Here is a 60,948-nt window from a genome sequence, read left to right as displayed (position 1 = left end):
GTCATCATCTTCACCATTGCTGTGTGCAGGAACACACAGAGAATGATGTTATAGGATTGCAGATATTTTCAGCATCTAGCAATTCCTCCTCCTTCACACCACTTGGTGTCCCCAGAAATCACTGTTCTGACTCTCACATCTGAGTCAAGACAGCTGCCCCAGTGTATAATCTCCTGGGTTCAGCAATCCCATTGGGCAGTACCCTTTGGGAAAGATGCAGAGAAGCTAACTGGGACACCTGCAGCCTCACCAGACACATTAGCTGGAAACTAGGCCTCAGTGTCCTTGGCCCAATGTTTTTATTGAGCCAAAATAACCTCCTCTGTGTCCTCAGAGGCTCTGAGAGTTAGGCAGATTCCTGGAAGGGCAGGAGGAAGAATGAAAGCTCCAGTAATAAGTCATCAGGTCGCCTCACTGGGCACTGTGAGGAAAGAGCCCAGTGTTCTCAGAGGGTGGCTCTGCTGTCTTTGCAGGACCTGAGCTTACTTCCCCTTGATACAGTTTTGGGGTTTCACAAAAGACACAAGACTGGGAAGCTAGCAGAAGCCTCAGAAGGCATTTGGTTCAAAGCCCTTATTTGCAGATGAGGAAGCTGAGGTTCATTGCAGTAAGCCATGTCCCTGCACAAGAGTAGGGTCAAGGTGCCCCTGAAACCCTTCTCCTTCTGACTCCAACTCAGGGTTTGCATCTATCCTCTAACCTGCTATAGAAGAATCAGAGACAACCAGGCCAAGCCCTGGTGCTGTTGTTATCTTCCCGAGGGAGTCAAGCCTGCAGAAGCTACCTATCCATTCCTCCTTTTAATCATCTAAAAATGGAATCAAACAGCTGAACACCATATAATATGCCTACAACCCCAGCATATGGGAGGATAAGAAAGAAGAATCACAAGTTCAAGGCCAAGCTGCACAACTTTCCAAGATCCTGTCACTAAAATGATATGGGCTGGGGTGTAGCTAAGTGGTAGAGCACACCTAGGTTATGCAGCATTCAGGAAGGAAGAAAGAAAGGAAGGAAGGAAAGGGAAGGGGAATGGAGGGGAGGGAAGGGGAAGGGAGGGGAGGAATGATTTTGAATTGACCCCTATCTGCCTTCTGTGTGCCAGGTGCTCATTAGATGTTCTACATGGATTAGTTCATTCCATCCTCCCAATGGTCTTTTCAGGCTGATGCTAGTTAACCCTCACTTCAGAGAAAGGAAAAAGGAGACAGGGGCTCATTGAGCAACTCAGAATAGGCAGCCTGGATCCTTGGCCAGTGCTTTTCCTCCTTTGTGCAATCAGAAGACCCCAGGTCCCCAGGGCATTAAAGCTGTTTATCCCAGGGCATGTTGGGCTGTGCAATGTGCATTGGTTATCAGTAAAATGAATATTTAAAGAATATGAATTATGGAGGTAGGGCCAGGATCTAGATCCTGTTAAGTAGGAGGCTTCCTAGAAGTGGCTTTCAGTGGGGGGCTTTGAACATGGGGTTGGGGAGCTTTGGTTATGATGGCAGTGGCCCACTGATAGCATATAAGAGATAAAGTCACTTAGGACAGTGCCAAAGAATTGACCTGCCTGAAAAGCCAGTAACAACCCACCATCTTCTCCCCCCACACACACACACTGAGAAATCTGTACATTAAGAAATGTCCAGAGTGACTGGGGTTTTAGCTCAGTGGTAGAGCACTTGTCTAGCATGTGTGAGGCCCTGGGTTCAATACTTACAATAACATAAAATTAAAAAAATAAAAATCAAAGTCATTGTGTCTATCTACAACCAAAGGAAAATATATTTTAAAAAATGTCCAGGGTCCAGGGCACTCTCTTTTGAAGACAGACCCAAGGGCAAGCCTCTGACTGAGCAAAAAATTTGAGGAGGAGGATTCAGGAACCTTCCAACTTAAGAAAAGATTCATGTGGTCCCAGGTCAGTCTTCAGTCATCTAGCAAAAGGCTAGAATTCAGTTCAACCAATATTTTCCAAGTTTTGTTATACTTGTCATTTTAATATATATACAATCTAATATGTACTTGAAAAATAACACCACATCCACAATTAAGTGAATATAATTACTGTTTTTAAGATGAATCTAAAAGAAGTAGATTTGTCCTTTGGTATCCACAGAGGACTGGTTCCAGGACCCCCATAGATACCCAAACCCATGCATGTTTAGGGCAATAATATTGGAATAGTAAGTGCATATAACCCACATGTTTTCTCCTGTCTACTCTGAATTATCTATAGTTTAGTTATAAAACCTAATACAGGACTGGGGTTGTGGTTCAGAGGTAGAGCACTTTCCTAGCATGCATGATACACTGGATTTGATCCTTAGCACCACATAAAAATAAAATAAAATATTGTGTCCACCTAAAACCAAAAAATAATTTTTTAGGAAACCAGAATACAATGTAAATAGTATATAAATAGTTGTTAGACTGTATTTTTTAGAGAACAGTAACAAGCAAAATATAATAAAATAAAAGTTTACCCGTTCCATGTCAATGCATTTTTCCCCATGGTTGAATTCTGGATGCAGAACCAAAGTATATAAAGCACTGACTATATTTCCCTTTTTAATAAGTAGAAAATGTTAACTCATAATACCAGGATTCCGGGTGTAATTCATGATATACATAATATATATTTTTGTCTTTGTCCTAGCTCCTAAAACCCATGTACTTCCCCAACTAATGAAAGACAAAAGGTCATCTTTTCTTATAATAGCTGGATTTTGGTCCCCAGTTCCTCAAACAGTGCCAGAGAGAGGAAGCGCCTTTTAACCACACAATTTAAATAAGGCGATTTGGGAAGAGCCCCTGGATAGCTGCAGAATAGAGGTTTCAGGGAAACCAACCCTGTGAATAGATAATTGGAATTATCAGCATCACCTCTCAACTCTGGAGAGGAAACAGGGACTGGGGGTTGAATTACTCAATAAGGACCAATGATAAAATCAATAATAGCTAAGTAATGAAGACTACATAAAACCCCAAAAGGATGGGAATTCACAAAGCTTCTGAAGAGATTCAGGCATTGAGCAGGTAGACACCCTGAGAGAACATGGGAGCTCCCTCCATACTCCTTTGCATCTTTTCCGTGGAGCTGCCTCTAAGTTGTAACATTTATAGTAAACCAGTTCATTTAGTTAAATGTTTCTCTTAGTTTTAAACACTGTTCTAGCAAATGATCAAATGGGAACCCCATTTTTTAGAGAGAGAGAGAGAGAGAATTTAAAAAATTTTATTTTTTATTTTTTTTAGTTTTCAGTGGAGACAACATATTTTTTTTTAATTTTATTTTATGTGGTGCTGAGGATCGAAGAGTTCAAAAGTACTAATGGGAAAATAACCAAGCAAGAATTCCCAGGAATATGAAAAGCAATAAGGGGAAACTAGTTTAAAAAGATATTAAAACTTTTATAAAACCAATAATGTGATACTGGTATATGAAGAAAAAGACTAATAGAATACAAACCCCAGAGACACCCCAATACCTCCAAAAGTTAACAATACCGTAACAGATTCAAAGAAGGGCTCTAAAAGCAACAGGTGAAAATAACAGACACACAGAAAAAGATAAAGTTGAACCTATGCATCATTCTGAACACCAGAATAAATCCTAATTTGAACATTTAAATGTAAATGTGATACCATAAAAGTACTAAAAGAAACCATGGGCAAATTCTAAAAATCTTGGAGGCCTTTCAGTGACTTAAACTCCAGATACCTGGGCTGGGGCTTTAGCTCAGTGGTAGAGTGCTTGCCTAGCACTTGTGAGGCTTTGGGTTTGATCCTCAGCACCACATAGAAATAAAGAAATATTTTTAAAAATCAAGATACCAAAATGATTAATATAAACTGTAAAATTTAAAGAAAAAAAATGTAAGACTTTTGTATACCAAAATATGTGAAGGTAAATAAAAATAAGTGAAAATCTGGGGAAAACTAGAATTGATATCACACAGGGCTAATCTCTCCAATTTACAAATTTCTAGAAATTGATAATGGGAAAAAGCAACCCAAAACAGAAATGTGAAAAACCCATTAATAGAGAGTTCACAAGAAAAAAAAAATACAATTAGTTTTTAAGCATAATATGCTCAGCCTTATTAATAATGATAGAAATCCACATTAAATTACTTTATACTAATAATTCTCATCTATCAAACTATTAACAAATTCAAGGGTTGTACACAGTACATTGGAAAGGTCCCAGAAAAAAAGGAACTCTCTGATACACTGAGATCTGCCCTCTTGTATCTGTGGTATTCAGACTGGATTCAACAATCATAGGTGAAAATATTTTTTAAAAAATTGTCATACTGAAAACATACCAACTTTTTGTTGTCACTAGTATCTAAACAATACAGTGTAATGACTATTTACAATGCAGTTATATTGTATTAGGTCTTCTAAGTAATCTAAAGATGATTTAAAAGTATGTGGAGAAAGTGCATAGGTTATATGCAAATACTATGCTTTTTATATAAGAGACTTAAGCATCATTGTATTTCAGCATCCACAAAGGGGTCCTCAAACCAATCCTCTATGAATAATGAGGAGCAATGTACTTGTGGAAGTTTGAAATGGTGCAACACCTAAGAAAGGAAGCATTTAACTAAATGATAAATGCATTGCCCACTGGCACAGTGATCCCACTTCTAGGAATGTATCCCACAGATGTACTTGCACATGTATAAAATGATATGTATACAAGCTGTTTCACCATAGTGTGGTCTGTGATAAACCTAGAAACAACCCAAACATTCTTATTCTATGTGCAATTCAGAAGAAAAATTGCCATGTGGTTACAACATGCCAATTTTAAGATTCCATCCATCTCAGATGTGCATCTTAAAAATCAATGAAATGCCTTAATTATAAACCACAGAATTGTATGGTAAATTATTTGGTTTTCTTCTAATTAACTCGTATGTCTCTCAAATGTAAAACTCCAAAATGGCATGCATGTTTTTATTCATTTGACATCATTTCCTCCATGCTTAGAAACTGGAATATTTTCAATAACTTTATAACTCATTATTTATTTAGTTTACTTAGGAATATGTGAATATGAAAAAAAAGTAATGGTTTTTAACAGTATTTTTAACCATACTGACCTCTTTTACTCTGGGACATTTTACTTGCTCAAAATAAAAAAAGTAATTATTTTCAATTTGGCTGACTTCTCAGGTCAAAGAGATTCAATACATCTCTACACAATTGAAAATATATTCTCTTCCAAGAAGTCTTTACTTACATGTTTGTTTCCACAGCACCTTTCAATAGTAATAAGCAACAAACACCTTACAAGATTTTTAAAAAGTCAAAATGAACATTCTTTTTAGAGTTAAACAAGTTGAAGAAATTTTTGTTACACTGTAGCTAGCTTGAGCTAAACGCATTTTAATTTTTCTCTATCATAACTAGTAGTGTTTCAAATGAAAAGATAAATTGTAATGAGTCATACCATGAGGTCTGGTGTATGTACATCTATCTACATTTTCCATATTCGCTAATATGAACTCCAGTAAGTAGAAAGGGTTATTTTAAAAGTGATTACATCTGGGCATGGTGCTGCTTCCTTGTTAATCCCAACAATTTGGGAGGCTGAAGCAGGCGGATCACAAGTTTGAGACTGCCATTTCAAGAAGGGGAGAAAGGGCTGGAACCCAGTGGTAGAGTGCCTCTAGGTTCAACTCCTAGTAAGTAACCCACCCCCCCAAACTGATGACATGAATGGATATTCTACTCAACTCAGAACTGCTGTCGTACACACCGCTGTCACTTCCCAACTCTGTTCTCACATCAAACTGCTAAAATGATATTAGTGTTTAGATGTCAACATTTCTAATGTGAATTCCCATTAAACACAGACAAACACAACCTTGCCTTCCAAGATTCTAGAATAATTGACAAAGGTGTCACTAACCAAGATCATGGCCTTTTTTATTTGTCAGACATATCAGAAAAAAAATTCCCAGAAAAATGTTGTTTTTCATCCCTTTCTTATTAAAATATTGTAGATAATGGATATGTTCTTAATAGTATTCTCAAAGAGGCAGAACAGTCCTTAAGGAAAATTTTTAGTTATCAAAGATATTGAGGAACACCAATTTAGTGTTTGGGGGCATTTAGTGTTTGAGGGTCAGGATCTAGGCTTCAAACAATGCTTGAGTGGGATGGATCTGTATCATCAAGATTCATCCTGGTCACAAGAATTTTGATTTTAAAATGGTTTAATCAAGCCCACTTTAAATGACCATTACTTTAAGACACAACTTTTAAAAGTTTTTATAGGAAACTCCACCCCTTGCCTCTAATTATGTAAGACAAATGAGTAAGGGGTGCTTCAGGAGAATAAGGAAACTGTCTGAAAACTAGTGCTCATTTTTTCAAACTACACATTAACTCAACATAAATTTAAAATTATAGTGAGTATACATAGACTAGTATATATGCTAACAGTATGAGATGGCACATAAATCCCCCCCCCCAATGAATTCAAAAATTTCAATCTTGTTATTACTGGCAACTGAAGGGATCCATGGAAGGGTCATAGTAAAGCCTTTGGGTAGACTGAGGCAGTCTGTAATTGACCTTGGCATGTCATCCCTAGTTCAATCTAGCCTCTCATTTTTATTAGTTTAAATAAGGTTGTCCCAACACTAAGTGTCCCAACACTAGTTTCTATCTTCAACTCCCTCTTGGATCTTTTTTGTTTGAACTGGATCCTAGTACTTTTTCTTTTTTTTTTTTAACCAACTCAAACTTCTTCACTAGCAGCAGGTGCAAGCACTCAACACATTCTGTCTTTCACCACAGCTGAAGTTTCTGGTTATAAGTGAGACTGCAATGTATGTCATATATTGCCCTCCCTTTATTTTTCTTCTACATATAAGTGAAAGTATCACACCCACTTTCACTTTTGTTTGTAGGCAGGTTCTGTTGTGTACAAATCTCATTGCTCAGTAGCCAAGTGGGCTTAATAAACATTCAATACCCAGGAGAGGAGCCTTGGTTCTGTGGTTGACAACCAACTGTTCCAGACTGGAATCCCGTGCTTCAAGGATAATCAAACTTTCCTTTACCTGAGACAAGGCTTGGGCTCCAGTATTTCACATTCCTTCTGTGAGTGACCCCACCCCTATAGTACAAAGGTCACTCTAAGCCCACCTCTGCTTTCTCACACAGGACCAAATGATAGTTCAGGGGTGGAAGTGAAAGGAAAGTGACCACAACACTCGGAGTGACCAAGAGATCTTTATTGCAATAGTGCAAAAGAGAAGGAGAGAGAAAGAGAGAGCAAGGGAGAGTGAAGCAAGAGATGAAGACAGAGAGAACAAGAGACAGGGGGCCTCCAGCAGTAGGGAGTTTTTAAAGCTAAATTGTAATGGGGTCTCTGGGTCTGCAAGCTGCCTTGTTAGTGGACAATGATTGGATTACATAGTAGTTGCTAAGGATGTCCTCTTCTGCCTTCAGGAAGATGGGGCAGGGGTCAGATGTGGGTTTCTGTTGCACCAGATAGGTGGGGGTCCAGTGTTCAGACTTGATATAATCAGGTTATAAAGGATCAAACAGGGGGTTTGAGTGCATGTGTTATCCTGCAGCTAACATCCATTCAGCCTGCCCTACAGACAACTTGGTTCAGCCTGTCTTGAACCTAACATTCCTCCCATTTGTTTTTCTAAATGACATGGGGAAATCATAAAATCCTCTGGCTACATCCTGCTTAATGGTGGGCAGCGTGGGACCCAAGAGGGAAAGTGGAGGAATGTTCAGGGACAGGTCTGGGAACACCAGGCAGCCAGAAATAACACCCAGTGGCTATAAACAGCTATTTTGGCAGGGGTAGAGTCCATAAAAGTTCCTTGAAACCACAAGTCATCAATGGCATCAAATCAGTCCTGGGCAGAGGAGATCCTTGGTATCAGCCATTGGTCCTGTCATAGGGACTCCAGGAAGTATCAGAGGTAGCTTGGTTGAATCCAGTAATGTTAAGGGTGACAGCCCAATTTCAGCCAGTGGAAGGGCAATCGCCATGACCCATTAACTGAGAGTGGGTGATGTAATTCTGGTGCCATGTCACTTAGATGTTAAAGCACCATCTGTGGTTGGGATAGAAACTTGAAAGAAATTTAATGATTAGTAAAAGAAGAACAGGATTGGTGAGAAATTTTGATTTTGGTGGGCGTGGTGGAAGTCCAGGACTGGATATTTGGAACAGGTGCCTTTTTAAGGTGGGAGACATTGTACCAGGGAGAATGTCTAAAAGCTTGGTCACCATTGGGGTAGTAAGTATGACTGTATGGGGTTCCATCCAGCGAGGATGCAATGACTGAGAATGCAGATCCTGAAGTAAGACTGAGTCACCCAGTGGAAGAGGGTCCAATTCAGTTTGTGGTTGTGCTGGGACTGAGGCAATGAATGTTGCAGAAAGACACTGGTCTGCTTGTTTCTTGAGAAGTGGGGGCTGGACTTTTGTCTGACTAGGTGGAGGTGAGAAGTCTGAACCTGGGAATGCTCTGCTTGATGAGGATGGAGGTGACGGTGTCAGCAGTTTCCCTAGATGTAGGGAAATCTTCTATCTAACCTGAAAAAGTATCAACCAAAGTAAGAAGATAGTGAAGCTTTTTGTGCCTAGGCATGTGAGTGAAGTTGATCTGCCAGTCTTCGTCTGGCTGGTGGCTCCTCATCTGATGTGTGGGGAGTTTAGGTTTGATGCTTCCTTGTGGGAAGCATACATCACATACATCATAGCATCTCTTAGCAAATCATCACACACTGCAGGAAAATCAAATAACAACTCTAAAACATGATTAGAACATTCACTGGTGGGAACAAGTTGGGTTGAAGTGATTGGTTACAAATATTCATTTGAACTGATTGGTTTAAGCCAAGAGGGGTATTCATGCTGAACTACATGGTTTCCCAATAGCATAAACTACTGGGAAGGTCATCTGTCATCCCAGGTAATTTCCTGTCTCATGCTGATTTGTGGCTGCTAGGGGGTTACTATGGGTCTCCACCCAGCCTGACTGAGTCAGGGACACCCTCCTGTTATTTGTAGATAAACCACTTAGCAGGGTGTGAATGTGCCTAGGAGTGCTCTGTGGATCTTTCCAAGGACAAAGGTCATGTCCCTTCCTTGGACAGGCTTTGCTCTGAGGTAGAGGCTGGTTTTTCACTAGAAGAATTGGTAATGAGTCATAGGTCTCTGTTTTGGGCATCAGGGGCTGGTAGTCTTAAAGAAGTAGTTGATGGACTGGCTGGTTGGTGAATTTGTGTATCTGATCTTGCAGAAACTTCTGTAGGCAATTTAACATACAGAGTTCTATTAGGAGAAATATAAAGAGGACTAATAGGGGTCCTGTGAGGGGGAGGAGCAAAGGCCACACTTGACGGAACATTCCCCATTGAGGTATCCATGGAAGGGCGATGTCTTTCTCTTTTTATAGCTAAGGTTTTCTTTTAGCTTTCCTGCATTTCTGTCAGTGTTTCTGTCTTTTGTTCTGTTATCTTTCATTGATGGAATGTTGGTGGGAAGGCCTGGAGAGTGGGGCACGTGTGGGCCAAAGGTAGCCTTGTGAATCCAGCAAAAAGAGCTGACCAGATTCCCTCTAAGAGTGGAGGAATGTAAGAAAAAGTTCTCATATCTGTTGAGAATTAACCTCTGAACTATTTAACCAAACATTGGCTTATCCTGTCCTTGGATAAGGTGTATCCAGAAAAGATTTGAGAAAATTGGGAGGCTATTCTTTTAAATTACATCAGGAGGGGGCTTGTTTCTGCTGCAGAGCTCAGAGGGTTCTGTGTGAGAAATCACATCACCCTCAGCACACTCACAGACAGAATTGAGTGCTTTCTTCTGACTGGGAGTTCAGGAATTCACAGGGATAGATAGGTGTTATATAGATATACAGATAAATAGATATAGATAGATATATAATATATAGATATTTAGATATATGGATATATAGAAATATAGATAGACAGGTAGATGGGTATATAGATAGATAGATGTGTAGAGAGATTGATATATAGATATAGCTATAGATAAAGCAAGATATATTCTAAAATAAAGTGCATGCATGGCAGGTTGTCTGACCTGAGCCAGGGCTATAGCAAGGATGGTTATGGAAGAAGAAATGGTTTGTGTCACCATCACACAGAAGTTTCTAATGGTTCTTCTGCAAGGACATGACCTCTTATTTTTCCAGAGACCCTGTGTCAAGACTTCCAGAGTGTTGAGGCCCTCCAAGGACATGCTTCCTGTCCCAGCCCCCACTTTGAGTGCAGAATTTCTTCTTTCTTGGCAGGATGAGCCAGAAAGAATTCTAGACAGTTAGGGCTGGCCAGCCAGCTTCCACTGGCAGATCAAAGTCATTGCAAATCCACCAGGCCTTGGACAGAAAAGTTGGGGTCTTGGCTTCGGATGCTGCCAATTGACCCACCTTCTCCCCTGTTCTTTTTCTTACCACCAAAAGATAGGATCAGGTTCTATCTCCCTTTCTATGACACAGTTAGGCCCTCTTCCAGTCCCACCCAGGCTGCATGGGAGGTGTCATGAACACTAGAGGTAGTAGGAAGTGTTCCATGAATGCCTTCTGTAACCCCAATACTAACCTCTTTTTTATATTAGTTGTTCAAAACATTACAAAGCTCTTGACATATCATATTTTATACATTTGATTCAAGTGGGTTATGAACTCCATTTTTACCACATATATAGATTGCAGAATCACATCGGTTACACATCCATGTTTATACATACTGCCATACTAGTTTCTGTTGTATTCTGCTGCCTTTCCTATCACCTACTATCCCCCCATCCCCTTCCCTCTCCTCTCATCTTCTCTCTCTACTCCATCCACTGTAATTCTCATCTCTCTTTTTTCCCCTTTCCCCTCACTTCGTTTTATATGTAATTTTGTATAACAATGAGGGTCTCTTTCTATTTCCATGTAATTTCCCTTCTCTCTCCCATTCCCTCCCACCTCTCATCCCCGTTTAATGGTAATCTTCTTCTCATTCTCTTCCTCCCTGCTCTGTTTTGAGTTACCCTCCTTATATAAAAGAAGACATTTGGCATTTGTTTTTTAGGAATTGGCTAGCTTCACTTAGCATAATCTGCTCTAATGCCATCCATTTCCCTGCAAATGCCATGATTTTGTTATTTTTTTAGCGCTGAATAATACTCCATTGTGTGTAAATGCCACATTTTTTTAAATCCATTCATCTATTGAAGGGCATCTAGGTTGGTTCCACAATCTAGATATTGTGCTGCTATGAACATTGATGTAGCTGTATCACTATAGTACGCTCTTTTTAGGCCTTTGGGGAATAGTCCAAGAAGGGGAAATAGCTGGGTCAAAGGGTGGTTCCAGTCCCAGCATTCCAAGGAATCTCCATACTGCTTTCCAAATTGGCCACACCAATTTACATTCCCACCAGCAATGTACAAGTGTACCCTTTTCCCCACATCCTTGCCAACACTTGTTGTTGTTTGACTTCGTAAAGGCTGCCATTCTTACTGGAGTGAGATGGTATCTTATGGTGATTTTAATTTGCATTTCTGTGATTGCTAGAGATGGTGAGTACTTTTTCGTGTATTTGTTGATTAATTGTATATCTTCCTCTGAGAAGTGTCTGTTCAGGTCCTTGGCCCATTTGTTGATTGGGTTATTTGTTTTTTATTGTTTAATATTTTGAGTTGCTTGTATACTCTGGATATTAGAGCTCTATCTGAAGTGTGAGGAGTAAAAATTTGTTCCCAGGATGTAGGCTCCCTATTTACCGCTCTTATTGTTTCTCTTGCTGAGAAAAAACTTTTTAGTGTGAGTTTATCCCATTTGTTTATTCTTGTTTTTAACTCTTCTTCTATAGGTGTCCTATTAAGGAATTTGGAGCCCGACCACGCATGATGTAGATTAGTGCCAACATTTTCTTCTATCAGATGTAGAGTCTCTGGTTTGATATCAAGCTCCTTGATCCATTTTGAGTTAACTTTTGTACATGTCGAGAGAAACGAATTCAGTTTCATTTTGTTGCATATGTATTTCCAGTTTTCCCAGCACCATTTGTTGAAGATGCTATACTTTCCCTATTGCATGCTTTAGCTCCTTTGTCAAATATAAGGTAGTTGTAATTTTGTGGATTGGTCTCTGTGTCCTCTATTCTGTTCCCTTGGTCCACCCACCTGTTTTGGTACCAGTACCATGGCCACTGAGTTTAGTAATGACAACTGGGGGTTTGCAATCCACCCCCTCTAAGCTGCTGGACCCTAGAGTCATAGCCTGTGGTCTCCCTGGAGGTTGAACAGCTACAGAAACCTGCAATTTATATGAGCTTGTGACTGTGGCTTCGGAGCCTCCTATTAACAGAAAGAGCCAAAGAAAAGCCTCTAGTTTCTTGTCTATGTCTCTTTTTTGGGGGTGGGGCATGCCAGGTTTAACTTGGGGAGCCTTTGACTCTTGAGCCTCTCCCCAGTCCTATTTTGTATTTTATTTAGAGATAGGGTCTCTCTGAGTTGCTCAGGGACTCATTTTGGCTGAGCCTGGTTTTGAACTGACATCCTCCTGCCTCAGCCTCTGGAGTCCCTGGGATCACAGGTGTAGGCCACTGTGCCCAGAAGACTTTTCTCTCTCACCTTCTCTCTCACCATCCAGAACAGTGCATGGAGGGTGCTGGTGCCCAGGGTTTGTTGGATTAGTCTGTGAATCGTTTGGACCAGGGACTGCATTTTTCCCCACTGAAACACAGTAATAGTGACCATTTGTAACCTCTGTGCTGCAGGCATGTGATGTCATAGAAGGGATAATCAAAACAAGAAGATGGCAGAAAGAGCCATGCTGTGGGCAGGAACCCTGGGAACTGGAAAAGTCCTTGTGTTCTCTTTGATTTCTGCTGTTCAAGAGGACGATCCTCACTTTGAAGCCAAATGGAATTCACATCTTAACTAGTCTTTTTTTAACGACATAAGTCACATGTGTGTTTAAGAAAGGAATATGATCTCAAACTTTTACTTCTAGAATGAAAATCATCCTGGCCAGAGGGGAAAAAAAGTCCTCTGAGAGGTCTGGTCACTGGGATCGTCTTTGAACTCTTTCAAGTCTCCTTTTCTTGGAAAATCCATCTCTCTTTTTTTTTCTTTTCTTTTTTTTTTTAACCAGTGATTGAACTTGGAGGCACTCAGCCACTGAGCCACATCCCTTTTTTTGTATTTTATTTAGAGCCAAGATCTTGCTAAAGTTGCTGAGGGCCTTGCTAAGTTGCTGAGGCTGGCCTCCAACTCGTGATCCTCCTGCCTTAGCCTCCTGAGAGGTAGGATTATAGGTTTGCACCCCCATGCCCAGCTAAAAATCCATTTCTATTGGTCCAGGGCCTCATAAAAATTTGTGATGGGCTGTGGTTCATTGGTAGAGCACTCATCTCACACATGCGGGACCCTGAGTTTGATCCCAGCACCACATAAAAATAAATAAGTGAAATAAAGGTATTGTGTCCAAATACAACTAAAAAATAAATATTTAAAAAAATTAAAACAAAGATATTATGTCCATGAACAATTAAAAAATATTTAAAAAATCTTCTGTGGCACATTATTGGAGGGGGAAAATGAGTCAGCCAGTATTTTTTTGAATGCAAACTTTGCCGATCACTATTTTGGCTACGTGCATGATTGACAATAACAGAAAAACGCTTTTGATCTTTAAGGGCTTCTAGTGTTTTTCAGGCAGAGAAACAGGAAGTCTCCTGATGGCATAAAATGGCTCAGTTGAGTGCTGAGCTTCAAACTGCTGACTGATTTTAAATGCTGGAATTGGGCAGAGGGTTTGATAATTCCCCTTCAGAGTCGGGCTTTCCAGGGGACAAAAGAGGACATATGGTGGAGCTTGTTGGGATCTGCAAGGGGATCAACCAGATCCTCAGGCTTCCCAGTGCTCCTGGTCTGGACATGGCTTGTTCTCTTGAAGGGCCTCTTGGCATAGGAGAGTAGGAGCCTGCACACTTGTATGTAAAGAAGAGGGCTCTCACCAGGTGTGGTGGCCCCTGCCTGTCATCTCAGTGACTCTGGAGGCTGAGTCAGGAGGATCACATATTGGAGGTCAGCCTCAGCAGTTTCACCAAGCTCTAAGTGACTTAATGTCACCCTGTTAAAAAATAAACAACATAAAGTTCTGGGCTACATCTTGGTGGGTATTGATTGATCAGCTGGGAGGCCTGGGGAAGGCCACTTGACCTTTCAGAAGCAGAAACACAATCAGCTGTGAAAAAAACTTGAATTCTAAGTTTGAAGTTGTACATATGGAGTTGCCAGGGTGTGTTGTGTGGTGACTGATGGTGGATGAAGAAGTCCTCTGTCTGGGGGAAGTTTTTTGAGGCTGGAATGCCATACAGTGTGCACTTACAAGAACATTAGCTTGTCCAAGTCGTCTTCCATTTTTTTTTTTTGGGGGGGGGGGAGTTACCAAGAATTGAACCCAGAAGCTGTCAACCCCTGAGTCCCATCTTCAGTCCTTTTTGCATTTTATTTAGAGACAGAGTCTCACTTAGTTGCTTAGGGCTTCGCTTTTGCTGAGTCTGGCCTCCAACTCACGATTCTCTTGCCTTAGCCACCCGAGCTCCTGGGATGACAGGCCTGTGCCATAGCACCAGCATGATAGCTGTTTCCTTCAGTGCTGTTTTACTCAGTGTTATTTAGTACTTTTTGTCTTCCAGTGTTGCTCTTAAGAAGTCTGATTTTCAGGGTTGGGACCTTTCTTTCTGGATGTTTTGGAGGTATTTTTGGATAGGACGCCCTCCCCTGATTTTCCTTTCTTGATGTCCACAGGGCTTTCTGAGTCTCACTGTTTGGTGTCGTTGGTGTGGACAGTCACCAGCTGTGAACCCCTTAGCTGTGGGCTGTTCCCATTCTCTTTGTGGTCTTTCTGGAAGTCCAGCTAGGTGAGATTAGCTCTGAAGTGATTTTCAACCTGGGTCAGTTTTGCCCCCCAGGAGATATTTGGCAGTATCTGGAGAGTTGTCTCTTTTAGTTTTTAAAATGTGATGGTGGGACTCCTGGCATCTAGTGTTAGAGGTCAGTGATGCTGCCAAGCAACCTTCACTTCAAGGCTGTGCCCCCCAAACAGAGGCAAGACTGAGAAACCCTTTTTTTGGGGTGAGGGCTACTAAGGATCAAACCCAGGGGCACTAAACACCTGAGCCTCATCCCCAGCCCTTTTTGTATTTTATTTAGAGACAGGGTTTTGCTGAGTTGCTCAGGGCCTTTCTAAGTTGCTGAGGCTGGCCTCCAACTAGCCATACTCCCACCTCAGCCTCCCAAGCTGCTGGGATGACAGGTGTGCACCCCCACACCCAGCTCTCAGTTTCTTAATCCATAAAATACAAGTTAGCAGGCTGGGATTGTGGCTCAGTGTTAGAGGGCTTTCAGAGCACGGGCAGGACCTGGGTTTGATCCTCAGCACCTATATCAGTTCAATATTTATTGTTAAGGGAAGGGATGCTTAACTTTATAATGGCTTGATTTTTGAGAATTTTTTAAGATTTAAGTTTTTTCCCTAATTTAGGGCTGGAACAAAATTAAACTTGTTTGGAAAAAAAAATTAAAAATAAATATGAATAATGCAACCCTGTTCAAAAATAAACAACATAAAGTTCTGGGATGTGTCTTAGTGGGTAGTGATTGATCAGCTGGGAGGCCTGATTATATTAAAATATTTAAAAAAATACAAGTTAGTCTTTCAAGATGACAGGCTATGAAAAGATCAGTGAGATATAAAGAGCTCCATAGGAAAGGGTTGGTATATTTGCCTTTCTTCCATGAGTTTCTTTTTTATAATATAGTTTTTTAGTTGTAATTTGAAAGAATACCTTTGTTTTATTTATTTATTATTATGTGGCATGGAGGAAGAAACCCAGGGCCCTGCACATGCTAGGCGAGTGCTCCACCACTGAGCCCCATCCCCAGCCCAGCCCCTTCCATGAGCTTTTAATTGGAGAAAGCTGGACAGAAAAGGAGCCATTCTTAACCAAGTATTGTTTCTATTTGAATGGAAGGGTAATGGTCACCCCTTCAGTATTAGGTGGAAGGAGGCAGGAATTCTGTTCAGTGGCTAGTGGTCACTGTCTTTGACACTGGAAACTGAGAATGGGGAGTTGGGGGCTGTGAAAGAACAGGGAAGAGTCAGGCACAGTGGCTCACACCTGTAAACCCAGCAACATGGGAGGCTGAGGCAGGATGATCTCAAGGTGGAAGCCAGCCTCAGCACCTCAGTGAGACCCTGTCTCTAAATAAAAAAAAAAATCTGGGCCTGAGGCTCAGTGGTGGAACAGCTGCCTGGCACATACCAGGCTCTGGGTTCCATTCCCAGAAACATCAAAATAATACAGATGAGCACTGTCGCCTGTGGCCTCCCCTAGGCCTCATGGTGTTGGAATCACATCCCTCTGTGTTCTGTTCTAGACATTTTCCCTTTGCTATTAGAACACATGCTTTGGGCTTGCCAACTCACGTGCCTAAGCATTTGGGCAGCGAGGTAAGCAAAGTGACTTGCTCAAGCCCAAGGATGTGGTGCCCTTTCACTAAAAGAGGGCCACTGTGACCAGACCTGGTTTCTCAAAACAAAACAAAACAAAACAAAACAAAACAAAACAAAAAACAAATAGCTGGATTTTAACAGGAAAGTTCCTAGGGTTTAAAAAATGGTAAGAGCCATGCACAGTGGAACATGCCTGTAATCCCAGTGGCTGGCTTGGGTTGCTGAGGCAGGAGGATAGCGAGTTTGAGGCCAGCCTCAGCTGAAGCGAGGCCCTCAGAAACTCAGGGAGACCCTGTCTCTAAATAAAATACACAATAGGGCTGGGGATGGGGCTCAGGGTTTGAGGGCCCCTGTGTTCAATCCCCCCCCCCAAAAGCCAAGTTTAAAGGCACATCTAAGACCACGGAGTCCCAATCAAACCATCCTGTGGGCAGCTTGTTGGCTCCTTGTAATCTAAACAGTATTTTAGTTCGCCAGATGAGGCTCTGCTTGACCTACACACATGGGGTCTGACCTCATTCTTATTTCAGAGATGAGGGAGGATGAAATGGCACTCAGAGGCCATGGCATTGCCCAGTCCTGGACCCACTTGAGAGCATTTGCTTTCCAAAACTTGGTATTTGATGAGATGTCTGTTTCACCAGGTTCTCTTTAGCATCTGCCAACCAAAGTTATGTTACTGAGCATCAATTTATAGTTGACCACAGGGCACCGTTGGGGGGAGCTTGTGCAGACCAAGCCACCGCTTGCAGATTTGGCCTTACGTATTATCCACTATTTTCTGGCCTTTTAACATAAAATAAAGGTCATGTAATAAATCCTTCCTGATTTGTTAGTGTTATTTATTTATGTATTTATTTTGGTCCCAGGGATTGAACCAAGGGGCACTTAACACCTGAGCCCCATTCCCCAAACTTTTATATTTTATTTAGAGACAGGATATCACTGAGTTGCCCAGGGTCTTGATAAGTGGCTGAGGCTGGCCTCCACCTTGCCATCCTTCTGCCTCAGCCTCCTGAGTCTCAGGGATCACAAGTGTGCAATACCATGTTCAGCCTCTTGAATTAATATTTTTATAGATGTGTTTTAAATATGTTTTCAAGACTGTAAAATGAAAACCTTTCCTTTCTTGCCTCTGTAGACAGCCCTTTCTCTGGTGATTGCTCAGGAGCTGGGGAGTAAGGTGACTTTCTGCTCCTTGGTGGGGAGCAAAGTTTACTCCATGGAGAACAAGAAGACAGAGGTGCTAATGGAGAACTTCCTCAGGGCTATTAGTGAGTATCACGTCAGTGTGAAAGATGGCTGTTTCTTCTCTGGTGCTTTGAATCCTTTCATCTTAAAAATGCTCATGTTGTTTTGGTGCTATTGACAAGACAGGCAAGAGTAGCTAGCCATCCAAGCAGCTTAGGAGGATGAGGTAAAAGGAACACAATTTGGAGGCCAGCCTCAGCAACTTATTGAGGCCCTGAGCAACTCAGCAAGACTCTGCCTCTAAATAAAATATAAAAAGGGCTGGGGACAGGGCTCAATGGTCGAAGGCCCCTGGATTCCATCCCTGGTACCCAAATAAATAATAAATAAATTAAAAGACTAAGAAGTCTACTTGGGGAACTTTTGATTTAATGCTGAAGAAAAGAAAATGCAGTAGGAGGGTGCAGCATTTGGAAGTGCGGAGACATCATGGGATCCTGTTTTACCCCCCACAGCCACCTGGTACCCCCATGGCTGGCACTCTATCCTATCTTCCTGCGGTGCCTCCTTGTGGGACTGGCTCTGCCTTTGATCTTCCCCAGCAGGTCCCTGTAAGCACTCAACTATGGGGTGTTCTCTCTCTCTCTCTCTCTCTCTCTCTCTCTCTCTCTCTCTTTCTCACTCTCTCTCTCTCTCTCTCTATCTCCCTTTTGAGACCATGGCGGCTGAGCCACCCCTAGCCCCTGTGTGATACTAATGCTGAACTGAAGAGTTCTAATTCTGAACTTGTGTCTAGAAGCTAAGCTTTGTGTCACATTGAACTTAGGCTTTTTATTTTTATTTTTTGGTACTAGGGATTGAACCCAGGGGCACTTCACCCCTGAGCCCTGTCCCCAGCCCTTTTTATATTTAATTTAGAGACAGCGTCTTGCCAAGTTTCCAAGGCTGGCCTCCAACTCTCAATCCTCCTGCCTCAGCCTCCTGAGTTGCTGGGATTATACATGTATACAACTGGGTTTTACATTTAAAATTTTTCTCTCTATTTTTTTTTTCTTCACATCTTCTTTTCTTTTCCCTTTTCATGTCCTATTTTTCAGGATCTCACTATGTTTCCCAGGCAATCCTGGAACTCCTGGGTTCAAACCATCCTCTTGCCTCAGTATGCTGAGTAACTATGGCTACAGATGTGTGCTACCGTGCCTGGATTACTTTTCCTTATTTAAACATGTGCCAGTGATTTTATTCAACTCATAAGTTAAACATATGAACCATATTCCAACAGCTCAGAAGGCTGAGGCAGCAGGATAGCAAGTTGGAGGTCAGCCTCAGAAACTTAGCCAGACCCTGAGCAACTAAGTGAGATCTTGTCTCTAAATAAAATATAAAAGGGGCTGTGGATGGTGCTCAAGGGTTGAGGGCCCCTGAATTCCATTCCTGGTACAAAAAGGAACCAAGAAAAATATGTGACCAGTAAGATATTACTACCTTTCAAATACCTGAATATTAATATTTTAAGAACTTAAATTTAAAAAACACCATTTTTCTGGGATGGGTCAGGGGCTCAGTTGTAGAGCACCCACCTAACATGTGTGAGGCCCTGGGTTGCATCCTCAGCACCATATAAAAATAATTTTAAAAAATAAAGAAATTATGTCCATCTACAACTTAAAAAACATTTAAAACCCCCATTTTTGTGAAACAAAAACCTGATAAAACTGGTCTTCTCACAGTTGCTTGTATTTCAATGGCTCAGTGGGAACTGAATTTTGCTTTAAAATTTGAAAAAGTAGAGGTCACCAGGCACATTTGATGGGAGTGGCCCCTGGAGTGGGGTGGTGGGGGACACAGCAGGGATTTTGGTGGCAGCAGGTGAGGAGAAATTTCTAGATCCTGCCACAGAATAAAAGGGGAAGCTGTGGTCTCCCCTCAGACAGAAGCCTGCTTTTCCCACATCTTTAAATTCCTGCAAAGCTGCAGAGAGAGGGAGAGAGAGTCATCTGTCCCCATCTGTGCCACTTCCTTGATGTGATAAAGTCCATGTCAGGGACTTAGAAACCTGAGACAGCAGATGAAACCCGTGTCCTTTGTGCTGTCTTGGCCAGAGACAGCGCCCACAGCCTCCCTCTTGGCCAAAAGCTGGGCCCATGGTCCACTGAGCCTTCCCCTGTCTACTTGTCACCACCAAGAAACTGGTAGACAAATATGAGTGGCTGAGAAATGGGGATGCCTTTTTTCCTCTCCTGGAGGAATTTCATATCACTGTCCCCTCACAGTGAGTATGGGCAGGCATTCCATTTGGAGGAATTTTCTCTTTGCAAAATAGAAATGGTTCTATTAAAAAAAATCAAAGTAGGCTTAAAAGCCCAGAATTTTCCAAGCTTGATAGAGTTTTCTGTTACCTTCATGATGTCTGGAAAAAAAATTTTTTTGTACCAGGGATTGAACCCAGGGGCCCTCGACCCCTGAGCACCATCCCCAGCCTTATTTTGCATTGATTTAGAGACAGAGTCTCCCTGAGTTGCTCAGGGCCTCAGTGTTGTGGAGGCTGGCCTCTAACCCATGATCCTCCAGCCTCAACCTCTGTAGCTACTTGGACTCGAGGTGTGCACAGATGCTTCGGGCTTTGTTTGGGAAGTTTGTTTTGGGGTTCAGAAGCTGTGAATTTGGTTCATCAAACACAGAATGTGGCTTCCCTGTTGGATGTTTCCCACAAGCCCCACTTATAGGCTTTCAGGTCGATCACAGGCAGAGGAGATCTGGCCCTAGCTTCCAGTCTTGAGTGTCCTTGTCCTGGTTGGGTTTATGGAGAAGATAAGGCAAGGGATGGGGTGATAAAATAACGCCCCCCTTGAACTGAGGGAAGTGGCCTGAGTGTCTGATCATGTGGCTGTGTGTCTCTGCCTTTGGGATATTTCCATATCAGCTCATAGGGATCCTGATGGCCACCTGCCAGCAGAAGTCTTCTGTGCCCTCCCCATTTGTCAGGAGAGCAGTGACCCTTTTTTTTTTTTTCAGGAGGGACACCAGGGATTGAACCCGGGGATCCTAACCACAGAGCCACCTCCCAGTCCTGTTTTGAATTTATTTGGAGACAGGGTTTGCCTGAGTTGATCAGGGCCTCACTGAGTTCCTGAGGCTGGCCTCCAGCTTACTATCCTCCTGCCTCGGCCTCCTGAGCTGGAATGACAGGCCTGTGTCACGGCTCCCAGAAGAGTTGCTCTCCACCTATGATGGTGTCACTAGGTTGTACTATAAGGTGACTTGTCAGTTCTTGTGCTGTGGAAGTTTGAGGTAAGAAGGGTTTTGGTGAGGAGGAGATGTATGTGAACAGAAGGATGGTCCTGCTTCTCACCATGTACCCATCAGCCATCCTTCCAGGGCTGTGGATAAAGGAGGCCAAGGAGGTCTACGAGGGGAAGGTGATGGAGCTGACGTCATGTGAGACTGAGAACCCCATGGGTGGCTATGGCAAGACCATCAGCCACGTGATCATAGGGCTCAAGACAGCCAAGGGGACCAAGCAGCTCAAGGGAAGTCTGTCCTGAGCCCTGTTCTCATCACTGTGGCACAGGCAGGTGGTGTGACCTCTGTGTCCCCCTTTACTTGGCCTCTGCACTGTTGATGCTATATGGGACACTCAGGATAACACCGTGTAGTATAAAGGGACACCTCATAAGGGTTAGGGCATAGGTCCCTTCATGAGGTAGGTCTTTCTTTTTTCATTGCTTCTGTGAGTTGTGTGGTTCAGTCAAGAAATTGCTAATGCCATCTTATCCCCCAAATGACAGTCATTGGCCAGCCAGGCACAGTAGAGCATGCCTGTCATCCAAGCCACTCAGGAGGCTGAGGCAGGAGGATCACATGGTGGAGCCCAACCTCATCAACTTAGTCAAGGCCCTGAGCAGCTCAGTGAGAGCCTGTCTCTAAATAAAATACAAAATGGGGCTGGGGATGTGGCTCAGGTATAAGTCACCCCTGGGTTCAAATCCCCAAACTGCCCCCTCACATCCCCAAAAAGTCAAAGTGGACATAATTTTGTTTTCTTTTTTCTTTCTTTTTCATAATGTTTTACTCATCCACTGTGTTATGATTGACTCACACTAGCTCTGTACGTGTCCCCTGCTGCATGGCCAGGTCTCTTGCTGTGGGATTAGAGAGGTATTTTACGTGTAGCTCATCACAGCTGTGTGCCCGTGTGCGCAGGTGCCAAGAATCTCATTTCCCCTGTTTTCCAGATCAAGTCTTCAGGCTCAGAAAGAGGCTCCACAGTCATCCTGTGTCCAGTGCTGGCTGAGGGCCAGGGTGACTGCAAGTCCTCTGGTGCTGGGTAACACCTGCGCGTCCTCTGAGCTCTCTGGGGCTCAGTTTCTCATCTCTAGACCACTATCCATCCACCATAGAATCTCTCCATCTTTCCCTCTTTTATAACTTGGTGATTCTTTGATTCTCTGAGGTAGTTTCTTGGTCACAGCTTTATGGAGATCATGAAAATGTCACTTCTTCCAAGGGCTATTTTTCTGTTTCCTAATGGGGCCTTCATCTCAGGAGCTTGGCTCCACAACCTGTCTTTATCTCTTTAATCCCTCATCACATCCTGTCCATCCTGGATTAATGAGGTTCTGAGAAGGTGGCCCCTTCTCAAGAATAACACCTTGAGAAAGTTCTTCTGGAAAATCAACCGAATAAAAGTGCCTGAGATAAAAAGAGAAAAATTGTCCTCTTCCCTGTAGGAGAGAGGACACAGAAACACAGTGGAAATTTGAGCCATCCATCACTCTGCTTCGGCCAGCTTCTCAAAGAAATGAGCCTAACAGAGAAGAGGAAAATTGTCTTCCAAAACAAAGGTGGTACCCACCTCTGATCCCAGCAGCTTGGGAGGCTGAGGCAGGAGGATTGCGAGTTCAAAGCCAGCCTCAGCCAAAGCGAGGCCCTAAGCAACTCAGGGAGACCCTGACTCTAAATAAAATGCCAAACAGGGCTGGGGATGGGGCTTGGTGGTTGAGGGCCCCTGAGCCCAATCCCTGGTACCCCCAGTCCCCCCAAAACCCATGTCCTTCTGGGCTGTTTTTCCACATGGATGACATACTGGGACAGAAGGACCTCAGGTGTGTTGTGTGGAGTTGTGAAGTGTCTGAGTTTGATGGAGGCTTATGAAGTTTTTTGCCTAGGGACTCCCCAACCTTGCTCCTGTTCGCACAGTGCCCCAAAGAGGCCAAAGAGGCCAGGTCCTGGTGAGCTCCAGGCAGCTCTGTTGGTGCAGTTGTGAACATGATCCACCCATTTTAAGTTTGTGTAGTGCACGGATTTTGAGGCATGACATTGTTTACACTCCCCATCTTAATTTTAGAATATTGTCACGACCTTCCAAGGGACCTCATTCCTATGAATGGCCACCTGATGTCTCTCCCCTTGACCTTTGGCCACCACATACTGACTTTGTTTCTGAATTAGCCTTTTGGGGGCCACCTTCTTCCGAGAGAGCCCTACAGTGGGTGTTAGTCTGTGTCATGTCCCCCGCACCCCCCCTTTGACTCTGGACTCTGTCTGGGAAAGAGCTCAGGTGTGTTTCCACAGGGTGGTCCTCTGTAGCAGCTGCTCTGGAAGCTCAGCCTCAGTACCTGTCTGCCAGCCTGGTCCTGCAGAGGCTGCTGTCCTTGCCCAGTGCACACCGCTGGGGAAGAGCAAGGCTCTGTAGAGCACCATCACCCTGAGATGTGTGTGCACAGCCCCGGGGGCCAGAGGGTGCTAGGATTTGCTTTTTTTATTGTCCTGGGGATCATACCCAGGGCCCTGGTCATAGTGAACTAGCACTCTGGCACTGAGCTGTGCCCCAGCCCCAGGGCCTAGCTATGTGGTCTAGAATGGCCTCCACCTTGGTGATCCTCTTTCCTCACCCTCCTGACCCAGACAGTTTGGGGGAATTCCAACTTATGTTTCCCCTTCTGAGCTGGACTTCTCTGTGGGTACTTCTGGGTGCTGTCACATAGAGGAGGAGACTGAGGCCTAGAGAGCCGGGATCATGGGCCACATCAAATGCAGCCTCAGGTGGCTAAGCAGGAAGCTCTGGTGTCCGTAACCCAAGGACTGGAGCTGTAGTGGTGATCCTGGAAGGTGCCATGGAGCGTGGCCAAGGACATATATCCCCTCTAAGGGCACCTGGGTCCCTGTGAGAATGTTCCTTCCATTTGCAACCCCTGAAGGCAAGGCAAGGAAGAGTAATGGTGACTTTCTCTTGTCCCCTGCAGGTAGACATGGTCACCCTCAGGTTCACCTCCTGGTGTGCTAAGCCCCCAGTCCAGGCTCTTGTGCCCTGCCAAATACCCTCATACCCACCCACTCCTAGGGTCACTGGCTACTTCAAGTGTCTGTCTGTCTCTCTGTCTCTCTCTCGTGTTTAGTCCTGTGAACTGAACCTGTAGTGCTTAAGCAGGGAGCCAGAAGCCTGTCCTTTTTAATTTGATTTGTATTGTTTTGAGAGGGAGTCTCCCATTGCTAAGTTGCTGAGGCTGGCCTCCAACTTGGCGATCCTCCTGCCTCAGCCTCCGAGTCCCTGGAATGACAGGTGTGCACTTCTGTGCCTGGCCTCTCAGGTCTCTTCGGGAAAGGTGCCTTCCCTCGGGGTCAGGAGAAACTGGAACATGCATCAGGGTTGTCTGAGTCCCCCTTTGTCTGGTTTGGTTTGGTTTTAGCTGAACTCCAGCATTTTTTAAAGTCTGCAGAAGGAGCGGGTGGAGGCCAGTGATGTCATCTACATGGAGGCCAACATCGGGGCTGTGAAGGTATGTTCCCCGGGGACAGTGTTACACATGAGGATCTGCCAGGGTGACAACTGGGTAACTAGGGCGTCACTTTGCTCATTGGTGGTGGGTGGGGGAAGGTCAGCAGCTGTCCCTTTACCTAAGTCACCTTGGCTTTTCTGTCTTCCTCTCCTCATGACTTAAGCAGGCAGAGTGTGCAAGACGCAAACCCTGTCGGGGACAGGGACCAGACAGCCTTTGTCCCTTCCCGCTGCACCAGGCAGCATCTTTCATTTTCCTTTATCTCCCTGGTGTCCCTCCCTGAGTCCTAAACCTTGGGACTGCACCAGGTGGCTCGTCCTCTCTCTGCTGCTGTGTCCCATGGTGGCAGCCCCTCCCTGGTGCATGGATGAGCCTAAGGCCTCGTGTCACCCATAAATCACCACCTAGAAAACCCCGGGACCCCGGCTCCAGTGTGTCCCCTGGATGCTCCTTTATCAGGAGTGAAATGAAAGGGTAGAGAATCTTCCAGAAAGTCTCAGGTGTGGCCCCGGGCGGGTCTGGGAACCAAAGTGGGGCCCCTGGCTGCGGGGCAAATGCGGAGGTTGCCATTGGGGGCCCTCGGTGGGCAGCGGTGAGCTCTGTGTGGTCCCGGTGCCCCATGGCTCTGCTGGCAAAGGCAGAGGCCACGGAATTCGCTCTGAATGCCGATGAGGCCATGCCCTGCCCAAGGGTGACATGCACAAGAAGAAGGAGGTCATCCAGAATGGGATATTGCATGACCTGGATGTGGCCAACACCAGGCCCCACGGACAGGCTCTCCTGGGCCAGCACATGCCCAAGGCCCTGGGAACCAGTTGTCAGGGCCGTGCTGTCCTCCTGGAAGCCCTCTGAGAGGCTCAGCAATGAGCACGACATGAGCTTCGGCCCCTTTGTCCCAATGTCCAGATGCTGTCACAGCTGATCTCTGGGCGTTGTCTGCCCCTGGCCGCCTGCCAGCCTGCTGGGGGCTGCTCTCCACCCCAGACTGGGGGTTCCTGGTGTGTTGATGGGGCAGCTCCTGGTCATTGTGCCCCACACAGCTCCTGTGTTTTCACAAGGCTTCAGACAGCCTCACGGAGGCTCTGGCCTCTACAGAGTAAGAGCTCCAAATCCTCCAGCTCCCAGCTGGACAGAGAGTCAGGTTTGCTCTTAATCCTGAAGGGGCCTCCTCCTCCCCACCAGGAACGGGCTTTCTGCTGGGAATCTGGTTTTGCTTTTAGTCCCTTGGAGCTTTTCCCAGGAGAGGCCAGAGACTCTTGAGATTGGAGTTTCTTCCTTCTTGGCTGGAGGTTTTTGTTTTGTTTTGTACTGAAGCTTAAACACCAGGGGTGCTTACCCATGGAGCCCCATCCACAGCCCTTTTTATATTTTATTTAGAGACAGGGTCTTGCTGAGTTGCTCAGACCTGACTAAGTTTCTTAGGCTGGCCTCCAAATTGCGGTCCTCCTATTTCAGCCTCCCAAATTGCCAGAATTTTTAAAGACACGTTCCACCACGCATGACTCTGCTTGATTTTTGCAGGTCAGGGGAAACCTCAAGGGGATCCCTCTGAGTTCAGAAGCCCCTCATCCTTCCCAGGGGAGTGTGCTGGGCCTTTCCACCTCAGGCCTCCAAGTTGAGTGACATCAGGGACCCACAGGAGGAATGAGGATGAGCTTTGGTAGCTGCCTTAGAAAGTCCTCTCTGCTACAGGGGGACAAGATGTCCTGTCCATGATGGGCCAGTTGATGAAGCCGAAGAAGACAGAGATCACAGGTAGGACAAGTGGCAAAGCCAAAGCCTGGAGCCAAGTTGAAGCCCTCCTCTGACAAGCTCCTGGCTCTGAGCGCCTCCCACTGCATGGCTCTGGGTCTTCACTCCCTTTTGAAGCTGTGGCCACACTGTGTGTTCTGGCCCCACTGAGGTCAGCATCTGCTTCTCTTGAGGTCCTAGAAAGGTGCCAAATTTGACACCAGGCAGTGGGTCTCCCTTGCTACTTTATGGGCTTATTTATTTATTTATTTATTGATGCAGGTGTTTGAACTCGGGGGCCCTCGACCACTGAGCCCCGTCCCAGCACTTTTATTTTATATTTAGAGACAGGGCCTGGCTGAGTTGCTTAGGCCCTTGCTAGGTTGCTGAGGCTGGCCTCCAACTTGTGATCCTCCAGACTCAGCCTCTCTGGCTGCTGGGATGACAGGCATGTGCCATCGCGCCTGGCTCTTCCCTAATTTTATGTCCTTCTCTGGACCATTACCACTTTACTCCCTGAAAATGTAAGTTCAACATGAATCCACTGTTGCCTTGAGGTGTTGCAGCAGCCTAAGCTCCTCCATGAGTGACCAAGAGCAGATCTGTCTTTGAATTCGGTATTGATAGCCCTGCATCATGGCTCTAGGCAAGGACAGGCCTCAGATACCGGTTCTTTGGGAACAGCTCCATCCTTATGACAGGGGGCGCTGGTTTGGAAGGTGAGGGCTGAGACCTGAGGTGGGTCTGCTTTTCTGTAAGGGCTGATGTTTCTGGGTCCAAGGCTGGGCCTGCTCTGACACTACTTGGTCAGGTTTCCTGGGGAGAGGATTCTAAGTGCACTTGATGGAAAGCTCATTAACCTAAGCATTGTCATGCACGGCCCTCAAAAGAGCTCCTTGACTGAGTGCAGCAGAGAATTCACATTTGAAAACACATCTCCCTGGAGCTCCCAAATTAGGTGTCTTGGCATCAGGGTCAGGGCTTGATGGGGCAGCTCCTGGTCATTGTGCCCCACACAGCTCCACAAAAGGCGTTTTGTGGCATTTGGGGGCGATCATGCCTGTTTTATTTTTTTTTTTAGATGAGGGTACAGGGATTCAACTCACGGGCTCTTGACCCTGAGTCCCATCCCCAGCAATATTCTGTATTTTATTCAGAGACAGGGTCTGAACTGAGTTGCTCATGGTCATACTAAGTTGCTGAGGCTGGCCTTCAATTTGTGATCCTCCTGCCTCAACCTCCCAGGCTGCTGGGGTTATAGGCGTGTGCCACCACAACTGGCATGATTCTTGTTTTCAAATGATGACACCAAACCTGGAATGGGTCCAGTATCCTGCCGTGGGTCAGAGAGCCAGTAGGAGAACCAGGCTGCAGGGTTGGGTCTTGATTGAATTTAGGTGTGGAGAAGAGAGCAGGTGACATTTTCCCCACTGGCTGGGACCCTGTCCAGGGCGAGATCAGCAAGGTGGTGAACAAGTACATCGACCAGGGCGTGGCTGAGAAGGTCCCCAGCATGCTGTTTGTGGACGAGGTGCACATGCTGGACATCAAGGGCTTCACCTCCCTGCACCAAGCTCTGGAATCTTCCATCGCCCCCATCATGATTTTTGCCTCCAATAGAGGCCACTGTGTTATCCGGTAGGTGCTGCCAGCTATCCCTGCTGCCTGGGTCTATCCCCTTCCATGATGTCATAAGTCAGGATGGGACGAAGGGAGTGCATGTTGCCCCTGGGAGGAGACAGCAGGGGGACTGAAGGCTGCAGCTGCCCTGTCCCTGATGGGCAGGGTCTCCACGGGCCTCTGAGGCTCAACATTCCTGTGGGGAGCAAAGGCTTGAGGAGGTGGGGCTGCTCTGGTGACCTGAGTGTCAATTCCCTCACACTGGCTCCCAGAGGCCAGCAGAGCAAGCTTCATCTTCAATGAGGACACTGAATGACATTGCACCTTGTCCCTTGGCATATGTGGGAACACAGGTTTGTCTCTGAATTGGTTCTTCTTAGTTCCCCATGACCGCAGCATGAATCCTGCCATGTCACTTACACGGGGTGTGATTTTCATTCCTGTGACTGGCCCTTCTGTGGGGTGTCCCTGGTTGTGTTCCTATGTGAACATGGAAAAGTGACGTCCATTTATTTTCCTGCATCCCCCAGTCCCTCCCCTCCCTTCCCTTTGGTGTTTGGAATTGGCTTACTTAAGCAGCACAGTCCTCTCCAGCTCCATCCATTGACCTTCAAATGCCATCATTTCATTCTTCTTTATGGCTGAGTAATATTCCACTGTGTATAGGGACCACAGTTTCTTTATCTGTCCATCTGCTGAGGGGCACCAGGTCTGGTTCTGTAGCTTGGCTACTGTGAGTTGAGCTGCTCTAAACACTGAGGAGAACGCAGGTCTCTCCAGGAACAAAACCAGTAAGAACAGGAAGACATTCCTGAAGACACAGTGGGACCTCTGGCCCCTGCCTGGCCTCAGCCTGCCTTTAAGTATAGCTGCTTCTGGCTATATAAATTACACGATGCACTTTTTCCTGAGTCCCCTCTCTTCCATTAGCCCATGACTCTAAGAAGAGCACCTCCTAGAGGCTGTAGGGCCTGCTGCCTTAGAGCATTGAGCTCTGCCCTGAGCAACCTAAAATTGGCTCTCTGGTGAGGTCCAGAGAAAGGCAGGGATGGAGATGTTTGGGCAGGGCAATGACATGGCATGACAAGAAATATCCTGAAAGATACTGCCTTCTGTCTGGAGGATCTACTAGAAGAATAGGTGTTGAAAGGAATTGTGACATCAGGGAACTTGGGGGAGGAACCATGCAAAGCATGCTGAGAAACCTGGCTTCACCTTAGAACTTTTCAGTAAACCTTTCTATAACTGTGCCTGGAGAGGTGTGTGGCTGTCGGCACTTGGGACAAAGTACCTAGTGGCTCTTCCTTCATCAAGGATAAAATCAGAGCCTTAAATGAGACCCTGTCTTTTTTATGACTGGCTTCTTTGAGTTGGCCTAATATTTTCAAGGTTTATTCAAATAATAGCATTTCATCAGTATTCCATTCCTTTCTATTGCAGAACAACATTCCATTATATGGAAATGCCATATTGATTAATCTGTATTGTTAGTTGACTGAGTCACTTGTACTTTTTGGCTATCTGAATAACTGCTGTGAACACTCATATACCTTTGTTTCTCTTGGGTGTACACTTAGAGTAGGATTGCTGGGTCATTTAGTAAGTCTGAGACTAACATGGAAGACTCGAGTTACCAGACTGTACTAGAAAGTAGGCACATTCTTTTTTTTTTAATTAATTTCTATTGTAGGTTGTTCAAAACATTACATAGTTCTTGATATATCATATTTCACACTTTGATTCAAGTGGGATATGCGCTCCCATTTTTACCCCATATACAGATTGCAGAATCACTTCAGTTGCACAACCATTGATTTACATATTGCCATTCTGGTGTCTGTTGTATTCTGCTGCCTTTCCTATCCTCTACTATCCCCCCTCCCCCCTCCCCTCCCCTCTTCTCTCTCTACCCCCTCTACTGTAATTCATTTCTCCCCCTTATATTTTTCCTCCTTTCCCCTCACTTCCTCTTGTATGTAATTTTGTATACCCCTGAGGGTCTCCTTCCATTTACATGCAATTTCCCTTCTCTCTCCCTTTCCCTCCCACCTCTCATCCCTGTTTAATGTTAATCTTCTTCTCATGCTCTTCATCCCTACTCTGTTCTTAGCTACTCTCCTTATATCAAAGAAGACATTTGGCATTTGTTTTTAAGGGATTGGCTAGCTTCACTTAGCATAATCTGCTCTAATGCCATCCATTTCCCTCCAAATTCTATGATTTTGTCATTTCTTAATGCAGAGTAATACTCCATTGTGTATAAATGCCACATTTTTTTTATCCATTCGTCTATTGAAGGGCATCTAGGTTGGTTCCACAGTTTTGCTATTGTGAATTGTGCTGCTATGAACATGGATGTAGCAGTGTCCCTATAGTGTGCTCTTTTTAGGTCTTTAGGGAATAGACCGAGTAGGGGAATAGCTGGATCAAATGGTGGTTCCATTCCGAGCTTTCCAAGAAATCTCCATACTGCTTTCCAAATTGGCCGCACCAATTTGCAGTCCCACCAGCAATGTACAAGAGTACCCTTTTCCCCACATCCTCGCCAGCACTTGTTGCTGTTTGACTTCCTAATGGCTGCCAATCTTACTGGAGTGAGATGGTGTCTTAGGGTGGTTTTGATTTGCATTTCTCTGACTGCTAGAGATGGTGAGCATTTTTTCATATACTTGTTGATTGATTGTATGTCCTCCTCTGAGAAATTTCTGTTCAGGTCCTTGGCCCATTTGTTGATTGGGTTATTCGTTATCTCATTGTCTAATTTTTTTAGTTCTTTGTATATTCTGGATATTAGGGCTCTGTCTGAAGTGTGAGGAGTAAAGATTTGTTCCCAGGACGTAGGCTCCCTATTTACCTCTCTTATTGTTTCTTTTGCTGAGAAAAAACTTTTTAGTTTGAGTAAGTCCCATTTGTTGATTCTAGTTATTAACTGTTGTGCTATGGGTGTCCTATTGAGGAATTTGGAGCCCGACCCCACAGAATGTAGATCATAGCCAACTTTTTCTTCTATCAGACGCCATGTCTCTGATTTGATATCAAGTTCCTTGATCCACTTTGAGTTAACTTTTGTGCATGGCGAGAGAAAGGGATTCAGTTTCATTTTGTTGCAAATGGATTTCCAGTTTTCCCAACACCATTTGTTGAAGATGCTATCCTTCTTCCATTGCATGCTTTTAGCCCCTTTATCGAATATAAGATAGTTGTAGTTTTGTGGATTGGTTTCTGTGTCCTCTATTCTGTACCATTGGTCCACCCGCCTGTTTTGGAACCAGTACCATGCTGTTTTTGTTACTATTGCTCTGTAGTATAGTTTGAAGTCTGGTATAGCTATACCGCCTGATTCACACTTCCTGCTTAGCATTGTTTTTGCTATTCTGGTTCTTTTATTTTTTCATATGAATTTCATGATTGCTTTCTCTATTTCTACAAGAAATGCCGTTGGGATTTTGATTGGCATTGCATTAAACCTATAGAGAACTTTTGGTAATATCACCATTTTGATGATGTTACTTCTACCTATCCATGAACAGGGTATATTTTTTCATCTTCTAAGATCTTCTTCTATTTCTCTCTTTAGGGTTCTGTAGTTTTCATTGTATAAGTCTTTCACCTCTTTTGTTAGGTTGATTCCCAAGTATTTTATTTTTTTTGAGGATATTGTGAATGGGGTGGTTGTCCTCATTTCCATTTTAGAGGATTTGTCGCTGATATACAGGAATGCCTTTGATTTATGCGTGTTGATTTTATAGCCTGCCACTTTGCTGAATTCATTTATTAGCTCTAATAGTTTCTTTGTAGACCCTTTTGGGTCTGCTAGGTATAGAATCATGTCATCTGCAAATAGTGATAATTTGAGTTCTTCTTTTCCTATTTTTATGCCTTTAATTTCTTTCATCTGTCTAATTGCTCTGGCCAGTGATTCGAGAACTATGTTGAACAGAAGTGGTGAGAGAGGGCATCCCTGTCTTGTTCCAGATTTTAGAGGGAATGCCTTCAGTTTTTCTCCATTCAGAATGATGCTAGCCTGAGGCTTAGCATAGATTGCTTTTACAATATTGAGGTATGTTCCTGTTATCCCTATTTTTTCTAGAGTTTTGAACATAAAGGGATGCTGTACTTTGTCGAATGCTTTTTCCGCATCCATCGAGATGATCATATGGTTCTTATTTTTAAGCCTATTGATGTGGTGAATAACATTTATTGATTTCCGTATATTGAACCAGCCTTGCATCCCAGGGATAAATCCTACCTGATCATGGTGCACAATTTTTTTGATATGATTTTGTATCCGGTTCGCCAGAAGTTTATTGAGGATTTTTGCATCTAGGTTCATTAGAGATATTGGTCTGTAGTTTTCTTTCTTTGAAGTGTCTTTGTCTGGTTTAGGAATCAGTGTGATGTTGGCCTCATAGAATGAATTTGGAAGTTCTCCCTCTTTTTCTATTTCCTGAAATAGCTTGAAAAGTATTGGTATTAGTTCCTCTTTAAAGGTTTTGCAAAACTCTGCTGTATACCCATCCGGTCCTGGGCTTTTCTTAGTTGGTAGTCTTTTGATGGTATCTTCTATTTCCTCAATTGATATTGGTCTGTTTAGGATGTCAATATCCTCCTGACTCAATCTGGGCAAATCATATGACTTAAGAAATTTATCCATGCCTTCACTATCTTCTATTTTATTGGAGTATAAGGATTCAAAATAGTTTCTCATAATCTTCTGTATTTCTGAAGTGTCTGTTGTGATATTGCCTTTTTCATCCCGTATGCTGGTAATTTGAGTTCTCTCTCTTCTTCTCTTCATTAGCGTGGCTAAGGGTCTGTCGATTTTATTTATTTTTTCAAAGAACCAACTTTTAGTTTTGTCAATTTTTTCAATTGTTTCAATCGTTTCGATTTCATTAATTTCAGCTCTGATTTTAATTATTTCTTGTCTTCTACTTCTTTTGCTGTTGTTTTGCTCTTCTTTTTCTAGGATTTTGAGTTGAAGTATTAGATCATTTATTTGTTGGTTTTTTTTTTTAAGGAATGAACTCCAAGCAATAAATTTTCCTCTTAGAACTGCTTTCAATGTGTCCCATAGATTCCGATATGTTGTGTCTGTGTTTTCATTTATCTCTAAGAATTTTTTAATTTCCTCCTTGATGTCTTCTATAACCCATTGATCATTCAGTAACCTATTGTTCATTCTCCAAGTGATGCATGATTTTTCCTTACTTCTTTTATCGTTAATTTTCAATTTCATTCCATTATGGTCAGATAAGATGCATTGTATTATCTCTACTCCTTTATATTGTCTAAGAGTTGCCCTGTGACATAATATATGATCTATTTTTGAGAAGGATCCGTGTGCTGCTGAGAAAAAAGTGTAACTGCTTGATGTTGGGTGGTATATTCTATATATGTCAATTAAGTCTAGGTTATTAATTGTGTTATTGAGCTCTATAGTTTCCTTATTCAACTTTTGTTTGAAAGATCTGTCCAGTGGTGAGAGAGGTGTGTTGAAGTCTCCCATGATTATTGTATGGTGGTCTATTAGACTCTTGAACTTGAGAAGAGTTTGTTTGATGAACATAGCTGCACCATTGTTTGGGGCATATATATTTATGATTGTTATGTCTTGTTGGTGTATGGTTCCCTTGAGAAGTATGTAGTGTCCCTCTTCATCCCTTTTGATTAACTTTGGCTTGAAATCTATTTTGTTTGATATGAGTATGGACACTCCTGCTTGTTTCCGAAGTCCATATGAGTGATATGATTTTTTCCAACCTTTCACCTTCAGTCTATGTATATCTTTTCCTATCAAATGCGTCTCCTGAAGGCAGCATATTGTTGGGTCTTGTTTTGTGATCCATTCTACTAGCCTGTGTCTCTTAATTGGTGAGTTTAAGCCATTAACATTTAGGGTTATTATTGAGATATGGGTTGTTCTTCCAGCCATATTTGTTTATTTATGTTACTAAACATGGTTTGTTTTCCTCTTTGATTATCCCCCCCCTTTACTGTACTACCTCCCGCTGTTGGTTTTCATTGATATTTTCCATTTCCTCTTCCTGTAATATTTTGCCGAGGATGTTTTGAAGAGATGGTTTTCTAGCTGCAAATTCTTTTAACTTTTGTTTATCATGGAAGGTTTTAATTTCATCTTCCATCCTGAAGCTTAATTTCACGGGATACACAATTCTTGGTTGGAACCCATTTTCTTTCAGTGTTTGAAATATGTTATTCCAGGATCTTCTAGCTTTCAGAGTCTGTGTTGAAAGATAAGCTGTTATCCTGATTGGTTTACCCCTAAATGTAATCTGCTTCCTTTCTCTTGTACCTTTTAAAATTCTCTCCTTATTCTGTATGTTTGGCATCTTCATTATAATGTGTCTAGGTGTGGATCTCTTATGATTTTGCACATTCGGCGTCCTGTAGGCTTCTAGGATTTGGGATTCTGTCTCATTCTTCAAGTCTGGGAAGTTTTCTCGTATTATTTCGTTGAATAGATTGCTCATTACTTTGGTTTGGACCTCAGTACCTTCCTGTATCCCAATGACTCTTAAGTTTGGTCTCTTTATGTTATCCCATATTTCTTGAATGTTCTGCTCATGGTTTCTTAACAGCTTTGATGAGCTGTCTATGTTCTTCTCCAGTTGAAATACTTTGTCTTCATTGTCTGATGTTCTATCTTCTAAGTGTTCTTCTCTGCTGGTAGTATTCTCAATTGAGTTTTTAAGTTGGTTTATTGTTTCCTGCATTTCCAGGATTTCTGTTTGTTTGTTTTTTATAACCTCTACCTCCCTGTATAATTGATCTTTTGCTTCTTGGATTTGTTTATGTAATTCATTGTCAAAGTGGTCGAAGTGGTCTTTCATTGTCTGATTTTGCTGTCTAATGTCTTCATTGAGACTCCAGATCATCTGAAGCATGTATATCCTGAATTCTTTATCTGACATTCCATCTGCTGCAGATATTGCCTCTTCTAAAGTTGAGTTGACCTGCATTGCTTGTGGTCCTTTCTTTCCTTGTCTTTTCATATTGATCGCGTTTCTTTCTGCTTGGTGAAACTGTTGTATTATTGATTTTCCCCCCTATATATTTATATTGCTCTTGTATAGCTGCAAAGTCTCCCTCGCAGGCTTTGGCGGTGGTTCTGCCCCTCCTCCAATTGAGGCAATGTGCCTACCACGCCGGGAGGCCGCTGTGCCTGTACTTTTGATGGGCCTGTTCTTTCGGTGGTCACAGGTCCGCCTACCTTGCAGGCATGAGCAGCGGCTTTGCCCCTCCGCTGGCCACTAGGCCTGTTCTGTCTGTCGGTTGCAGGTCTGTCTACCTAAAAGGTGCTGGTGGTGGCTCTGCCCCTCCCCCAACCGGGGCGATGTATCTGGCGGGCCACTGGGCGTGTTTTGTCAGTGGTCACAGTAACGCCTACCTTGCACTTGCGTGGAGCAGCTGTGTCCCTCCGAGAGTTTCTGGGCCTGACCTGCCGGTGGGTGGCAAGTGCACCTACCTTGCAGGCGCGGGGGTGACTCTGCCGCTCCGCTGGTCACTGGGCCTGATCTGCTGGTGAGTTGCAGTTCTGCCTAACTTGCAGGCGCCCGGCGGCTCTGCCCCTCCCCCAACCGGGGCGGGGCGATGTGTCTGGCCGGCCGCTGGGCCTGTTCTGTTGGTGGTCACGGTTCAGCCTACCTAGCAGGCACGTGGGGCAGCTGTGCCCCTCCGCAGGTTTTTGGGCCTGACCTGCCAGTGGGTCGCAGGTCTGCCTACCTTGTAGGCTCGGGGGGTGGCTCTGCCGCTCTGTGGATTGCTGTGCCTGTTCTGCTGGTGGGTCGCAGGTCCGCCTACCTTGCAGGCGCCCGGCGGCTCTGCCCCTTCCCCAACCGGAGCGATGTGTCTGGCGGTCCACTGGGCCTGCTTTGTCGGTGGTCACGGTTCCGCCTACCTTGCACGCGCGTGGAGCAGATGTGTCTCTCCGAGAGTTGCTGGGCCTAACCTGCCGGTGGGTGGCAAGTGCGCCTACCTTGCAGGCCCGGGGGTGGCTCTGCCGCTCCGCGGGTTGCTGGGCCTGATATGCTGGTGAGACGCAGGTCTGCCTACCTTGCAGGTGCCTGGCGGCTCTGCCTCTCCCCCATCCGGGGCGGGGCGATGTGTCTGGCCGTCCTCTGAGCCTGTTCTGTTGGTGGTCAGGGTACTGCCTACCTAGCAGGCTCGTGGGGCAGCTGTGTCCCTCCGCAGTTTGTTGGGCCTGACCTGCTGGTGTGTGGCAAGTGCGCCTACCTTGCAGGCCCGGGGGTGGCTCTGCCTCTCTGCGGTTGCTGGGCCTGATCTGCTGGTGATTCGCAGGTCTGCCTAACTTGCAGGCGCCCGGCGGCTCTGCCCCTCCCCCAACCAGGGCGGGGCGATGTGTCTGGCCGGCCTCTGGGACTGTTCTGTCGGTGGTCAGGGTTCTGCCTACCTAGCAGGTTCGTGGGGCAGCTGTGCCCCTCCACAGTTTGTTGGGCCTGACCTGCCGGTGGGTGGCAAGTGCCCCTACCTTGCAGGCCCGGGCGTGGCTCTGCCGCTCTACGGTTGCTGGGTCTGATCAGCTGGTGATTCGCAGGTCTGCCTAACTTGCAGGCGCCCTGCAGCTCTGCCCCTCCCCCAACCGGGGCGGGGCGATGTGTCTGGCCGGCCGCTGGGCCTGTTCTGTCGGTGGTCAGGGTTCTGCCTACCTAGCAGGCTCGTGGGGCAGCTGTGCCCCTCTGCAGTTTGTTGGGCCTGACCTGCTGGTGGGTGGCAAGTGGGCCTAGCTTGCAGGCCCAGGGGGGGGCTCTGCTGCTCCGTGGTTGCTGGGCCTGATCTGCTGGTGATTCGCAGGTCTGCCTACCTTCCAGGCGCCCGGCAGCTCTAGTAGGCACATTCTTTACATTTTTTCCCCCAGGTCACAGTGTGTCCTGAGAACATATGCTATTGTCCATGTCTTTGATTGTAGCCTTCTAGCCATAAAGTGGTCTCCTGTTATGACTTTGATTTGCAATTCCTTAATGATAAATGATAAAATGATTACTGTTTTGCAAACATAATGATCTTTAGAGAAGTGCACATCCAAGTCTTTGGATATATTTTATTGGATTTTCTTTGTGTTTAGTTGTAACAGTTCTTTCTATATTTGGAAACAGTCATTTCTGAGTTATAATCTATGACTTACAAATATTTTCTTCCATTCTCTGAGATGTCAATTCAATTTCTTAGCGCATTCTTTGATGCTTAGAAGCTTTTATTTTCAGTAAAGTTCAATTTACTTATTACTTCCGTTATTGCTTTCCTGGTGCCTTATATTAGCAACCACTACTAAATATAAGGCCAAAATGATGTATTCCTGTTTTTTTCCTAAAAGTTTGTAGTTTTAGTTTTGCATTGAGTTCTGTGATATATTTTGAGGGTATGTGTGTGTTTGTGTGTGTGTGTGTGTGTGTGTGTGTGTGTGTGTGTGTGTGTGTATGTGTATATGAATTGATGTAGGGATTCTGACTCCATTTTTTTCTGTTCTTACATGCCCATGCATGATTGGTGATACCTTAGCACATCATAATATTGACCATACATATAAGGGTTTTCTGCCAAATCCCATTCATACTTTGCTCTTCAGGATAAGGAGGCATGGAAGCCCTAGGTAACAGGTTTTCTGTCTCCATCCTTGCCAGCTTTCTGTACAGTACTCACCTGCATGTATAGGTACAGCCTACGCTTCCAGAGGCTGGGCTCTCCCTGGGACTTATGCCCTGAAGACTCCACTTCCAATGAGCACTCATACTCATACTTCTGTTTCCACATAACAGATTATCACCTCTGCAATATGACACCCGATTTGCTACTTGACCAAGCACATGTCCATCTAGATTGGCCAGAGACCAAGGCACATTGAACCCAAAATGGACTGTTAGTTCTTTCAAGTGCATAGCTCCATGTGTTTACCACAAAGGTCTCTTCCTAGGATGTCATTCAAAGGGGAACATTAGCAGATTCTTTCTTAATCCATCCATGTAGGAATCAGTTATTGATTGTATGGGTAAGAGATAATTACACTTATATTAAATATCCAAAATTAGAAAATCATAGAGTTAGGAAGGAGAGAGTTTGTTGCCAGGAACTTGGAAGGCATTTAAGTGGTTGATTAACAGATTAAATTAATTAAATCAGTTATTAAAATGTTTAAAACAAGGTAATTGTGGTAATTTTACCACAAAATTGTAAAGGTCAATACTTAATTAATTTTTTGATGCTCACTCTTATGAGAATTAAACCTCAATAACACCAATAAGAAAAAAAAATCATGAAAACACTGAAGTCTATACAATTATAGCCAGAGGTTACAGAAATGAACTATGTATTTGGACATAACTTTCTTATCTTTGTATTTGAACAGATGACCAGAGTAACTGTATTATGTAGAACAACAATATAGAATTCTGACTACAATGAGTTATACTCACTGTATGCATAATATTCCAAAATATTTCCTATCATTATTAATATTTAAAAATAACAAATAAAATATAATAAAAAGAAAGAAACTATGGAGTTGTAGTCACCCACGTGTACTCTGCATCACCAGACTAAAGCTTGGATGATAACACTGGATAACAGAATTCAATAGCTTTCTCTGTGTCAGACATTCATTATTTACTTTGTCCTTATCTTTCCATTATTTTGAGTCCTGATTGGAAGACTTCTAATCTTATAGATGAGTACACTAAGGTTGAGGGATGACTGATTGTCCCAAGGTCACCATCTATGCAGACTAAGGCTCTCACAATTAATTTGTATGATTTACAATTTACTGTATCATGAATCACAATACAAAGTCAGTCCATGTGTTTTTTTGTTTGTTTGTTTTGTTTTGGTTTGGTTTGGTTTGCCACCCCCCCCCACTGTAGGAGGAGGAGAAATTACAACAAGAGGTAGAAATTACAACAGGGCACCAAGAAACATATGCATAAACTCTCAATGTAAAAAACTTGATTGTGGTCACTGTTATATTGGTAAATAGGTATGTCCAAACATGACAAAATATGAATTATATATGTATATTTTATTGTATTTTGGTATTATCCTAATACAATGGTTTTACATTTGAATGAAAGAAATAAATATATTTGGAAAGCATAGAAAAAAATACTGAATAGTATATGTCATTATTAAATTACAAATTAATCACACCTATAAAAATTTACAAAATTTGAAACCTCACAATATCAAGAGCTGGCAAAGATGTGGAACAAGAACAACTCTCGTACACTGCTGTTGGGATCACAAAATTGGACAGTCACTGTGGATGACAGTTTGGTAGCTTCTTAAAATTACAATATGCACTTAATATGGTTCACTAATTGTATTTCTCAGTGTTATTTCAATGGAATTAAAAACTAAGTCCACACAAAACCCACATACAAATGTCCACAGCTTCTTCATTCATGATTGCCAAAAACAGGAAGCAGCTAAGAGAGATGTCAGTAGCTATTTACCTGTTATTAATGTAAACACTGTGATACATCCATACACTGGAGGGTCATTCAAAACTAAAAAAAAATGAAATTTACTATCAAACATAAAAATAATGTAGGCATCATAAATTTATATTTGCCAGAAAGAATATATTGTCTGAAATGCCATATTTGTGACATTATGTAAAAATCAAAACATTAAAAATGTTAAACATTGCCAAGAAATCAGGGACAGTAGAAGGTGCTAAAGAGGTGAAGAACAGGGACTTCTGGTGTGGTGAATATACTCTGTAAAACACCATCATGAAGAAAATTGACATTATTCTTTGTCAATGCTTTAAAAACTGTAAAATTAGTGTTTTAATAAATAATTAAACTATTCATTGCCATTAATAATTACTTAATACCAAAACTATTGACAAAATATTTTGATTTTTTTCTTATCTAATATTTCTCAGTCATATACAAAGAAAAAAGTAGTGAAAACTCTAAATAAGGGAAGGTGTATCATATCAAGGTACTATGTGCTTCATTTTCCTGTAAATCTAAAACTCTTCTTAAAATAAAGTCTGTTCATTAAAACAATCAGAGAAGGTTTGCTGATTTTCCTTGCCTCAAACACGCACAGCCCTAGGACTGGTCCTCAACAATAACACTTGTACTAAGAATAAATAATTTCCAACAACATTATTTTTCTTTCTTTTTTTCTATTTTTACAATTTTCATTATATTTTTAGAGAACAGTGAACATAAGTCCTTAGTGAATAAACTAGTACCTTACATTCAAAAGATGCTTTTACATCAATAAAAAATGGTTATTTATCACTCTGCTCCATAGGTAGTAATTCTTTGAATACTAAGGAAAAGATCTTCTAAACTTATTTTACTACACTCATATTCATGTGAAAATTATCTGAGATTTTTTAAGTCTACCTCACTTCCAATATGCTACCTATAAAATGAGAGTACTTTCTTTTTCTTACTCAACAAATCTCTGGTTGAAATAAATAAAGATAGTCCAAATAAAGAGGAGTGCTGATACACATTAAAGGCCAAATTAATTGTGGGTGATATTACTGAGAAACACAGTCCAATTGATCTGATAAATAGTAGACATTTGGTAATACTGAGAGCTCCATATTCTTTCTTCATTATTTTAATAAATTAACCCTTTTCAAGTAGATCTTGCATTTCTGAGCTTTGGTAGTTACTAACACTAACCTACCCCAAACAGATAACAGGGACTTTGAGTCATTTCTGTCCAGATCAAGTTCCATTATGCTCACAACAATATTTAGTAGAGTTGGACATAATCAGGGGAGTCAGGACCTTCCCTTACATTCTCAGCTAAGGTTAACAGAAAAGAGGTTCTCATTTTGGTTCCTAGAATGGGAAAGAGAAAATCCTGCATGATTTGCAACCACAGTTCTTTTTTTTTTCACAGTTCTTAAACTACCTGCCCATGGCTAAGCTGGACTGTACAGTGGCTGAAGAAATTATCTTCAAGCACAGATTAGTTCATAATCACAATGTATATTTGGTATATATTCAACATGATGAGTGTGAGAGAATGAGAAGATGGACTATAATGAAAAGGGAGTAATTGGAAGGAAAACTGGCTCCCTCAGGAAGAAGTTGTTTAACCTGTCTTCATTCCCAAATGAAAAAAAATAAAAATAAAAAGTCAAATGTCTTTTTTCATTTCTCTCTTCTCTATTTTCTTCCTTCCTCATTTTATTGGTTATTTCTTTCTTATCTCTCACTCTCCATTCATTCCTTGATTTCTTTCTAAGAGAAGATGTCTCAGTTCACTCTTCATTTTTACTTTTCACAAAATAGTCATTTGGAAAATAAAGCTCTATGGGAGACATATCCATTTATATTAGGTGTCATTACTCTGAATTGGTTTTACTTGAAAAACCTGAAAAATATATTTTAAAAGTATACACACTCACATAAAACATTAGTTTTTTGTTTGTTTGCTTGTTTAATTTATTTTCTAATACAACAAGCCATACATGTCCGGGGTCTAATGAGAGGTCTTACATTGTTTTGCGAGGAACACAACAAAAAACAAACAGCCAAAAAAAAAAAAAAAAAAAAAAAAACAACAACATCAATAAATACCAAATTATTTTCTATTACGTTACTGACTTTTCTGTAATAAGAGCAGTTTACAATAATTTAGAGAAAGGTATTTTATCTTTTTCTGAGAAGTATTCAAACTTTCAAAGGAATTTTGACAGATTTTTCACCCAAATATCAAAGGATGATTTTGTTCATTGGAAACTTTCAAGAAAAAAAATGCTCTTCAAAGACAATTGAAGTTCTTTCAAAGAATGACAACAGACTTTGGGTGTTCAGGTAAAGTAAACATTTTCTACAGAAATTTTTGAAATTTTAAAAGAAAAAGATAACCAGATCATCAGAGTACAGCTTTGCCCCAAATATCTGAATCCACACATTGATGTCAGGATGGCCAAATCTTGGAAAAAAAATGAAAATTTTTTTGAAGAAGACTATAAGCCCTTGGTACATATTTCTTTGTACCCATGAGTCTATCAGGAACTGTGAGACTATTCTGTAAGCAGAACCAGAGTTAATGAATATTGCAAAATTATTCAAAGTGTAGCCATTAATCTGAGAAAACTTTTGTTATTACTGAGTTTATTCATGGAAAATAGTCATTTTTTCTTCTCGGTTATAGATGTGTTAAAGACAGTTGAACAAGTTGAACTTGATAGTTCCTTCAACCACAGCCTGGTTTATTAGTTTCCCTTGAAATGAAGCATTTTATTGAATTTGTTAAAAATATGTGTCATAACTATAGTTTACCTTCTAGTTTGTACTCAGAAGCAAGAAAACTGATGATCTATTTGCTTAACTTTGTTGCTTTCTGCCGCAGTCTCTGGCTGGGCACAAATCACGAGTCTCCACACAGCTTGTAGATTCAAACAGCAATTCTTTATTCCCGAACTCACACCGGCCATCTACAAACACGTTCTGGGGGAATCCACGTTCTCTGCCCAAATCCACTCCGTTCTCTGCCCAAATCCAATCCGCCCTAAATCCACACCGCATGGGCTTCTGTCTCTCAAAAAATACTGTCTGACCCTAAGCACTCAAGAGGAACTCAGCAGCAGGATACGCCCTATTCCAAAAGAGGAACACCCTAATCTCCTATTACTAAACCGCCCTATTCTAAAGGGGAAACACCCTACTCTCCTATTATGCTAAACTGCCCTATTCTAAAGGGGGAACACCCTAAACACGGATCCTGCCCTGGTCCTTGAGCAAGGTCACCTTTCAGAAGTCCTTCCACTAGACAGCATGGGAGTAAGCTGGCAAGGAATTTGTCATACCTACTTGGCTGATGGCTCCCAGCATCTCCCCCCTTCTGATTAATTAAACAACAAGTAATGTGGCTTAAGGACCGTGCCTGGTAGGTTGTCCAGTTCAACATATGGCTCTTACCCGTCATTGGAAAACTGACCTTTAGGCGTCAGCCTCCTGTCTTAGGTTGATACCAATGCAACTGGATCATACCCGTCACTGACTACCGGTCCAGCATACAGCCATACTTGTGGATAGGTCTATGCACCAGTGGGGGGGTGAGGTTCTTTGCCTCACCTCTGTTGGCCCCCAAATTTGGTCTTGGTGCCAGTGGGGGAGTGAGGTTAATGTGGCTTAAGGACCGCGCCTGGTAGGTTGTCCAATTCAACATATGGTTCTTACCCGTCATGGGAAAACTGACCTTTAGGCAACTGACCTTTAGGCGTCAGCCTCCTGTCTTAGGTTGATACCATTGCAATTGGATCATACCCGTCACTGACTGCCGGTCCAGCATATAGCCATTGGCCCCCAAATTTAGTCCATCACTAGCAGAAGGGAGGAGGATACAGAAATGCCACGACACCAAGCCAATTGACAGTTCCTTTGGAAAAATTGCATCATTGGTGACACCATCAGCAAAGATCACTGGTGACACCATCAGCAAAGATATGCCAGCATTACCACAATTTGCTGCACTAAACGTAGTTACATAGTGCAGGCAAGTTCTGTAAGCAGTTCAAAGGGGAGGAATCTATCAATCTGTCCGTCTCCTCCCAAAGTCCGTTTCCTCCCAAAGTAAGTTGACTCCTTGATTGAGCATACTTGTTGAGTTATATTCATTGGGATGAAGATAGGAATTCTGGCAATGATGCTAAAAAGACATTAACCTGAAAAGAATTATTAAATATAATGAAAAGGAAAGGTGAAAGTAAACAAACAGATCTGTTAACCTACTTAAAAAACAATCCTTAACAGCTGTTTACCTGATTTAAATTAGTAAACAAGCAGATATGTTAAGCACCTTTAAAAACAATCTTTAACAGCTGTTTACCTAATTTAAATTAAGCCATTTAAATCACGTGAATAAAAAAAAATAATAATAATTTGGATCCATTTTCATGAGCGCTCCTCATATATGAAATATGGACATACGTACACACAGACATACAACACAAAACACAAATGTGCAAACAAACGTACAACATATAAGATAATAATAAAGGCCTTGTAGCTTTACCTAGGTGAAATCTCCATTGCAATGTTTAAAAACTCTATAGTCAAAAAAAAAATAAAACTGATCAGAAAAACATTAACCTAGGTTTGTATGAGCTCAAAAAATAAAAATAGAACCTTATGATGTGGGAAAAATGCAATAATAAAATAGATATTGAAAAAAGCATCCTTGTTAATCACTGTTGCAGATGTAAGAATGGCCAAGCTGGAGTTCTGGATATCAGCTGTTATGGATTTGAGTCAAATCATCTTCTTTTCGATTCGTAGAAATTGCTTTAGTTAGTCTTTCTGGAATCCAAATCGGCTGCTGTTCTCCCTGTGGAAACACACAAACAGAGCCCCGACTCCAGACAATCACTGGGTCTGGACCTTTCCATTGTCCTGTTAGAATATCTTTCCAAAGAACTTTAGGCTTATGCACATTTTTTGGATACATATGCCTTTCCGCAGCACTAAGTCCTGATGAATCCAAATTTAAAAAGTTTAGAGTAAAAAGCGTTATTTTAAGTTTATCTTTGGGGGATATATACCCCTTTCCAATTCCCTCTTTTTGCTTTAATAAGTACGTTTTAATAGTTTGATGAGCTCTTTCAACTATGCCTTGTCCCTGTGGATTGTATGGAATTCCTGTTATATGAGTAATACCAAATGATGAGCAAAATTGTTTAAAAGAGGTAGAGGTATAGCCAGGACCGTTATCAGTTTTTAACTGTTTAGGAACACCCACAGTGGCAAAATTTTGTAAGCAATGAGCTATAACATCTTTAGTTTTTTCTCCGGCATGAAGGGAGCCCATCAAAAATCCGGAAGAAGTATCAACTGTAACATGTAAATATTTTAATTTTCCAAATTCTGGCAAGTGTGTGACGTCCATCTGCCAAATATGGTTAGGTATCAGTCCTCTAGGATTGACTCCAAGATTAACTTGTGGTAAAAAGGTCACACAATTTTGACATTGTTTTATTATATGTCTGGCTTGTTCCTTAGTTATTTTAAAACGCTTTTGTAAAGTATTAGCATTAACATGAAATTTTTTATGAAAATTCATAGCTTCTTCTAGTGTAGAGAAAATATGTATGTCATGTGTAGTTTTATCTGCTAAATCGTTGCCCAAACTAAGGGCTCCAGGCAATCCTGTATGTGCTCTAATATGTCCTATAAAGAATGGATATTTTCTGTCCCAGATTAGACTTTGTATAGTGGAAAACAAAGAGAAAACAGTAGAAGAAGGGGAAATCCTACCAGCATCTTCAAGAGATACTATAGCATTAACTACATACTGACTATCAGAAAATAAATTAAATACAGAATCTTTAAACATTAAAAAAGCTTGTAATACTGCATTAAGCTCTACCTTTTGAGCTGATTGTTTGGGTACTAAAAATGTAAAAGTTTGATCAGGGGTAACTACTGCTGCTGCACCATTATTTGACCCATCAGTGAATATATTTGGAGCATTCATGATAGGGGTTTTTCTTGTCATTTTTGGAAAAACTACAGGATGCTTAGACCAAAAAGACAACAAAGGATTAGATGGTAAGTGATTATCAAATGAAACATTAGATTTACACATGATTATTGCCCAAGTATTTAACTCATTAGCTAACTCATCAATTTGATCCATAGTATATGGAGTAATAATTTTATTGGGAGAAATTCCAAACACTCCCTTCGCTGCTTTTATTCCTTTGAGTATTAATTGTCCTACAGCCTCAGGATACCTAGTAAGAATAGTGTTAGGAGAATAAGATAAATGTATCCACAATAATGGACCTTCTTGCCAAAATACTCCTGTATGAATATTTTTTGTTGGTAGTACAATAAATAATAAAGGCAAACTTATATTAATTCTATCCAAATGTATATTTTCCATATATGTTTCAATAATTTTCAATGCCTTTCTTGCTTCAGGAGTTAACATGCGAGGTGAGTTTGGATCTGATGGACCTTTTAGAATATCAAATAAAGGTCCCAACTCTCCTGTTGGTATGCCTAGATAAGGCCTTATCCAATTTATGTCTCCCAATAACTTTTGAAAGTCGTTAAGTGACTTGAGTTGATCTACTCGTATTTGAATTTTTGGTGGACGGACCATGGTTGAGGATAATAGAACTCCTAAATAATTAATTGGAAAATTTAATTGTACTTTATCTATTGCTATCTCTAGATTATAATTTTTTAATAAGTTTGTAAGTGTGGCATAACATTCCAGCAATATGTTTTTATCTTTATGTGCCAATAATACATCATCCATATAGTGAAATATTTGTAGTTCAGGATTTTGATTTCTAAGTGGCTGGATTGCTTTATTAACATATATTTGACACATAGTTGGACTGTTAGCCATCCCTTGAGGGAGTACTTTCCATTCATATCTCTGATCAGGACCTTCATGATTTAATGCAGGGATAGTAAATGCAAAACGTGGACTATCCTCGGGATGAATTGGAATTGAAAAAAAACAATCTTTAATATCTATGGCTAAAACATGCCAGGTTTTTGGCAAAGCAGACAATTGAGGAATCCCTGATTGAGCAGGTCCCATAATAACCATCTCATTATTAATGGCTCTTAAATCTTGCAATAATCTCCATTTACCAGATTTCTTTTTAATGACAAAAATGGGAGTATTATGGGGAGATATGGAAGGTTGTATATGTCCTTCCGCTAATTGTTGTTTGACCAGATCATGGGCTACTTGTATCTTTTCTTTAGTCAGGGGCCACTGAGGAACCCACACTGGTCTTTCTGATTTCCAAGTAATTTTGATTGTCTCAGTGGCCCTTTCTGAAAATCCAACCCATGTCTGTCTGTTCCTTGATCTATTTGAATTGGTGCTGCTATACCTTGTCCTTGTTTTCCTAATCTTTTTTCTTTCCTAAAACCTTGTCTAGCCCTAGTAGTGGGCGCATTAGGATTGATGTTATTTGTTAATGTCAAACCTAATTGATCTAGGACATCTCGTCCCCATAAATTTATAGGAAGATGATCCAATACATAGGGCTGTATAGTTCCCTCACAACCTTCAGGATCCTTCCAATCTAATATCATTGCACTTCTATGGGGATTAGTAGCCACTCCTAGGCCTCGAAGCGTTTGAGTGGCTTGTTGTAATGGCCAATGTTTTGGCCATTCCTTACTAGATATGATGCTAAGGTCTGCACCTGTGTCCAGTAGCCCATTAAAGTCGTGTCCTTGAATATTTAGTTTTAACATTGGGCGAGAATCTAAATTTAAAGACAACATAGCCCAATCTACACCTGTGGAGCCTAATCCCCTGGAACCTCTTTTTACACTATGACTAGGAAATTTATTATGTAGGCTGGGTATTATTAACAACTGTGCTATTCTGTCTCCAGGTGAAATTACTGATATACCTCTTGGAGAACTAGCTATAATTTTTATTTCACCTACATAATCGGGATCAATTACCCCGGGACTTATCATAAGTCCTTTTAATGTAGATGAACTACGTCCCAATAATAAGCCTACTGTCCCTTGGGGAAGAGGTCCTTTTATTCCTGTGGGAATGATTTGAATTCCCATCTCTGGAGTTAGTACTGCTCTGGCAGAGGCGCAGATGTCCAACCCTGCGCTCCCTCGGGTTTGTCTGATGAGGGATTTAATGGACAATGTGTCCTGGGCACTACTCTGATGGTGTTGCTGGGTTCCTCCACTGCCCCGTATATTTGTGGTTGTGGGCCCCGGAGCATTGGGCCCGGCTGTCCGTTTTTTGGCAACGGAGCCTGATGCCTTTCTCCACGGTATCGTGGGTAAATACCTGGTCCTTTTCCGTTTTTTGGTAAGGGAGTACCCTCTATGGTAGTTTGAGAACGGCATTCATTAGCCCAATGTCTCCCTCTACGGCATCGTGGGCAAATACCCGGTATTCTATTTCTTTGATACCTAGTTTTGTTAAATCCTCCTCCTATGGGGCAACTCCTTTTAAAATGTCCTGTTTGTTCACAATCATAGCATGTTTTTGGCCTGGTATCTAAAGCCTGTTGTACTGCAGCTGCCAAGACTTGCCCTTGTTCATTAATATCTCTACATAATTTAATATATGTGTTTAAATCTTCATGTCTCCATGGTCTAATAACCTCTCTGCAGCAACGATTTGCTTGGTCATAAGCCAGTTGTTTTATTAATGGCATTGCTTGTTCCGTATCCCCAAAAATTTTGGCAGCCGTTTGAATTAGCCTATCTACAAAGTCAGCGTAAGGTTCATTAGCTCTCTGTATTACCTTAGATAGCTGACCTTGTAAATCTCCATGTCCTTGTAAAGTCTTCCATGCCCTAACTGCGTCTGCAGCAATTTGTGCATATATAGCAGGATCATATTCAATTTGTTGCCGCTGACCCTCATAAGGTCCTTTTCCTAGCAACATTTCTAAATTTCTTTGAGGGTAACCGGCTGCTGCATTTCTCCTAGCTGTCTCTGCACAAAATTCCTCATTGGCAACCTTCCATAACAAATATTGTCCTCCATTTAGCACAGATTTACACATGCTAGCCCAATCTGCTGGCGTCATGTCCAAGTTAGTAATGGACTCGACCATGCTCACCGTGAAGGGAGCTTGGGGACCATAGGTTGTTACAGCCTCTTTTAACTGCTTCACTGTTTTAAAATCTAAAGCACGGTGAATTCGCTGCCCTCCTACCTGTTCAAGTACAGGGCATGCTAATCTTTGAGGTCCTGTCTCAGGATTCCATTTATCAACTACGAGGTTTGAGGGCCACTCAGCTGTCTCTATCGGTGGGGCTGTTGGTTGAATTAAACCCTCTTGTGATAAAACGGAGTTAGTAACAGCCTCCTGTTGTGGCCTTTTTCCTAACAACCCCTTTTCCTTTAAATTTTCTTCCTCTGTCTGACTAGCTGGAGAGACCTTCTCTTTTGCTTGATCTAAAATGTCTTTCACCATATTCTGAACCTCTAACAATTTACTTAACATCTTTTCAGTTTGTTTTAATCTACTATAAAGATAACGCAACCCAATAAGATAACACAAAACAAAACCGAAACTGAATGAAGCAAAAACAGAATAAAAAATCGTTGTATCAATTTTCTCTTCCTCAGGGCCGACAAACTTCAAACCTTTAGTCAACCATTTTTTCCAGTTTGCCTGAGAAATTTCTAGGGATAGGCAGCTTGAAAGAAAAACAAAATAAATCAAAAGAAGAACACATTGTTTTCTGAAATGGTCACCCATTCTCTCGCCTTCCCTCAGGGGCGAGCAATTTCACTTACCTCCAAGTTTCAGACGTTCCGCGTACGAGCCACCAGATGCCGCAGTCTCTCGGCTGGGCACAAATCACGAGTCTCCACACAGCTTGTAGATTCAAACAGCAATTCTTTATTCCCGAACTCACACCGGCCGTCTACAAACACGTTCTGGGGGAATCCACGTTCTCTGCCCAAATCCACTCCGTTCTCTGCCCAAATCCAATCCGCCCTAAATCCACACCGCATGGGCTTCTGTCTCTCAAAAAATACTGTCTGACCCTAAGCACTCAAGAGGAACTCAGCAGCAGGATACGCCCTATTCCAAAAGAGGAACACCCTAATCTCCTATTACTAAACCGCCCTATTCTAAAGGGGAAACACCCTACTCTCCTATTATGCTAAACTGCCCTATTCTAAAGGGGGAACACCCTAAACACGGATCCTGCCCTGGTCCTTGAGCAAGGTCACCTTTCAGAAGTCCTTCCACTAGACAGCATGGGAGTAAGCTGGCAAGGAATTTGTCATACCTACTTGGCTGATGGCTCCCAGCAGCTTTCTACAAAACATCTCTAGGCTTCACATTTGGGTTTTCAGCAAAATTCAACATGATGTTCATGATAGAGCTCCTTTTATTTCCCTATTTCTTAACACTGAAATAGTATCTTATATCCTCCTACTCTACAAACACCTAAATGTCTTAGTGTAGTAATTATCTCAATACACACAAATAAAAAATATTGATTCAACATTTCATGGAACTTAGATTTTAATTCAGAAATATTTTATAATCTTCATCCTGCTCTCATGAGGTCTTTGTCACTTCCCTTGACTGATATCCTTGTGTTTTGTTTATTTCAAAGTTTTTATATTTATTTCAGGGGAATTTTGTGAAGTACAAATAACACTAAATTCAATTAGAAATAAATTTTAAAATATTGGAGAGTTAGAGTGTTAAAATATTTTATCTCATTATTTCATATTTCCATGTAGAGACTGATAGAAATTATAGCTAAAAGTGTTGTATGGATCAAAAATTTAAGATGAGGGCTAAAAAACTTGATTTCACACCCAAATTGATGTGATGCCTGTGTTATTTAATGCAGTTTTACCAAGTGATCACAAAACATTGGATACACACACACACACACACACACACACACATTTTAACATACATGTTTAAAGAAAGAAGTCTTGGAGATGTCAGTCTTCTGGGGAAAACAAAATAAGTTTAAAAAATATTGTTATTTGAGGACTAACATTTGCTAAAGCAGGCTAATATTAGAGTAGGCCTTTCTCCTCTGAAGTATAAAGTCTTGAGTATATTACATTAATTTTCACAAGCCAGAGATTATCACAAGCCTAACAACTAACAAAAACCCAGGATCAGAGGAATTCTCATCCCAGTTCTACAAGAAGTTGAAAAAAGAATGAACACAAATTTTTCTAAAATTATTTTATAAAATAGAAAATAGAAAAGACCTTCTAACCTCATTCTATGAAACTGATATCAACCTGTTGCAAAAACCAGACAAAGACACATCAAGGAAAGAACATTTCAGACCAGTATTCCTGATGAACAGAGATGTCTTAATTCTCAATAAAATTATGGCAAACAGCATACAAAATCATATTAAAAAGATAATACAACATGATCAGTGGTCTTTGTCCCAGAGATGCAGGGTTGGTTCAATACATGGAAATCAATAAACATTTTTTTTAATTAAATAGATGTAAAGACAAGAATCAAAAAAAATCTCAATAAATGCAGAAAAAAAAACTTTTGACTAAATACATAGTCAAAATACTAGAAAACTATGTATAATATAAATATGTCTTAATACAATAAAAGCTATCTATGGTAAACACATGGACAATATTCTCCTCCTCCTCTTCCTTCTTCTTCTTCTTCTTTTTGGAGTAAGGAGACTTTACTGAAAACAGAAAACAGGGAACAAAGGTTTACAAACAGGAATGTGGACTCCTAGCAAAACAAAAACAAAGAACAAAAAGAGCAGGGAGGAGGGGTCTTAGAAGGACAAAATTGGAAGAGCAAGGAAAAGGCTTAATATTTTTTTTCTTTTTCCCATTTCTTTTAAAACACACACACACACACAAGGAAACACACAGGGACACACAACCATTTGTTCACGAATAGAAATGGTGCAGAATCTAACACTCTGTTCTTCTCTTTTCCAAAAGCAAAACAGAAAAAGAAAAGGCAGGCTGGAGGCTGTGCCCCATAGAGACCCCTTCCGCAGTGGCGTGTAGGAAGGGGCAACTTCGGGTTTGTCCAACACCTGGCAGCAGCCAGGGAAAAGAGGCGGGGGCGGGGGGTGGAGGTCATGGGCTCCACCCCCCCAATGGAGCAGGGGGTCAAGCTTGTCAAGCCCAGGGCACCCATGGGGATCCCTGGGGACCGGGCCCTCTTCAAGTCCTGGGCACCCTCAGGGAGGTGGTCGCCAGGGTTGCACCCTCCCAAGTCCAGGGCGCTCACGCAATCTCCCTCCCCTTGTGAGCCCGCCCCTCAAGGAGGGGGCCGCTTATGCGCCCAGTGCTTGGATCTGTACAAAGGCACCTGGTGCTGGGGCACCAGCTGGCAGCCACTGTTGATATGACTGAGGACGTTCTGCTTGAGCTGCGCCACCTGCTCACTCAGCAAGCTCCTGGTGGACGCCAGCTGCTGTTCTGGCTCTTGACCTCTTTACTTTCTCCTCCAGGGAGAGATGCTCCAGTTTGCCCTTGGGGCACTTGAAGGCTGCAATGTGGTTGAGCAGCCGCTTGCGCTCAGCCTGGATGTGTTACTATGTGTCCATGTGGATGAACGATATCCGCAGGCTCTCCTTGAAGCTTGGCAAGTCGGGCACCTTCTGTGGCTCATCCTTTAGCACAGCTAGGCATGGCAGCCCCAATGCGTGAGGAGGGGGGCGGCAGTGACGGGGAGAAGGGAACGGGATTGGAGGTGAAGGGGACATTTGCAGCACCCCCCTGTAGCTGCTCAAGTTTGTGGAGACTGATGTCAGCTGGGGGGGTAAGGGTGTGGCGCCCAATGCCTGACAAAGGGTCTTCCTGCAGAGGCAGCAGCAGTGATGCTGGACACTCGCCAAGCTGGTGCTGCTTTTCCAAATCCTCCAGGGCCTTGACAAGTCCTCGGTGAACTCCTGCTTCTAGTTGGCCAACACATTGGGGTAGAGGAACTGTGTGCTCCTCAGTGTAGTGGTAACCAGCACATTGTTCTGGATAATGAGGCACTGGAGCTCAGGAGAGGGGAGCTTGAGCAGCCTCAGGTAAGGCTGGAGAGCAGGCTGTCAGGAGGCAGCTGTTATGTGTACAGTTTGTAGATAGGGCGGCCAGAGTTGGCTCTGATGGCACCTGTTCTCTCAGGCTCAGCTTCAGGGCATCATTCTTCACCATGCTGCCTGCCGCCCATGTTGGCGCCTCAGGGACAAGTGGGCCAGGGACACAAAGTTGCTGCCACTGCCACTGATGCTATTGCCCAGGCTTCTCAGTGCCTCACCATAGAAAAGTGTTTCCACCCTCTGCTGCACCAAAGGCTGGCTCGGCTGGGGGAGGGTGGCCAGGGCCTTTGTCCTGGGGTCTCCCACCCCCTCCCCTGCCCAGTCAGTCCTGGGCCCACCCTGCCAGTGGGCTCTGTGCCTGGCCCTTCTGTGGGGGCTCCTCAGAAACATTATTATTAAGGGAGAAAAAATTAAAGCATTCACTCTAAAATTGAAAAAAAGCAAAAAGATGCCTTTTTTGCCATTTTATTCAACATCATCCTTGAAGCTCTATCCAAAACAGTTAGAAAAAAAAATTAAAGATAATGAATAGAAAAACAGAAAATCAAACTATCACTATTTGCTAATGACATGCTTCCATATTTAGAAAATCCAAAAAATTTCACCTGAAAACTTTATTGACTAATAAAATTAGTAAAATAGTATAACATGAAATAAACACTCAGAAACCAAATGAATTTTTATAATGAAGTGTTTGAGTCTGTAAACAAGTCTGGATGGCGCCAGGCAAAATGCCAGAGGAAGTGGTTTGTGAAGTAACAAAAGCGAGCCATTAAGGGTGGAGATTCCTTATTGGTTGACTGCTGTATCTAGTTTATGCTAATTAAGATAAGCTGTGTGGAATGTATAAATACCGATCCAGTCCTACAATAAAGGGTTCCCATTCTTGCTGTATCAACATACACAAGTTCATCACCCCCCACCCCCCCACACCCCGCTAGTTTGCTGCAGCCGGACCGCTGCAGATGGTGGCCCATTAAGGGGAGCCCCGGGACACTCGGGGGTAAGTGACAGGAAAAAAGCTACCCATCCATAGATAGGACGGGAGCAAATCTGCTCATCCCTAGGCAGATAGGGCGAGAGGAAAAATGGCCATTTCGAGAAAATGGAGAAGATTGATAAAGTATGTTTGTGTCTTATTTTGTCTCAGTGTATTGTATTGCCTTTGTGATGAAAATATGGAAGGGGTGTTAAGCAAATTACTAAGGGAAGAAGGCACCCCAGTGGAACCAAGAGCAGTTAGGGCATGTTGATGGAAGCCCAGGAACTCAATCATAAAGAAGAAAGTTCAGAGGAGAAAGGATTATCAGGAAAAAAGTTTCAGCAAAAGGCTACTACTAAATACTTTTTGTTACCGGAGGGTGCGTGAAGTGGCGTGGTGGCTGCCAAGCCAATGAGCCAGTCATGGCGCAGCAAGGACTTTCCAAGCGGCGGCAGTCAGCTCTTCCCCACCCCCCACCTGGGGAGCTGGACGCCACTGAGAGAGCCCAAATCCAAACCTGATCTGGAAGCAGTTTGAGACCAGGACTCTCCCTAGGGCCATCTGAGGCTGCCCGGGATACTACAGCTGGCAGAAGATGCTACCAGCGTCCCTGAAGTTTGATCATTTCCAAGGCCAGTAACTACAAGGGTTCTCCCACACCTGGAGGCTGATGAGTAATGAGTACTATTAAGGCTTATTTCAAATGTAAAAGACCTTGAGATAATGTACTAAATTTTTCAGAAGGTTGTTTTCTTAGTGGAATGCTACAGGATTTTCTTTAGCATCATTGCTGGAGTTCCTGCCTTCAAATCGAGGGTGGAAGAATTTCCAGTGTTGCTGAAAACCGGACGAAACTTGCTGAGAAACGGAGGAGACTTCGAATCAAGCTAGCTGCCTGCAGAACTTACCTGGACTGTGATTTAAGCTAGTTGCCTGCAGAACTTACTTGGACTGTGATTTACCTGGACTGTGAGTTAATCTATTGAGACACTGCTTTACCTTGACTGAGACAACAAACTGTAATCTACAACAAATTGTAACTCAGTATCTTTACAAATGGAGTCATTGCTGGTATAATTTTTCCAAGGGCTTCTTGCATGGAGCCATCAAGTGGCTTGGTATTGTGGCATTTTGTATCCTCCCTTTCTGTTTGTAGCAGGTTATTTATGGTGTTTGTGTAAAAACCACTATGGTCATTATTTAAATTAAACAAAAGGGGGAAATGTTAGAGTCTTTATGCAGCAGTCCAGCTGCAGCAAAATAACCGGTGGTGACGAACAACTTGTGTAGATTGATACAGCAGGAATGGGAGCCGTTTATTGTAAGACAACAGAGGTATTTATACATTTCACACAGCTTATCTTAATTAGCATAAACTAGATACAGCAGTCAACCAATAAGATATCTCCACACTTAATGACTCGATGGCTCCACCTCAGAAACCACTCCCCCTGGCGTTTTGCCAGGCACCATCCAGACTTGTTTACAGACTCTAACATCTGTAAACAAGTCAGGATGGCACCTGGCATTTTGCCAGAGAAATGTTAGAGACTCTAACATTTTCCAAGAGCCATCCAGACTTGTTTACAGACTCTAACATCTGTAAACAAGTCTGTATGGCACCTGGCAAAATGCCAGAGGGAGTGGTTTGTGAAGTAACAAAAGAGAGCCATTAACTGTGGAGATTCCTTATTGGTTTACTGCTGTATCTAGTTTATTCTAATTAAGATAAGCTGTGTGGAATGTATAAATACGGCTCCTGTCCTACAGTAAATGGCTCCCATTTCTGCTGTATCAATCTACACAAGTTGTTCGTCACCCACCCCCCCACCCCACTGCAGCAATGAAGCAATGAATCCAGTGTAAAAACAAATTAGGAAAACCACCCCATTTACAATGGCCTCAAAAAGAAAAATAAAGAATAAAATAAAATACTTGGGAATCAAACTAAAACAGAGGTAAAATACCTCTACAATGAATACCACAGGACACTAAAGATAGAAATTGAAGATCTGAGAAAATGTAAAGATGTTACATACTCTTGAATAGGCAGAATGATCATAGTCAAAATGGTGATACTAACAAAATAGTTATAGAGATTCAGTGCAATTCCTTTTAATCTCCCAATGATATTCTTCATAAAACTATAAAAATCAATCATGAAATTCATTTGAACAAATAGTAGAGCCACAATAGCCAATGCAATTCTCAACAAAATGAGTGAATCAGTAGGCATCACAATACTAGACCTTAAACTATACTAGAGAGACATAGTAAAAAAAGAAAAAAAAAAGTACCAAAAGACATTGAGACCAATCCATACTAGACAAAGGTGAAAAAAACATAAATTGGTGAAAAGAAAGCCTCTTCAACAATAGGTGCTGGGAAAACTGGAAATCCATATGTAGAAAGATTAAATTAAAATTCTATATCTCACTGTGCTGAAAAATCAACTCAAAGTAGATAAAAGATTTAGACATGAGAATGGAGACACTAACAACAAAAAAAAATTGTCCACATCCTCATCCTGTTAGCTTAGGACTTTACTTCTTGAACAAGACTCCTAAAACACAAAGGGTAAGATTAGGAATCAATAAATGGGATGGATTCAAACTAAGAAGCTTTTTCTCTGCAAAGGAATCAATCTATAACATGAAGAGAGAGCCTACAGAATGGGAGAATAAATCCTTAGCACAAACACATCAAATAGAGCAGAAATCTCCAAGATATATAAAGAACTCAACAAACTTATTGCCAGAAAAAAGAGACATAACCCATCAACAAATGGATGAAGGAACTGAAAAGACACTTCACAAAAGAAGAAATACAATTGATCAACAAACATATAAAAAAGACCATCATCTTTAGCAATTAAAAAAATGCAAATCAAAGCTATTTCAATATTTTATTTCACTGCAGTCATAATGGCAATATTCAAGAATACAAGCAATAATATTGTTCATGAGAATGTGGGAGGCAAAGGTACACTCATACATTGCTTGTGCCACATCAATGTACAATAGGTCAATTCACAATAACTAAGCTACGGATCCACCTAGGTATCCTTCAACAGATGAATGAATAAATAAAAAGTTGTATATGCATATACAACATTTATATATAATATAAATATAATATAAATATGATATATATATAAATGTTATATATATATATATATATATATATATATATATATATATATATACACACACACACACACACACACAAACATACAGCCACACACAGATATATATAAATATATATATATCAAGATCAAAAACATGTATTTGTGAGCATGCTCTCACATCAGTAAAATGTTGTTGATATGCCTTATTTGTCTGACCTGCATTAAAAAAAAAGTTTTATTTAATAATTTGGGGGGCTGAGGGATAGAAGCTAGAGTTTGGTTATGGGCTATTGCTGCCTTCAAAAGTAGCATACCTACCATTCCCAAAGTTCCTCACATCTTCATTCAACTGCTTGAGCCCCAAACCTTGCTTTTTTGATATAAGCCCCTGCACAACAGCCACAGATGTGAAATCATTTTGAATTTGAGACTATCACAAATCCTCTGCTTTATTTAAGGAGTATTGTGATGTTTTGTAGACATACTCCCAGATAAAATTCATATAGTGGAGATTTAGTATATTATTTATTTTAGATTACACATATGGCCTTAATGTTGTCTCACCCTCACTTTTTTAATGTAGTGTTTCATAGTCTCCATTTACAAAACTTTTGTGATACAGATACAGTCCTTTTGTTGCAGTTTCCATAGCATCCTGCATTTTCATTATGACTGAAATAAAATATGCCTCTTTTCAAATTTCTCCTGATAAGAAATTTAAAAAAATATTGCTTGTTCTAGATTTTTCAATTCAATTTTCAGCAATTTCCCAAGTTTATTTTAATTCCTTGCTATAAGCTTTAGACGTTTTTCTCAAACATATTATGCCCATTGAATAAAAAGCTCATCAGATGTAAAAATTTTGTTTTTCTTTTTTTTTATTCTTTCTTTTCTTTTTTTTAAGGAGAGAGGAATGAATACTTAACCCAGGGTAGTTCCCTAAACCCCTATATCAACAGGATTTTTTAATTGTATTTTATTTTATTTTTAGCTTTCACACAAAGTCTTGCTTAGTTTCTTAGGGCCCCTCTCATATTATTTAGGCTGAATTTGAAATTGTGATTATTCTGCTTACGTCTCCCAAATTATTAAGATTGCTGACATGAGCCACATATGTGTGTAACCCCCGCTCCCCTTTTTGAATAAATGCCACTACTTAAAAATGTCACTACTTAAAAATAATGATGAATCATAGCTTCTAAGGGAGATAAGTTTTGCCTTTGTGTCAGGCATATTTGATCTTGATGTGTACTTAAAAATTGTGGGCACACAACAAACATCTTTGCAAGATCTTGTTTCAAAATAAAGAAAAAGAAAAGAAAAAAATTGAGAATATAGCTCAGGAATATTAATTTTCTCAGTTTAACCAGCAGCACTACACTCATATAAACACACACACTAACACACACACACACACACAGACACACACACACACACACAGTACTTGTGGGATTTTGAAAATATTTTTTGACACTGAACAGCTGTATAAACCTCATCTATTAAAAAAGGCAGAATTAGTGACATAATATCAATAGTCCTTTAGCCTTATCTGTGTACAGAAATTTGGTAATGTGATTTTACTCCTACTCTAGCCAAATGCAGAATGCATTCTACAAACTTTGGGTCAGGGCTCTTCTTCTTTTTTATGGCTTTTATAAAATTGTGGCTATGAAAGAGTACTAGTCAGGTATCTAGTCAGGAAATATTTTTTAATATTTTTGCTTTTTCTTTTAGAACACTGTCTCCTCAATGAGAACAATCTCACTTTAATTTATTAGATTCTGAGATGTCATGCGAAGAAGATTCAGCGTGCTTTTTCTTTCTTTCTTTCTTTTTTTTTTTTTTTTTTTGGCAGCCAGATCACCCTCTGAAGTTCAGTAATATTAACAGCTAAACATATGCAACAAAAATATTGCAGATGAATGCAGTTCAATCCAAATATGAACCAGTAAGTTTTAGAGTGACTTTTTATACAGTTATAGACAACAATATATCCACTGGAGGGAAAATGTCAGGTTTTAATCATATGTGGTACAGTGAATATCTGGAAAACAGCAGATATCTTATAAGAAGTATTTAGATTTATTTTATTTAAGTTCATATCCCCAGCCCTGATCCTTAGTCTTTTAACAATGAAAATGGACCAGTTTGCATTTTGGACTTGATTCTGGGCCCACTAGGCTTAGGTTGGGTCAGTGCCTGAAGACTTGTCCAATCAGTCTCTTAGGTTCCATTCTTTTAATCATTTTGTAGGCTTTCTGTCATGGATCAGGAGCCCAAATTTCTGTGTTAAGAAGCTGAAAACAAATCACAGAGAGAACTTTGAAAACCCTGAAAGCAAGAAAATGATAAGTGTGCCTTGTTTTCTTGAGACTGGATAAGTAGGTTGTTTAAAGTTGGCAAGAGTAGCAATGGTGGAAAATAAAAATTGTGGCTAGGGATTTGTTGTGAGGGGGCAACAATTGTGATATATGCAGTACATAAGAGAAATAAAAAATTTCCATGCAATTCTTCCCCTTTCAATGCTTTATTCATTCAATTACTCAACATAATTTCACTCTATAGGTTCTTTTTTTTTTAAATAGAGAGCCAGAGAGGGGGAGAGAGAGAGAGAGAGAGAGAGAGAGAGAGAGAGAGAGAGAGAGAGAGAGAGAGAATCTTAATATTTATTTCAGTTTTCGGCAGACACAACATCTTTGTTTGTATGTGGTGCTAAGGATCGAACCCGGGCCGCACGCATACCAGGCGAGCGTGCTACCGCTTGAGCCACATCCCCAGTCCTCTATAGGTTCTTAATCAAGAAAAAAAAACAATTTTTAATGCTAGGTACTGCAATAGACATAATCCATTCACAGCTAACAATTATAAATTAATTCGAAGCACTGCAAAGCACACGTAATAATGACAGGCTAATTACAGACATTCCTTCTGCATGCTAAGTTCAAAAGTATCAAGCCTTAGGCTTTATGTCCAGCATATGCACACTCACTCAGACCAGGGTAATCAGGACAAAAACCAAGGCAGTGCTTTCCTGGTGTGGAGCAGATGACTGGTTGAGGAGAGGATGATAGGGAGAAGTTGCAGCTCTCACTAGGGTCCAGACAAGGGCATAGAGTTGGAGAGTGGTGAGTATTATGCAGAGGATCAGGAAATGAAGACAAGTAATGGGATGTCAGGCCCTCATCAGGCTTTCCATCTAAAGTGCATCCTTGTTTTGGCTGGCTCAATCCCTGTTCATTAGCTCTATTATTTACATAAAATTATGGGCTTTTTAACCCCCCTTGCAATCTTCTTCAGCTACCACCAGGTTTCTCATTATCATTTACCCTGGGGTCAGAAACATCTTGTCTGGTGGTCTCCACCCTGATATTTTTGCCTTTCTCTCTTATCAGGCTAGGAGAGCCTGCCAGGGGCATCACTCTATTTATCAGGTTGAGGGGAAATAACTTGTTAGAGGCCATACTGGGGTGCTCTGTGTGTGTGTGCCTGGTGAGACTGCAGGTTAGAAACTTGAATTTTTAAAATAGAGTTGTGTAGGCTCAGGCTTAAGACCATCTTCACAGGACTCCTCAGAGGGTCTCTGTGACAGATCAACCTCCATCTGCCACCCTTACTAGTCTAGTGAAGCTTAGATCAGCAGTTAAAAACCTGGGCATTTTGTTCCATAATTGTATGGTGTTTTCAGCTTGTCTCTAAAGCCCTCTGTGGGCATCCATGTGCCATGAGTCCAGCATGTTCCCACATTGTGTGGTGAAGACTGGAATAATTATCTGAAGAGAACCACAACTTCATTTGTTGTTTCCCTGCACAAGAGAGATTGTACTTTTAGAGCTTGTTATGGAGGTTTTTCTTTGTGTGTGTGTGTGTGTGTGTGTGTGTGTGTGTGTGTGTGTGTGTGTGTTGTTTTCTTTTTGGTACCAGGAATTCAACCCAGGGGAGTTCAGCCACTGAATCGAATCCCCAGCCCTTTTTAAATATTTTTATATGGAGACAGGGTCCCTTTGAGTTTCCTAGGGCCTCATTAAGTTGCTGATGCTGGATTTTAACTCAATGCTCCTCAAGACTCCTGAGCTTTTTTAATGTAGGGGAAGCAGTATCACAAATTCAGAACAACAATATAAATTTCACAACTTCAGCATAGCTCCTCCTAGGTCTGAGAATAAACCTCTAGTTTTCTAGCTCTCTGTTCACATGTTCAAATCTAGGGTTCTTTTTTATAGTGAAAAAAAAAATATAAAATAAAAAAAAATATAAAAGTGAATATAAAATAGAAGGGATACTAAAATGACAGTGTAATCAGGATAATGAACCTCATTCTAACACAGCTAGAGCCTAACTGGAAGATACGTTAATGAGCACCATTAAGGCCTATTTCAAATGTAAAAAAACCTTAATGCCCACTTTTGGGAACACCTTCAACAAAGTCCTTTGTCCCGTGGTGAAG

General features: G+C 42.0%; 1 pseudogene; it reads left to right on the top strand.

Moving 5' to 3' along the window:
• Positions 1-12,812: 12,812 nt before the first annotated feature.
• Positions 12,813-27,869, top strand: LOC143389528 (ruvB-like 1; annotated as a pseudogene).
• The last annotated feature ends 33,079 nt before the right edge of the window (positions 27,870-60,948 follow it).

The sequence above is a fragment of the Callospermophilus lateralis genome, unplaced genomic scaffold, assembly GCF_048772815.1.
Source record: "Callospermophilus lateralis isolate mCalLat2 unplaced genomic scaffold, mCalLat2.hap1 Scaffold_63, whole genome shotgun sequence".
Classification (NCBI taxonomy): Eukaryota; Metazoa; Chordata; class Mammalia; order Rodentia; family Sciuridae; genus Callospermophilus; species Callospermophilus lateralis.
This window is presented reverse-complemented; position numbering and strand designations above follow the sequence as displayed.